The 70,981-nt window shown below is 42.8% G+C and overlaps 2 protein-coding genes across 4 annotated transcripts; one reads left to right on the forward strand and one right to left on the reverse strand.

Moving 5' to 3' along the window:
• Positions 1–2,058: 2,058 nt before the first annotated feature.
• PDCD10 (programmed cell death 10) lies at positions 2,059–14,504 on the reverse strand. Of its 3 annotated transcripts, none has more exons than XM_053986163.1 (8): positions 14,444–14,504; positions 7,776–7,990; positions 7,116–7,169; positions 5,675–5,792; positions 4,895–5,021; positions 4,481–4,559; positions 4,087–4,169; positions 2,059–2,543 (listed from the first exon to the last, which is right to left on the reverse strand). In XM_053986163.1, the coding sequence occupies exons 2-8, from the start codon at positions 7,869–7,871 to the stop codon at positions 2,462–2,464; spliced, it is 639 nt and encodes a 212-aa protein (XP_053842138.1). In that variant the 5' UTR covers positions 7,872–7,990; positions 14,444–14,504; the 3' UTR covers positions 2,059–2,461. The 3 variants fall into 3 exon arrangements, with proteins under 3 accessions (XP_053842138.1, XP_053842139.1, XP_053842137.1); XM_053986164.1 differs by lacking the exon at positions 14,444–14,504 and adding an exon at positions 14,312–14,437 and having other exon boundaries at positions 7,776–7,982; XM_053986162.1 differs by lacking the exon at positions 14,444–14,504 and adding an exon at positions 14,312–14,437.
• A 79-nt stretch (positions 14,505–14,583) lies between these two features.
• Positions 14,584–59,695, forward strand: SERPINI1 (serpin family I member 1). Its single transcript, XM_053986160.1, has 9 exons — positions 14,584–14,692; positions 38,630–38,897; positions 40,181–40,411; positions 42,850–43,044; positions 43,811–44,015; positions 51,387–51,484; positions 56,416–56,502; positions 57,684–57,773; positions 58,925–59,695. The coding sequence occupies exons 2-9, from the start codon at positions 38,648–38,650 to the stop codon at positions 58,999–59,001; spliced, it is 1,233 nt and encodes a 410-aa protein (XP_053842135.1). The 5' UTR covers positions 14,584–14,692; positions 38,630–38,647; the 3' UTR covers positions 59,002–59,695.
• The last annotated feature ends 11,286 nt before the right edge of the window (positions 59,696–70,981 follow it).

Raw genomic sequence — 70,981 nt, forward strand, 5'->3', positions numbered from 1 at the left:
CACACAACAGAAGAGTGTGACCTGAAGACACCAGTTTTCAAGTTTTCCCGTTACCAGACATTGATTACAATGAATAATTTTCCATTACTTTTAAGGGTAACATATAGAAATCACAATGAGGTTATAAATAAAACAGAACACATTGGCCAGACAACCTGAAGCTTAGCCCTGTATTTGGTACCTTTTACCCAATAAAGGTTTTGGGAAGAACTGATGAAGAGGAACAGTTCATTTCTTGATGAAATAGCCTCTGATTTGACAAGGAACCAACTGGCAGGACATAACAAAGCAGTTTGTTTGGGACACGAGTCACAAGTGGATTTTTTAATATGTATTTTTTACCACTCATAGACATAGTCTCATTCAATTTAGGATTGCCAGCACTAATTCCTGTCTTGCTCAATCCAAGAAAATAGAGAAATCTCAGAATATTATGGGAATCAGGTCCAATTCATAAAACACAACCCAATCTTGTGTGTTTCTCTCTCTCTACATCCACTGCTGCAGCCTCTCCAGTACCAAACACTCTTTCTAAGGTAGATGAAGTATCACAAACTCATGGGGCCTTTCCCTTCCTTCTCCCTGACTCGTGGATCTTCACGAAGCCCTCTGGAGCTATGACTTAATTGAGAATCATCCACAAGGAGACTACTCAACCCTTTCACTTACAGAATGCAAAGATGCAAATTAAATATCACTCTAATTCTGTCAGCTCGAACACCGCTGCTCTTCCACCACTTGCCAAAAAACGACAGTTCAGCAGACAAGCTTTAAGAAATACCAGAAAGTTTGAACTAGAAATTGATTCTGCATCCCTTTACTAAGCTCATTTTGCTAAGGACACAAGACACCACTGTCAGAACAGAGAACAGGCTGACCAGCAAGCTTCAAGGACCACGTCCTGCTTATAGCTCCATGTGTAACCAAAAATTGCACAACATACATTCCCAAAGAACTCATTTTTACACAATACTCTCCTTCACATTGTTCTATTTGACTACAGTCAGTGCTCTCATCGAGGAAACAATTCCATGCACAAATAGACAGCAGAACATCCAGTGCTATTTGGGAGGCTGCAGTTTGCATTTCCCCCCTTTTTGATCCTTTCAGATCAGCAAATGCAAGGACCCAGCTGTTGTACCTGGGATAAGGCACTTGCCCCAGATGAGCAGTACAGCACCAGGCCAGTGTGCCAGACAATCTGGAGGGACCTTTTCTTCACCATTTAGAGCCAAACAAGGAATAGTTCTGGAGCAATTGTGCTCCTTCAGCCTGGAGTGCTCCCCCTGCAACTGCTTGTGCAGCTTTCAGAAGCTGCTTCACATTCTTCCCTAAACTTCCTAGTAATGGCCACAGATTTTGCAAACTTCCAGAGGTTTATTCTATTTCCAAATCAGCTCGAGGTGCACTTCCAAGGGATTCGTCAGAACTTGTGAAACATCACCAGGAAATCACAAAGGGAACATTTCCACCTGTCCAGCAGCAGCTCTTAACCATCTACACAGCCAAGGTTTGTCAGTCGAGGTCTCACATGATTTCAATTCCCTGAAAAAACAAAGTTGCCTTATGGCATGCATAGTATAGATATCACTAGTGCTACCTGGAAGAGTTCTAGCTCCAATCCTCCTCCCTCCCAAAGGGGACAAATTCAAACCCACTTATCTGAATAGTTTAAATTCAATCTTTGCTGCATATATTTCAAATAAACCTGTGCTCCAAACCTTGAAATAGCCTAGGAGTAAAAAAACCTGTTAACTCACCACTAACAGAAGACTAAGAAAGAAGTGAGATCTAGTTTCTATCAAAAACAAAAGCACATCTCACTTCTGGGTTTATTTATTACTTTCTCAAAGACATTTTAATATAATTATTCTGATATTCTGGTCTAGAGAACAGCCAAAATCTCAGTTTTAAGGAAAACCCCTCATTTTACACTGATTTGAACTCCCGGTAGCTTTAAGCACCCAAATAATTTTAATTTCTTTTTCTACTGAATGAATGTTCTGCAGTTCTAGAAAGATGAGTTATGCACTTTTGTTCACATACAAAAAGACAGTCTAACAGATGTAAACTATTTATTGAATATTTGCCACCAATATTGTTAAATACATAATCTTGCAGTTTTCCGCTTTCAAGTTAAAATGTCAGAAACAGAACACCAAATATTTACAATTCTTGTAAGGAATGTTACATAATGACACATTAAGGCGTAAATTCTTTTGGCTTATAATTCTGAAAAGAATGATAATAGCAAAAAGTGATGCAAAATCTTTCTTGTGAGATTATGATTAAGCTACAATGTTTTACAAAAATATGGTGTAAGATGGCAATAATCCCATTCAAAATCCTGCATTAGGCCCCTCGAGAGGGGCTGATAATTTATACAGTCAAAACTTTAAAATTTACATATAAAGGTACCCTATCCACCATTGAAAAGTACAACTCTCAACATATACAGTTTTCAGGCCACAGTTTTGAAGGTCTGGAGTATCAAGTTGGTTTGATGAATTAGTCGGTTGGCACTTATGAACACATTTATTGCCCTGTGGAAAGAGAAGAATATTGCTTCAGACACTTCTAGAAACATGGCAGTGGTGAAACCCAGCATTATTGGCACCTAGGCTTTGAGAACTGGGAGCACAGGGATGTTCCACCCTGTGCTGACCTACCTGAAGCTCCCTGCTGGCTGCCAGCCAGCCTCATTTGCATAGCTAATCTCAGAAAAGCTGTGCTGATTTGGCAGGAATTTAAAATGAATTTGGCTCTCTATCATCACTGACATCTCAATCCTTTCCTTCTGGGATTCAGATAACCAAGGGAAAACCATGGAGCAGATGACTGGGTTTGGAACCAGATGATCTTTAAGGTCACAGCCTTTTTATGACTCAGTGATTGTTAAACACCTTTCCAAAGCTGAGCTCTTCACCCCCCAGGAATTCCAGAATTGGCAACTCTTCCCTCAAGGAATACTAAACGTGCACACATGTGACAGCAACACACTATTTTAGTTACCTTTCTGCACAGAAAGGTGTGGGGTCACAGAACTTTTCAGCTCAGGAATGACGTATGAGCATGGCTTGTGTTTAGTGCTGGGGGGAGCAGGGATCCCAGCCAATGTGCAGCTCAGACACACTGAAATTCCTTCCCAAGGATAGGAAATACATGATGGAATTTCTTACACTACTGCAAATAATTAACACACTTTAAGCTTAAGCCCAGAACACACAGTACTTCTGTTCAGGAATCGAAGCTACCAAAGCCTAAACTTCTCATTTTGGTATCAAATTTAGCCCCAATTTCAGGAGAAGAAGAGAAAAATAAGAATGTTTTGATGGGAGCAGGATTGTACTCCAAGACTCTCAAGACTTTTCTCTCCTTTAGTAATGCCCCATCTCCTGGGTGCTCTCAGCCTTTGCCAAGCTCAACAAGAGCTGACATCAAAGTTGGTTCCATCTTTAAAACAGAACACTTTGGCACTGCCAGAATCTGAGGGGGATCCACCCACCCTCCAAAAGAATCACTACAGTGAATTATACAGGAATAGTGACTGCAAAACCCAAGGTGAAGACCTGGAAAAAGCCTCAGTTTGAAGGCTGAAATTCTCAGCTAGAAAAAGATTCAGCTGAATTATTCCAGATACTGCAGAGCACTATGAGGGTCTATAAAGAAAGGCCAATAAAAATGTAAATCAAAGAGAACCCTGCACAGATGTTTTGTATTTGCAAATGATACTTCAAATAGGTAAATTAGTTTTCTCAAAAAAAAAAAAAAAATCCCTAATTTGTTTGTCCTTGTATATGCACTGAGAAAACCCACACAGGGTCAGGAAATTTAACTTCTCATATTCAAACTCAAAACTAACATTGCACATGAGTGTTACATAGTGGTGAATTTAACAGTTTTTTCTTTCCTCAAAGGCATTACAAAAGAAACAGCCATGGCAATGAGAGGACATAGGTAAGGAAATAATTAGGCAACTCCTAAAAAAGGCAGCTTACATCCCAAAGCCTGTCCTATTTTCCTGTTAGTCATTATGTAAAATGTTGAAACAACAGGACAAAACCAACAGGACAAAAGCATACTTACTTTCCATCTTTAAAATAGGTTTTCAGAGTATCACTGAAACTTTTGGAATATTTTACAAACTCTTTCTTTTGGTGCTCAAGTGCCTGCAAAAACAAAACCAACAGGAGCAGAGTCTTAGTTCACATATTTCTGGGTACAGTGAGAACCTTGAGGTTAAACTGATCAGAAAATTAATTAATGTTACATCAGGAATAAAAATTTTTGGTTTTCTTTCTTTAGAAGAAACAAAGAGGAATCATTTTTTTTTCTAAAACTCCTGAAACTTATCATACAACCATTCTGTTGTTAAAGCATGGTGTCATTGACCAGCTAAGCTCTGCTCTTCATCCTTGGATGCAAAGGATGCCTCCTCTGTTGCTATTAGAAATACTGGCTGAAGAGCTGGTGCACGTACCCGCCGGTTCTGGTACTGGTATTTCTTGAAGACATTATTTACTGTGTCAAGGAGCTCCTTTATTGCACTTGCAATGTCCCTGTTGGGCAAGAAAAAGAGAATTTCAATATCCTCAGGAGATCCCATGAAATGCTGGAGTTGAATCCCTTTCTAGCAGTTAAGTATTTCTCAGGGCAGTCTCTACAGAGGAAGTGTCAGACACGATGGAGGAGATCAAATGCAAGGAGCCACAGCAGGGAATTCAGCCTTGGAGCCAGCAAGTTTGGTCAAGTAACATCCTCATCATTTCTAAGTGGGATCAGGCTCTCTGGCAATAGGAACAATGCTGCTACAACTACAGAATTTCAACATTCAGGCCTAAATTCAAGAAGTTTGACTCTCTATCTGCAGCAAAATCCATCATATTGTACTTACTTGATTGTCTGAAGAAACCTCACTCTGTCATTGATCTCATCTGGAATCTTACTAAGAATCTGTTTAAGTGCTCGTGCCTTTTCATTAAGATCTTGGAATTCAGGTTCAGGTCTTTCAATCATATACTCTGGCAAAAAGAACATATTCAAAACCACCATTAGTTTGTCCTCAAGTCTGTAGTGACAGCTAAAAACACGACACAAAATGCAGCAGGATCTCCAGGGTGAATTTGAAGGTGAACAGCACAGAAACAGCCACGAGCAGAGAACTGCAGTGAATAACCCCTGTGTGAATCAGGACAGTGCCAACAATCACCTTCATTACTGCATGGTGGAAGAAGAGCCCATCTTACTTTATTTGAGACATTAAAGTCATCAAATTCAGTATTAAAATAACTTAAAGCCTGCAGTATATTCTCCTTCCGTGACAGTGTAACTGCTGCTTTTAATTTGAAGTAGGAAGAAAAAAAGAGGATGTTACACTCCATATTTGCCTTTTCCTGGCTGTTAGCATTGCAAAAGGTGAACTGTGCACCCATAAAAACATAGTTCTAAACATTCATTTTCTTTCTTTCCTTCTATTATTAGTCAAGTGTGGTTTTCAGGGAGATTTACTTTCTCCAATAGCCGTGTTCAAAAATACAAATTTTCTTCTACCATGCTGAGAAAATTGTACTAAGAAACAAATAATCTCTTCTGAAAAAAAGAAGAAATACAGAATTGCATGTTCCCAGTTAACAGTGTAATTAAAAATAGAGTTATCCAACACAGGCTTTATTACCTTCTACATCATCAGCTGCCATACGCAGAAGAGACTCTGTGAAATTCACATCCACACTTTTCTTCTCCAGAATTTTCATGATGATGTCCTGTGTAAGACCTGGATTTTCTTTTTCAGCCTGTATAGCAGAGAAATTTTATATTCTTAAATATGCAAGACCTGGACATTGCAAGCACCAAGATTTTCAAGTAAATTGCTTCAGATACTGCAGGAGTTTGCTAGGAACTTTGAATGCTCTAATGGCTTTAGACCAGTAGATTACATTAAAAACATTTTTCCACTACAAAATTCATTTTTCTTGGATTACATCACTGATTTTGTATAAGCAACTTTTCCAATAAGCCCTTGCACTCATTTTAATTTGAGTAAGAAGGGTTTTAATAAATGTCTATATCCTGTTATATTTCCATAAACACCAAGCTTTGAGACAAAAATATTATATCCCCTGGAATTTAATTCACTCCAGCACAGGTGTCCCCACCTTCCCCATGACATTTATAAATGTGCCTCTCATGAATCACATCATATGCTCAGACATCATCTGGGAATTGCTCTTTCAGAAAAAACCCAGCTTTTGATTGATGACATATCTAGGTACAGAGCTGGATTAACACTGGAGCTGTTCACATCACCTGTGCTGCTACCAAAAAACTGCTCTGTGGGGAAGAAAAATGAGCCTCCGTGGGTTTTTTAGCTGGCACTACCATTTTTACCAATATCTCAGTTTAACATTATTTGCATCCAGCTTAGCTCCTTCCCACCAATTGTGAAAACACACAAAATCAACCCACACTCGTAGGAGCTCAATTTGAGACTTCAGCCCATCAAGGTACATTTAGATTTAAGTGCAGGAACAAGGAAGCATCCCAGAGTTGCACAGCTCAGATATGTCATGCCTGCCATTATTTTGTTTCAATATTTGAAAAGATCACCACTTCAATAAAGCAATGTAAAGGAATATCTGTATTTTCACTCCTTAGGAATACAATGGAAAAGTCAGAATAATCTTTTTTTCCATTTACTGCTGGATTTCTACACAAACACTGAACTTCATCCACAAAAAAATCCCATTACCACTCACTTTGTAAACCAATTTCAAAGTCTGCTACGTGCCTATTGCTCATGAGAGCCTATTCTACAAATCCTGTGGGTTTTAGACTAAGTTTATTATTTATTCACTGCCTGCTCCCTTAATTTAGCTTTTGTTCTGAATGGACAAGAGAAGAGTCTGTTTAAAATTGCTCATTCAGATTTCTACTCATGACATCTGCAGACATCTCAAACTTCCAGTTCATGCAATTGTCCACTTTATTTTTAGACTACTGGATCAAGGATGAAGTCTTAGATAAAAAGACAAGGAAACAAGAGAGCTGACCTTTCAGCTTCATCATACACAGCTTACTTTTGAAACAACCATTCTTCAATCCAAGTTACTTCTCACCTTAATAAAAGCTGCTCTCAGTGTCTGAGCTGCAGACAGATTTACTCTTTCTAGCTGCAATAAAAGTTTAGAATTAATTATTAGCATTCTGTTGTTATCAGAACAAAGCAAGTCAAGTAATCACACCTTGCCCATAAAGCAGAATGGAAAGGGAGATTAACAGAAGCTTTCAAATTGCTGGTCTCACTTCAGAGATACTATAAAAGTAAAGTTAATCCCAAAGGAAAGAGTTCCCCCCACAAATGAAAACAAAAATCACCGGATGTATTTTGCAGCAAAAGTCCCACAGAAAATTTTGAGAACATCTTGGTAATCTCTGATACTCAGAAAAAACCCAAATATCCTATTAAATAACAACCATTAGCAGTAAAATGAAAATGCATTAAGCTGCTCACAGGTACAACTGTGTGCTATTTCTTGCCAGAGAATACCAGAGCTGGCATTTTTGTGAAAATCCTCTGTTAAAGGTAAGAGGAAAGCTCAGGACCAAGACAACCAGCAAGCTTTGATGAGCATGAAACTATTCATGGCAAGAAGGGTGAAACAATGCAGAGAGAAGATGTGCTAGACAAAGCTTTCCCAAGATGAACAACATGTTAATTCGGCCTCTTTTCCCAAAATAAAGGGGATTATTGCATTCCAAGGTAAACTGGAGCTCACCTCATTAAAGACAGGGTACATAACAGCATAGAGAGGCATGGAAACCATAGAAGTGGTCTCTGCTTCATTCTTCATCTCTTCCATTGTCATCCTCATTCAAAGAGCCACTTCTCAAGGAAAACACTATAGAAGCAAAAAACTCCTCATTCACTGAAATGTCTCTTCTTTTTCCTCGTTGTGCAAGAATACTTGAAGAACTTGGAAATTCTATTGTCCTTAGGGTGTGTGAGAAAAGAGAAAACAAACACACAATTACAAATGCTCGTGAGGGACAGGTTCTAAAAATGACAAGGCACAGATCAATGTGAGTTCTACTGTGTAGAAACCAGGGATTTCTTATTACATGAGTGAAGTAAACATAGAATCACCACTTGGTGCAACTTCAAAACCCTAACTGAAATCTATTAAATGAATATTTTAAAGAAAAGGTGCTACCCCAAGTGTTTTTCCCTTCAAGTTCTTATGGAACCAATTCTCCTGAAAACAGGGATTTTATGTGCTATTTACAAAAATCTTGCCACCACTCATAGGCAGCAGCATAAGGTTCCTGACAACTCCCATCCAGGAAAACTTGGAAAGCACTACATGCTGCAGCCCCAACCTCATCCAGATGCATTGTGACTATTAAAACTACCTATAAATACTCCATATTTTTGCACATGCATCAAGCTGTGATTCTGCTGGAGATCAGTGCCCACTTTCCACCCATCTGAATGTGAACACTGCATCTTTGGTTTTATATAAGCTGAAGTCATGTTTCCACTCAGGGTGTGCCACCAGCTATGTTAACTCAATGGAAAATTATTGTTCCAGTAACTGAACCTCTGTTTTGGAAGTTCTCCACCCAGCCCAGCTCATCATATCCAACATGGAAGGATCACTGCTCAGACCCAGAAATTATGTGGAAAAGAAAAAAGGTCACCTTATAGTTGATAAAAAACCCTTGTTCCCGCCTGCTGTATTTTCTATTAATCAGATTCTTTAAAAAATATTTTATATGACATAATTGAATTCAAAGACCTGCAGTCCAAGTCAGAAATAAAGATAAAAAGAAAGATATTAAGCTTTTTAATTTTTAGATTTGCTTGGAGGATTTAATGCACTAGAGGAGGTATTTTTCTTCCTAGCAAGCTCCAGACACCTGGCATTTGCATGTCTGTGTAATTTACTGACATTTTAGTAAGAAGTGAAAAGAGTGAAATGATAAGTAACAGCAGAAACTACTCCAGCATTCAATATCACTTCCTGAGAGTATGAACAGGTTGAGAACATGCCAAGACATTTCTTCAAGCCATATTCCTCATTATGCTCTGCACTGGCTAAAGATCTCCAGGCTGTTTAAACAGAAGAACAGGTATTTTTTGTCCAGAGCAGATATATAATTGTTCAGCCATAATTATACATGTGAAATTTGTTACTGATTACAGTCAGCACAGAGAAGAAACTGGATGACTAAAAATATTGTGAATATCTCCTCTGATCTTGTGAACAGTAAAAGCTGAAGAAAAATTAAACATGACTACAGTAAAAACTTTATGCAAGTCTTCTAACAAGGACTGCTTACTGCAAAACCTCACTTTGTTTCTCTTGCTGCTTCTACCTCAAAGTGCCACAGATGAGCTGATTCCTCCAGCCCCAGAAAAGGATTCCTGAGACTTTAGACAGGGGTCTGGATGGTTGAAATGCATCCACAGGGATAGAAGTGCAATAATCAGGAGTCTCACAACTTTATCACCCACCCCTGGTATTTTACAGCTGTCAAGAACATGGAACAATACAAGTGAATATTCATCATTCCTCGAAAAGTTGAGTGTTTTCCCAAGGACTTGTTTCAGTTACATAAATTCATGCAAGGTCTGCTCACATGGGGGGAGGGAACTTGTCTGAACAAGTTTTCACTCCCTGCTGCAGGTACAAGCTGTCCCATTTATTATCCCTGTGTATTCCCTGCTGGATCCCTGTTTGTTTTGCTGTTTAATTCTTCCTTTCTGGAAGTTCAGTGAGTGTCCACTCACACATCTGACAAGCACCACCTGCATTCACAGATGAATTTATAGCACGTTTTTATCTGTATTCTCAGAGTAAGTTTTTTAAATGGTTAAGTCAGGTCACTGAACATTGTTCTACCCAAAAGATTTTTATCACAGGAAAAAGGGCAAAAAAGGACAAAATTGCCATTAGATATAATTACTTTGTTTTTATGGGTTAGCAGTATCCACACACACACAAAAGGAAATACTAAGTGAAATGATGGATTTTTATGATGATGAAAACCTATTACACTGTGAGCTACCATGAAGAACTCATTTTCTCTTGAAGAACCATAAGCTATTGTTACTAATCTATGGTGCAGTTAAAACCCTCACATAAAAACAATTACACATTATCTATTACCCCTCTTGCAGACACTGACACTCCTAAAAAACAAAAAATACAACACTTGGATTTTTATTAACACAAAGGATACCAATTTTGCAACTGAAGAGGTGGGTTTATATATATGTGCACACAAGAAATATTTAAGAACACCAAATGATTTTGTTGCCAAGGTATGAAAAGAAATTTATCACACTGCTTGTTCATTATTTCAGAAATCTTCCTGTTTTCCAGAAGATGCACTAGGAAACATCACAGTGTCATGAAGGACCTGACTGCTAAAATTCTCAAACTATTTATCTTTAGTTAGGAAACAACTTCACATCTTTTGGATGTAACTTATTCAATTCAGTCTTTGCTAGTGTTAAATAGAAAGAATAGTTGTCTTCACAAAAACTCTGTGTTCATTGTGTTACTGAAAGCCAGTTTGTCATAGCTGCACTAAACCACATCCAAATATCCTTGAAGGTGGTCTCAATCTTGATTAGGGACTAAATTCTCATGAAAACTGAAGTTTCTGTTCTATTTAGATCAATTATCAGCAAGTCCACTAACCTTCAAAATGGCCTGACTCAAGCCAAAGTTAAATGCACATTATCAGCAGCAAGGAGGAGCTTTCAGCATTTCTTTTAGGATGTGATCAAAAGCAGCTCTGCACAGCTGCCAGACTTCCTGACAGTGTCTTGTAACAGCTTAACTTCAGTTCCTCCAATCTCAAAAGAGCCTTTTCTTTGAGAGGAGTTTACCCTAGTTTCATCTGTCATCTGGTTTATTTTACATTCTCAAAAAAGGTGGAGTAAGATTCCATGAGGAGGTGATTTATTAGGGCAGCACAGCGGAGTGGTGGAGTTGAGAAAATCCTGGACAAATTGTAAGATGCAGAAAAGGTGTTACTCTGCTGGCAAACTTGTTAATTGGTCTGAGGGGGCAGATGAGGAGAAGACAGCAGGACACTGCCAGATACTGAACTGAGTGTCAGCCTGATCCCCCTTTTTGTTACAGGGACCCCACAGACCCAAACCTCTGGGTGTGCAATGAGAGTCCTGGGAGAGAACGTACAGAATGATACAGGGAATTGAAACAGAATCTGGGTTTGTCAACTGTGCTAAAATACCAGTTAATACAACCCTGACTGCTCAGTCCCGACCCATCAAACACACCAGGCTGGATTCCAAGAGATGCACTAGCATGGAATACGTGCTTTCACTGTCAGGATAAATCTTACATTCTAACCTTTAAGTCTCAGCACTAAAATATGATCCCAGCCAGTCAGCAAACATGGAGAGAGCTGGTATATTTTAGATGAGGAATAGATTTGGAAAGGTTCTTTGACAGACCTATTCCCCCATAGCCACCCAATGACATTTTAAATCATTCAACTGAACTTTAGCAAAAAAAAAACCCAAAAACCCAACTCCTGCCAAGAAGGGTGAAGAGCACAAACCACCACACTTCCTAGATGTACAACCACCATTGTCAGTGTCTAAGGTGACAATTTGCTTTCTCTAATGTGTGTCATTTACTGACAGACTTTTGGTCATGCATTTAAATCAAGCAGAGCTGCTTAATAAGAACACAACCATCACCATGTAACTACAGCAGGCAGGATCTTCCCCAAATCCACAGCTGCTCCTAGGCCAGGCTGGAGAGGAGCGAGGTTTCCATCAAAGGAAGGTGTTTGTGTAACACAATCTTCTGAAGCAGTGCTTAAAACGAAGAGAGCAGACTCTCATGATTTCAACTTTTCAAGTTTTAAACCAACAGAAACACTTGGTATCAATTGGCAGGGTTTCAGCTCTGTCATCAGCAGATCTACCTCTGCACTGATGTTGTCTCTATTCCCTTCTCCAGGCTCCATCTACCCTAGATCTGGTAAGTGCTTAGACATTAATATTCTTTTTTAGAAAAGTACTACAGAGGAACAAGGCCCAAGGCAGGGATTACAAATATTATTATTTCAGTGGTTGACTTCTAGCAAAAATCACAGCTCCTTTCCTGCAAGAAAAGACTACCTTACTGCCAAGAGGTTTGCTCCACTTTTTGCAGGGAGGATTCAAGAATGGGTTTCACCTTTAACCTGATCTAAGATCCCGGAATTACCAGAAAAATCCATTCAAGTCCAGGAAGAAAGAGTGAGGGAAGGGAAATAACAGCATAAATTCCATCTGAATTCAGAGGCAGAGCTTGAATCAAAATGTAAGACCAATGTGCACGGGAGGAGGGAGTGTAGGTTATTTACTACTGCTGTTGTAAAGTTTATGGAAGTAAGAAAAATTGCAGAATATGCTCTTTTAACTATATACACACCACACACCTGTCTTGGCAACTCTGTTTCTGTCATTAATCATCACTTGAATTAAAAAAAAAAAAAAAAAAAGCCCTAACCCACACATTGGGTTTTTTTTTTTTGGGTCAGATGTTACCTTACCTGCCACTATATTTTAATTATCAATTGCAATTATTTCCCATTGTATAACTCAGATTATTTGATACAAAGCTTCAAAGCTTTGTGTTTCAGATAGAGAATTACTTTCCTTCTTTTTAAAACTGAGCAGGGTGGATTCACTGGGATTAGCACACAGATCAAGTATTAGGATAACAATCTGTATTTTAAAATCAGCAACAATAACAAGAGACTTAAAAGGCATCCTACTGAACTGATTCCACATCCCACTGATTCTTACATCAAATAGTTTCACTGCAGAGTTAATAAAAGGAATGTCACCAGCAAATGGCATTGAAGTTTGAAAGTGTCTTCAAATGCCTCTCACTAGAACAGAAATGCAGTTTTCAAACATCTCCACACACGTGTAACAGTCACCTGCAGTGAAATTCACTCTGGCAAAGCAGAGCTGCTTATGCATTTGATTACTGTAAGAGCAGTTCTATGACTAATTCAGAAATGACACAGACCTGTGATAAATACAAGATGTCTATTTTTAGAACCATATCAACTTAAAAAACAAAAGCCAAGCTTAGCCTGAAGTCAGATTTATAATTAGCCTGAGTTCTTTTGCTGGACTTCAAAATGGAAGTGATTTAATCTGTCCTAATACAGCCAGTCTGTGTCTCACATGAGACCCTACAGCCTGTGCTCCAGTTCCAGCAGTCAGCAACACCAGAACTGTTATACAGCATAACTGAAACAGGTCAAGAATGTTGGGATATATAACCACAACAACATATCCCCCGTTTCTCTTTCTTTTTCACCTCTTCGGCAACGTGAAACTGAAGCCATTATTCTACCAAACACAAACAAGGTATGACACAGCTCCAAAGGGACAAAAAATACATTCCAACGTGTGAACAAATACCAGAGGAGAATTAGTTCCTCTGATAACAGGAACAGCACAAGGTTTCAGCCACCCAGTATGTGCGAGCTACAGGAAAAACCCCAACCCAACTCACCAGTTCAGTGAGCGACTTAATGGGACACCCCAGCCCTGCCCTGACTGCTCAGTCCCCAGGGGGGGCACGGCCGGGGGACCCTGCGGAGAAGGAATCACAGAATCAATTAGGTTGGGAAAGACATCCAAGATCATCGAGTCCGACCTTTGAACAAACACCACCTTGTCAAGCAGACCATGGCACCGAGTGCCACGTCCAGCCTCTCCCTAAACACCTCCAGGAACGGTGACTCCACCACCTCCCAGGGCAGCCCATTCCGATGTCTAATCACCCCTTTTGTGAATAATTTCTCCCTAATGTTCAACCTACACCTCCCCTGGCGCAGGAAAGGGGGAAGGAGCCGAGGCGCCCTTTCTCCCTGCCCGCCGCAGCCACCTGACAGCGCTCCGCTCCGAGAGGACGAGCTAAAAATAATACACACCAAAATAAAACACATCCGGGCCTGCGCCTGCCGGGCCCGGGCCGAGCGAACCAGCACCAGGCCGGGGAACACCGGAGCGGGGCCAGGCCCCAACCCCGCGGCCGCGGGAAGGGCGGGGAGAAGGACAAGCCCTCGGCGCTGCCTCAGGGCCGGAGGAAGGAGGTCACCGCCCGGCCGGGAGGGGAAGGGACACCCCGCGCACCTTCCCCGCACGGCGAGGCCGCCCTCAGCCGCTTCCTCAGCCCGGCCGCCCCTCTCGCAGCCCCGGAGGGCGCGGCGGGCCCCGCGTCCAGCCCGCGAGAGCCGGGCAGGGCAGGGCTCGGCACCTCACCTGCCCCGGCCCGACGAGCCCCCGCTGCTCCCGAGGGGCTTCGCCGCCGCCGCCGCGCCGGAAGCGCCCGCGAGGAGCAGCAGGAGGAGGAGGAGGAGGAGGAGGAGGAAGATCCGCGGTGTTACCACACACCAGGCGTTGTCCGGAACCGCGCGCGGGGCCCTGGGGCTCGTAGTCCGCCCTCCGCGACCACAAGCCCCACAATGCCGAGCGGAGCGGGGGCGGGAGCGCTCGGCGGGGCGGGCTGGGGCGGGGACAGTGCCCGGGCGGAGCGGGGCTCAGAGGAGCCGAGCACAGCCCTGCACGGCAGAGCCGCGGCGGAGCGCGGAGAGGCGGTAGCACCGCCGGGCAGCGGGCGGGGCGGCGGCGGCGGGAGTGCCGGTGAGTGCGCCCGTCCCTTCGCGGGGCTGTGTGACCGAATAAACCGAGCGGCTCCGGCTTGTTTTTTACACCGAGCGAAGCTCCGTGCCGGAGTAGCGGCGGTGCGGAGGAGCCGCTGCCCGTGCGGGGGTCGCCGGCGTTCCTTCGGCGCCTGAGGGAGGGAGGGACGGGCTGCGCCCGCTGCGGCGGGAGAGGAGGCGTTCGGGATCAGAGCCGCTCCTCCGACGTGGGATAACCGGCGGGGAGCGGCAGGCAAGCCCAGGAGCCCCTCCGGGGCTCGCTGGGCTCCTGCGGGCGGCCAGGGGAGGGACGCGCTCTCTCTCCGGCCCCGCGCAGCTGAGGCGCCCTCAGCCCGCGCCCCGGCGGGAGCGCCCCGGCGGAGTTGTGCTCAGGTGAAGGAAGTGTGGCGGTGCCCCAGAGCCAGCCCGCGGTGTCCCGCGGGTCCCTGCGGCCGTCCAGCCCCTTCCCAGCCCGCAGCTGGGCTGCCCGAGCCCGCCTGTGAGGGGCTTCTCCCGCCTGTGGCAGCCCCGTCCTGGCGGCTCGCTCAGCGCGCCGCAGACCGGTCTGTGCGCCCCGAGTGTTGGCCATTAAAAGAACTAAACTTGTGCATTATTTGTCGGGGTGATTCTGCTCCCAGTAAGCCTTGAAGTTTCGAATTACACTGTAGGAAGAGCTCAGCGATTAGAATTTAATATTAATATTAAAGCACCAACTCAGTTCCAGGTTCGAATTTGCATTTCTGATGTGTCGCTGTTAGCACTCACTTTTTAAAAACGCTGATCGCTTCTACCTAACGCTAAGGCGCACGAATTCCCCAGTGTGAACATGGGCATGAGCAGCTGAAGCATTAAACTTGTCAGGCATTGGCTGTAACTTCTTGCAGAGCTGGTGGCAGGGTGGGAAGAGTTGGGTGCCTGTGGGAACAGAGGGACGATGTGCAGGTGTCCGTGTGTGTCACCCATCCCCATCTCCTCCCTCGGGGTGAGCAAGAGCACTGGGTGGGGAAAAGTAGGAAAACAGGATTGGATTGAACCTGGATTGTCACATATACGTGAATTTTCTCCTTCCCACACCACCGTTTTTTGTTTTAATCGGATCGAGGGGTGATCTCTCACGTATCAAATACTCTATGCATGCTGGTATTAAAGGGCTGCTTAAAACCTGCATAATGTGTATGAGTTTTGTACTCTTCATCACCTTTGAGCTCAGATTCTTCAATTTTCTCCTCATTTTTGATGTGATCTGGTGATTTAGTCTAACGGAAAATTACACCCTTCTGTGTAGGGGAGAGGTGTTTAGTAAAATGCTGTAGCATAGATTGAGCCAAATGTCTGTTTAATGGTATTTTATCCTTTCAGTGAAATTAGTATGTTTTAAATAAAACTACAAAGCTGCATTCGTAGAGCTGCTAAAACTTAAATAGTTACCTCTTCCATCAATTTTGTGATACTTTTCCAGATTCTGTCAGGTCTTGGTTGGAGTTCTTGGGGTTGGACCATGAGGCTTGGACCAGATTCACACTTGGTTATTTTACATCCATTGTATTTTTTAGAATTACTCTGGCTTCACTGAGTGTGATGAGGAATAATTGCCAAGGGAAGGGAGGGAAAAATGGTTGATGGTTTGTTGTTTTGGTTTTTTGGTTTTTTTAGGTGTGGGTTGTCTTAGGGTAGCCTAAGATGTAATACAATGTGAAGGCTTGTGGCAGTGTAAAGTTTCCTGTTAAAGGCAGTCATGAGTTCCAAAATTTGACCTCATGAGACTGTCTGTCCTGTATTTTCACATCCTCTTGTCCAATTTGAGTTGGGATTTTTAAATTTGCTTTGAGTTTGTCTCCTCATCTGCCGTTGTCAGTGATTTGCTCACATGTAGATGAAAGCTATTCATGAATGTGTCAGTCCTCTCCTTTCACATTCAGGGGTGAACAGTTCTAGGAACACTATTGCTGTAATAACTCTCTTGAAATTTATTCTGTTGATGTAAATGTTGTATTTATGCGTAGCTTGGTTCAGTTTATAACCTTCTGTATCACGGCACGTAGTGATGAAAATGGGTTAGTGGTGGTAGAATTCTTCACAGCAAGATCTGACTATTCCCCGCTCTTTAAAGGCTTTTGCAACTGATCTTTTACTTCTCAAAATTTCAAATTTGTTTTTTGGGCTGCTCATCATCAGTGAAGACACATTGTTGGCATGCCTGAATACCTTTTAAAATAATTTCTAGCAATTTGTTTCCTGTGTGGGCAATTCATTGTTCTGTCGGTGTAAAACACAGGCTGAATTAATATGGGTTACATCTGTCCTATACTGAGTCTTCAGGCTGTCTTTATCTGAGTTAAGCTGTGTGTTCAAAATAACGCTAAAAATTGGTGTGTAAGCATGGTTTTCAAAGTTAATGTTTGGTTTCCTCTGTTTTATATGGCTTGCATGTCTCTGATACAATATAATTGGCAGATGGTAGGGAAAGATGTCTGTATAGTCAGCTGTAATTAGTGATAAATGTGTCTTTATGAATATATACATACTTTGTATGTATGAAAAAACAGAGTAGTTTAATTTAGGAATCCCTTTAAAAAAAATTTGGGTTTAATTCATGTCTTCCCAGCATGGTCTTGTGAACTGGATGACTAAACATTAGCAGAACTTAGAGGTGGGGGAAATAACATGCCATGTATTCCTGCAGGAGGGAGGGAAGGAAATACCTTCTGAGTCTTGAATTATTGAATTGACAGGAGGACACATTTTCTGTAAACTTCTTGGTGAAATAGTCCAGGACATAAAGCTGTAGCCACCTCAAGACAAAAAAATTAATCCCATAGTTCAGTAATAACAGTGAAGTTTTGGTGCTTATTTTCCCTCTGTACTTGGCTTTTGAAGCAGTACAAAACAACAGGGGTGTACAGATGTATTGATCCCATTAAGAATGTGTTTATTTCAGGTGTAAATACCTCAGTGCAGTCGCCAGAAAGGTTGTGTTGGAGAAGGTCTGTAGCTATAAAGTAATGTGAGAATAGTTCCTTGCCTGCTTGTGGCTTGGGTAGTTTTTGATAGCATCTTGTTTGGTGGCTTTAATGAAGTATCTGTGATAAAGAATTGTTCTTCTGTGGTGTGATTAAAACATCAGCTCTAAGGTCGTGTTCTGGTTTGTTTAATACACTTCAAAGCTAGTGATTATGAGAACTGCAGACCGTGGCTAATGGGATAAAAGCTGTGTGAGTTATCCATGTCCTTTTTGGGCTTTTGGAGTCATTGCAGAGCAGCTGTAGCTGTGAGATGCGAGGAAAAAGGAAATTTCTTATTCATACAAGCTAATGAATTAAATGTGTGTATGGCTTTTGGGTTAATGAGATTTGACCTCATGTGTTGTAAAGATTTTTGCTTTAGTTCAGTACTTAAATATTATGATAATTCTTGAGAAATATTTTGCAGACCTTGAGACTCTTTTTTCAGGAAGAATCAATAATGACAAGTAATTTATTGTCTAGAAGAAGAAAGTTAAAGCAATGTGGTTGTATTTAGTTTTAACCAACTAGCTTCCAATTTATAGGCTGGCTGTCTTTGCACTAATTTATGAACTTTGTGTACTCCAGCCCTGAAGTCTTTCATCATTACAGCTAAAGAAATAATTGCTTAATAATGCTCTCTGTTCCTGCTCTGCCGTGTGAGTCTGACAGTTCCAACCCCGTAATGGCTTGATGGGCCTAATGGACAATCTGCTGCTTCTAGAAAGATCTATTCTATCCAGATCAAAACTGAAGCTGTGCCATATGTGCAGGGGGGTGTCAGATGTACAAACCAAGCACTGTCAGCCAGCAGTGATCTCCCCAGACTGGGAAGAGCTGCAGTTCCTGTGCGTTTCCTTTCCTCGATTTTTGTTATGCATGCTTCTGTGTGTGCAGTAGGTTTGGGGGGATTTCCCCATCTCAGAAAAGAGAACTCTCATTTCCTTTTTAACCTTTCTACACAACACACTAAATGCTTTGTTTTGCTTTTGCAGTTCTGAGAGTTCTGCTCAGATACCACAGAAAGCCAAGGCTTTAATTCCCTTTGCAGCAAGACAAAATGCCCAAACGCTGCTCACCAGTTGCATTTTGCATCTGGTACTGTTTGAGCAGCAATTCCATTCTAGCCTTGATTCTCCTGTGGAAGTTTGGACTGAGCTGGAGGACTTTGACATCTACTTTTCACTGTGATTTTTTTAAGTACCCTTGGCATGTCAAGGTAGTGTTAAGAGCGTGGGTACTTTGCCAAAGACAGCCTGTCGGAACTCCTCAGCATCACTCAGCCACTGGAGATTGCCTCCTTCCCTGGCACAGCAGCAAAGTGCCAGGGTTTGGGGACTGTCTCCATGTCTGAGGTGATGTTTGCTGCCCTAGTTTTCCCCATACATCTCAGTTATGTAAGCTGGAAAGAAAGGTCTAAAGATTTAAGGCATCATTTTTTAATTGGTACACCAAAACTGCCGTTTTCCAATGCTTTTTTTCCCCCACGTTTAAATTAAAGCAGCTCCTGGAGCATTTAATGATTGTGTACTTCACACAGCAATTGGAGTTCACTGAAGCAACTCATGTTTTCTCTCTCAGATATCTTTTTCTCAACAGAAGCATTTGCTCCAGTTTCTAAACTATTTAAAGTAATTAATCAAAACCTAAGACGACAAGAACAGCTTCTGTAATATCAGGTCCTCAACTTGAGATGAGGTTGATGCAAAGGGAAAGTGCCCAAGTCCCCACCAGTGTGTGTAAAGCCTGTAGGTGAATGATGACCTTTTCATCTGCTAAGAGATATGAGAAGTGGGAGGAAGAAGACAGGAGAGCCGAGTTATTTTTACTGTAAATATGTCAGTTTATTGACTTGTTAATTTCAGATTTATTCAAAAAAGCAGGAGGAGGAAACACTAATGTCTGCCAAAAACAAAGTAATTAGTGGGAGTTGAAAGATGTCTAATGACTCTTACAAGTACTAAAGAGGAATAAGCTAGTCTCTTATTAAACTGGATATGGACTTTTAAAACACTGTAGTAATTCTATTTTATCTTTAAAACATGTGCAATTGCATATGGTAAATAAAAACCTAAAGTAACATTGTTTATTCACAGTAACATTACAGGCAGAGGGTGGGATTTTGATTTTTAAAAAAATTAAAAAACCAAAGCTGACTCCACACTTCTAAAATAAGGGTTCAGATAACACTTGACAAAGCTTGAGTTTGAGTTGAAGATGACAGAAGAGTTTTAGATTAATGCTTAATGTGCCTGCTACACCTCCTTGGTCTAGAGTGACAAACAAGATCTTGTTTCATGTCTGCATGTGCTATGGAGAAGCTTCTTTTTTCTGTGCCAAGGGACTCTGGTTGTGATTAGTCCAATCACAGGATTCATCACCACATCTGCTCTCCTGGCTGTGTCTGTCCAAGGGAGCTGTTGGTGGGATCTGCAGGGTGAGAAGCTGGGAAGAAGAGGACAGCAGGGTCTGAGACTCTGGAGAGAAGCGAGCCAAGGGTGAGGAGGAGCAGCCATCCAACAGCTGGAAATGAAACCTGGGAGACTGAGAGCTGAACCCTTTAATTCAGCACTGCTCTGGTCTATGGTAGCTGTAATCTCATTTCCATCCTGCAGTAATGCTGATTTAAGTGTGACAGATTGGGATTATGTGTTGTCCCCAACTGGTGATAGTGAAAGCCTGGGAGGGCTCCTCTGCCTTTGTCTCGGGTCATTCTCTGCATCTGAGCTGGGCCTTCCCTCTTGATCTGCTGGCCTGCTTTCTCCTCCTCCCTCCATGCCCAGGCCTGTCCTCAGGGATCTGCCCTTCCATGCTCTGCTGTGCCCACAGTGCTCTGTGCTCCTGCAGGGTGTGCTCACAAATCCCTGCTGCTTTTATCCCCCAAGGCTCCTGACTTCTGCCGCCCCACAAGGACTCAGAACTGTGTTTGTGGTGCTTTGTAGCTGTAATTGTTCATGGTTGTTCTTCCTGGAGTCCTGTGCTGTGCGTGCCTGGCTGCAGCTCTCCAGTTCACTGTCACCTGTGTGGTCACTGCAGGCACCAGCTCTGCTTGCTCTGAGTTGGCTGCAGGACAGTGCCTTGGATTCATCCTCCCCACATCTCTGAGGCACAGGGAATGTCCTGGTGTCACCAAACCCCCCGGGGATTTTGGAGCTGTTGGAGTCTCCACTTGCTCAGAAGCTACTTGGCATCATCTGTAGCTGACAGCTCCCATCTGTTTTTCCTACCATGCCTCTGTTAAAATACTGAAGAAAGCAGGAAATTAGATATAGGGGAAGATACCAAGGAAAACAAATATCAGAAAAAAAGCAAGTAGAAATATTTAATTACAGGGGATATGGAGCATTGGGGTATATAAGATACCCATGACAGTGAGTTAGAATCAAATTGACTGTAAGTAGATCTATTTTGAGGGGATGATATGCATGAAGCAAAAAAATGCCATTAGTAGTTTATCATATAGAAGAAATGTGATGGAGGAAAATGTGCATGCAATATTAAAACACAGTGCACTTGTGGATTTGACATAACAGATAGCAGGTCCCCATATATGAAATGACAGCAAAATACCCTTTAGCTGCAAGGGGACAAGCTTTCACTCAGTCACAATGCAAACAAGTTCTTGAAGTGATGGGAGCATATTTCCCAAGAAGAACACGAGGATGTCTCGTATTTGGAAGGGGAGAAAAGCAGCAGAAATTCAAATCTGCATCTAAGAATTGTTACAAGGTCTCATAAGGATCTTTGTTCCCTTTAGTGAAAGCCCTATGGAGACAGAGGTATGGAAATGTGTTCCCACTATTTGTCGTCTCAGCATTGGCAGAGACCAATTAAATTGATTTGCACTGTGCTTTCCTAATCCTTATCCATGTAACTATCCTGTCCTGGAGTTATTACTTAATTCCTTAGGAAGTGTAGGGCTTTGGAAGAATCCCTGGAAATATTGCTGGGGCACTGAGAGAGCAAGAACAAAATTAATTTTTTGCTTTCAAAGGCTCTGGGATTATCCCAGGAGCGCAGAGAAGGTCACACCAATGGAGAGGATATTTTTAAGGGAAGAAGGTAAAACAATTCCTTGTTTTTACATCTTTTGGTAACAGACAAGTCACTTAATCTTTACTTAACCTAAGTTTCTCCAGTATAAAATGAAAACAGACTCTTCCTACTCATAACAGCTGTGAAGCATCTGGGGTTAATTTGTTAAAGACAAAGGTGTATTTGACTGTGATTAATACTTTTAACAACCTCAGTCTATAGCAGCCATGTAAGCAACTAGCTGGGCATCTCATTCATCAGGCTTGGTGATCTTTGCTGGCTCACAGCAGCCTGGTATAGATTTTTAGAGACACTGGATCATTCCTATTACGAACTTGAAGGATAAATTGCAACATTTATCATGGCATTCCCGTTTTTGTTTTGTACATCTTTCAATACCGTGATTGAAGAACACTTTGAAAGCCAATAAGTGCAAATCCCAGATATTGTTGGAACTGTAAGGGTATTTTGCACCATCCTGAGCAAACTAACAAATAGCATCAATGGACTTGCACAACACATAAATGTTATGTATTTTCAAGGAGGCCATTAGAACACAGCATTCATTTGGAAAATATTTGGAATAATAACCTATCATTCACTCATAGAAAATTTCAGTGTTGAGTTGCGTTTCAGTCAAGAAAATACTTGATATCCTTTAGAAACATGAAATTGTGCCATCACTAAAGCCTTGCAAGGTTGTGCTGAGGCAGGAAGCAGGATATTAATGTGAAATTTCCATCTTTTTCACGCTTAAATGGAGCAGATCTAAAGTCAGTTCATTCAACAAAATGGCAATTTGGATCTATTTTACAGAGCTCACTTGAGGCAATGTGCTCTTGCTAGTTCACTTTAAATGTGGATTCTGAGACTGTGAAAGATTTTTGCATATTTTGATTACCATCGGTTCTGTTTGCTCACATTTTACCTGCTTGACTAGAGAAATAAAGTTTTCCTGGGTATCTTTTGGCATATACAAAATCTAGTTAATTAAGACATGCTATACTTTCTCCCCAGAGTCAAAGTATAATGTTCAGCTGGCCGACTTGCATGAATAATCCATCACTGTGAATCATTAATTTAGAAGACAAGCTATGGTAATTGATGTCTTTATGCAAGCTATGGAAATGCTTAGGGAAATTGCTTATTTTTTTTCTTGTTAGTTCCTTTTTTTTTTTTTTTTTTCATTTGCTCTGGAATATTTCTAGGGCTGAGTAGCGTGGATTCGGAAATGGATTCACCTGAGATTAAGGTTCCTGTGGGAATGGGATCTCTTTCTTGAGTTTGATAAAAATCTGAATCTTTTTCATCTGAAAAGCTGTTAAAATCATAAAATTTGAGCTAATCTTGTGTACATACATTGGATGAACCACTTAAAGTCTTAAAGTTTTGGAAGTTTCTAGGAAAAGGAGTTGGCATGGTGGTCTTAGCAGTGGCTTTAATGTGGTAAAAATGCTTTAAAAATTCCTGTCATAATTTGTCATGCAAGCATTACCTACTGGGTAAGTTGGTATTTAGACCTTTCTGCATTACCCAGCATGTTTTTGTGTCAAACTAAGCATATAAAAGGCTGATGATGTGTATATTTTTTGGAATATATATATATATATTTGGCATATATACATTTGAAGATAATTTATCACATAATTCATAAAGCTCACCTATATCCTACATTATACTGTAACCATTATGTCTCTGTGGCATGAAAAGTTACTCATTTTGTTTCCTTTCTTCGCTTTCTTCATAACTGAAATATGAGGGTTTGCTACCAATTGACAATTATTTTGTCTGCCTTCAGAACAAGGGAGAGGCAGTTGGTTGGTATTGAATGGGAGCCAACAGCTTGGTGACATTTCAAAAGTGGGATATCAATAACCCATATATAACTTAAAGCATATATATATTATGTAATAATGTCATGTATGCAAAATATTTTAAAGTCTTTCCAGTTATGCTAATGGGATTTGGACTATAACTACATAGTACTATGATGATTTTTATTCCATTGAGGAAACTTCCTAAATATTTCTTGTGTGTTCTGTAGCTGAAATGCAAAGTGGACCATTTCTACGGATAGATTTAAAATGTAATAATTCTGAAAATGAGCAGGCAGGCTTATTTTGTGTTGTCTTTTTTTTCTTACCCTTGAATATTTATTTCCCATTTAGGCATCAAACTAGAGGCTTATTTGATCTCATGTGCTTGGCTGCTCCTGTTTGTTCCCAGCTGAGCCCTGATGTGCTGCACTTTAAGAAATCCAGCCCTGAATTTTGACATTTTACACAGGAGCAAAGAGAGAACATGTTCCCAATAAATTCGCATTTGAGCTGAATTCAAATAGGTTTTGCTGTTTGGGTTCAGTTTCATAAGGTAGGAGAGGTGAAATGCTGCTGATAGCTGCAGTTATTGAAAAATGGTAATCACAACTTTCATAAAGTGAGATAAGCCATGTTTATTAATGCTTTCTGTGGCCACAGAGTGACTTGGCCCTGGGACATTAAATGCCTAAATGGGTTGTGTAATTAGCTTTTTTCCACTTACGGATCAAGCAGCTAAACACACAACATTTTTTGAGCAGCTCAAATTATTTTTGTCATGTTAGTTTAAGCCAAGGAAAAATAATTCTATTTTTTCAGGTTTTTTGAATAAAATCAGAGCTGCACAGCGAACAGAACTGGGGTCCTGAGGAGGTCTTTATGCCAGCCATAAAACTCCTACACCTGGGATGATTTCTGTGTTCCCACCCTGACACAGCACAGAGGTTTGAACCATACTGGCCTGCTTTGGCCAAGAATTCCAAAATCATTGACCCAAACCATGGCATGTAGTGGCTATGGGTAGAGACCTCCCCAGGCAACCTTTTCCAGAGCTTTCTTGTGTTTGCCAGCAAAATTCTGTTGTTAGCTGATGTGTTGTTACTACAGGTTGAAACTCAGTTTGTCCCATCCACTCTGCATACACAATCAGAATAATATTTTAATGCCTTTTTTTCTTTTCCCTCTATGATTGATATCAAAGAGAGGGACTGAAATAAAGCATCCCCAAACTGGCCAAGTTTGAGCTTTTAAATCCATATTAATTTCATACTTGGCTACCTCAGTTGGCATCATTGTTAGTCCAATTAAAAAATAAACACCCGCCCTAAAGAATTTGCAGCCAGGCTGTGTCACACTCAGTCCTGGGGGAAAATTGCTTAGGCATAGGGAATACTCCTGGTTTTTGAAAGGCACTGCTTGAGTGCCTGCCAAATGTAAGCTTTTTTCCCCACAGTAAGCACCTTGACCTCTTTGACAGTATCATAAATGAAATAAATACACTGCAAAATCCCCAGTTTGATCAGGACATTACAGAGGAAAATTTCTAGTCTGGGTTTCTGGATAAAGTAATCTCAACAGTTCCTGGCGGGAGTGAGTGGGGAGTTGCCAGTGTCAAACAGGAGGTAAATATTTCTCTCTCTGAAACAATTCAGCAAAAATACCTCTGAAAACCTGAACAACCTGAGGACTTTGAGGTAGTTAAGCTCTAATTTTGTAATGTCATGGTTTGACTCTTTCTGTATAAGACAGGTTAAATGAGTAGGACCTTTAAAATGAGAACAAGGAAATGTTTGTTTAATAAGGCCCCAGTAAAGATTTTTTTCCCTAATGCAAACTCGCTGAATGGGAGTGCAAAAGTGTTTGAGGTTAGGGATCAGCTGTGGCCATTCAGGCTTGTAATTACGGCTGTGATAAGTGTGTTTTCAAGTCTTGCTGTACTAAGAGTTTTCTTAATCCATTCTTTTACTTGGCCTTTCATTGCTCCTCCTAGTACATTGTAACAATTCCTGAAAACTTCTGAATCATGGGAAAACAAGTGTTAGGCTATTAATTTCTGGCTCTATAGAGACATAAACTTGGGTCTTGCCTGGGCAAGTGCATGGCCGTGTCTGACATCACCAATGTTGTATTTGGGAGCCACAGTAAGCACAAAAATATTACAGCTCTGTGTGGTGAAGACTGGACTGTTTGAAGTCAAGCTTTTTAATGTAGCGTTGGGGGGAAAAGTGTTGTGAACTTCTGGTCCATTATTAGCAGCCTTGGTTACTGTGGGCTTTGAGAGCTGGAAAAGAGATGGTTCCTGGATGGATGTGTTCTGCTGTTGGCTTCTCTATATTTTTATGGAAACAAGCACTGATGCCTCAGCTGGTTGCTCTTTAAGTGCAGAAATTCATGGCACAATGTCCCACAGGGTTGGACACTTGATCCAGTGGAGCTGCTGTCACCTCTAAACAGGAAATTTACTGCTTCAGACAACAAAACTCAGTGTTGTTCTTCACTTCAAGGTAGTATAGTTCTGTATATTCTGCTATGGATTAATTTGAACAAAGAAGAAATCAACTTATAAGTAACTTTAGGTGGATAATTTCATGCTCTGAAGGGGGCCAGCTGTAATTTTAGTGTCTCATGTGTCCCAATGATAAACTTTGAGACAGAGGTGGCTGTGCTGCACAGTCCACAAGGTGCCCAGCTGATCTCTGTGTGCTGCCTCAAGGATTAGCAGAGTTGGTGCAGTGAGAGATGAGCTGTTGCCCATTTATACCTGGGGGTGTATTTGGGTCCAGTGGAATAACTGTCCTGTGGTGACTAACTAAAGAAATGTGTGTCATTTGGGCACTGCTTCTCATCCAGCTGCACCAGCTCTAGGAGGTCTGTGTGAGGCAAGGCATTCTGCCTGCTTGTTGCCTAATGAGTTTGGTGCTGAGGCAGATTGGCTGAAAATTAAAATATTTTTTCTTCTGTGACCATATTGATGGAACTGCTTGGCACAAACTGGGTCTAAATTCCTTGCTTTGAGGTGCAGCTGTCCACCGTGCCTATTTGACAACTTAATTTGGACATAAAAATCAGATAACCCATGTAAAGCTTGAAAATTGGGATCTTATATGTAGGCACAAGAATTCAGGTTAACCTACTTACTTTTGAAAGCCACGCTAATTAAAAAGATTAACCTCATTTTAAATAAGTGTGTATGTTACCCACCAATGGAAAATACTGGACGCACATGAATCATAGCTCGTCATACAAAAGCTGGGAGTAGTGTCAGAGTCTTTCTAGCACAAGGTAGAATTAATATGAACTTGCCACAAGAAAACATCTGAGACTTGCTGAAAAACAAGCAGTTTGGTTTGGGGAGGGGAGACAATGAAGTTTCAACCTTCAGTTTTTATTCTGGGTGTTGGAAATGATACAATTCCTTTCTTTAAGGTATTGGAGTTTTCGAATTATAAAATTCTGAACAGAAAACAAAACCAAAACAAAACCAGCCAACCAAAAAAACCCCAGACATCCTCAGAACAGCACAGCACAAGCATGTTCCTGGAGCCTCAGGGAGGGTGTGTAGCTGTGAGCCAGCAGAGCACAGCACAGTGGTCTGTCCCTCCAGTGCTTTGTGATTGCTCTTGTTCATGGGAATTGCTGCTGCATTTACAGTCAGGTCTAACGTGATGCAAACTCCTCTGTGTGGGAGAATAAGCAGGATTAAGACAAATTCAGCTCCCTGCATGTGGTGTTTCAATGGCTCATCATGGAGTGGGTACTTGGAACAGCATCAGTTCCCATAAACACAAACCAATGAGGCTTGAACAGCGAGCACAGAAGTGAGCTCTGAGGCCAGATTCCACCTTCCAGGCACAGCTTGAGTGCTGGACTCTGAACTGAGCTGTTTTGTCCATGGTGGGCCAAGAGTGATGTTTCAATAGCCACAAGCCTCCAAGGCCAGGATAAATGAAACTATCAGAACAAAAATGTGAATATTTTATTCCCCCTCAGTAAAATGAGGCTTGTTTTTTCCCTCTGACTGAAAAAACTATTTGGTGGTTGTGTATCTTCTGTTGTGGATAAGATGCCTGAACAGCAGGAAGTAGTTTTTCCTCCCTGCCTTTCTGTTTCTAACTTTCCAGTTTATCCCTTAAAGCTGCTGTTGTTCCAGATATTCTCTCTGAACAATTCAGAAACTCATGCAGGGCACCAAGCTTACTTCTTGTTTTCATGCCCTGCCAGCTCTCCCACTTGGAACAGCATGAGGCTGCTGCTGTCCCATGTGTTGGCTTTTGGGGTTTTTTCCTTGAGTTGGTAAGTTCATGGATGCTTGTGAAGAAACAAGAGTGAGGAAGGACGTGGATGATGATGTGGAGATAAAAGCATGAGGATTTTAGTGGCAATTCTGACCACTGTGCCATACTGGGTGGTTCATTCCTCCTGCCTAGGTCTGACTTGTCTGTATTGGTGTCTGGAGTCATGTCTGTAATGGGGCAGATGTCCTGGTTGCTTGCTTTTTTTAGATTTTTGCAGAGCTGCTCTCAAGTGCAAGCAATATAAAACCAGAGTTGTGGAGTTGTAGAAACCATGGAGATAAGAGAGACAACTGAGAATATTTGAGAATATATGAAAAATACCAGCAAAGTAAATAGCAGTGATGCTGAGGCCTGAAAGGCAAGAATTGGAACTGGCCTTAGGGTGGGAGGAAAGAAGAGTTTAATTTTCTTCTCCATGTGGAATTCCCATGGTTCTCACTCCTTTGGGAAGATCAGTGATCAACATCCTTCAGATCAAAAAGAAATTCTTATGGAATGCCTTGTTGAGGTTTTCCACTGTGAAAAATACAAAGTGAAAGAATCCTGCTACTGGCTGAATTTGGCATTGAGATTATTCTGTAGTTTTTAGAAAAAAAAAAGTCTGTACTTTGTAACAGATGTTATTCTGCTATGTTAGAGAAATATTTGGAGAGGCTTAATGCTGAATTTTTCCCTCAGTTACTGATTTTCCTGAAATGTCCTTGCTCAGTGACTCCATTTTGCTGGTTCAGAACTGAACCCCCCCCGAGTGACTCTTCTTTCCCTTTGTCTCTGAAGACTTTGTGCTAGACCAGCTTTAGAGCCTTTTTCATTCTCATTTTGTGCCTCAGCTGTGGCTCTGCTGGTCGGGCTGGGCGCACTTGCCAAGACAGCTCTATCAGCTGGTTTTAAACCCGGGCTTTCCTGGGCCCTGCCTGGCTCCTGGCCATGCCAGGACAGCTCTATCAGCTGGTTTTAAACCCGGGCTTTCCTGGGCCCTGCCTGGCTCCTGGCCATGCCAGGACAGCTCTATCAGCTGGTTTTAAACCTGGGCTTTCCTGGGCCCTGCCTGGCTCCTGGCCATGCCAGGACAGCTCTATCAGCTGGTTTTAAACCTGGGCTTTCCTGGGCCCTGCCTGGCTCCTGGCCATGCCAGGACAGCTCTATCAGCTGGTTTTAAACCTGGGCTTTCCTGGGCCCTGCCTGGCTCCTGGCCACGCCAGGACAGCTCTATCAGCTGGTGGCCATGTGCTGGGCACTGCTGCCAGGGCTGCAGGGGGGGCTGAGCTCTGAGCTGGTGCTGCTCTCAGCACTGAGGCTGTCAGGACTGCCTCTCTGAGGTGTGCAGATGCTCCCAGGAGTGCTTGGGGCTGGCTGGAAGCTCAGCAGTGCCTGCTGCAATCCTGAGTTTGCCATGGAGAAGGGGAGCATGCAGCAGAGAGGCACTGGAGGAAGAGTGTCTGTGCATTGTAAACAGCAGTAATGATGAATTGCTGCTGGTAATTAATCAGGGTATAACATCTACTTTGAATGCTGGGGTTAATTGTTTTGGGTTTTTTTTTCTAAAGCAATCTCTGCCTTATTACTGTACTGTAAGAAAGTAATTCTGATCTCAGAAGTGTTAACAGAAGTGAATAATAACTCTCCTGGCGAGAGGGACGTTACCTAAATGTAAATGGAGCCCAGTGTTGATTGCAAGGCTGAAGCCAATATTATTTTGTAGGAAAACAAGCTGGTTTGTGTGTCACACTTGCTTTCAGTTCATGCACTGACAGACTCCTCTTCTGAAATCCTGATGCATTTTAATTAACTTTCTTCATCATCTTGACATAGCTATACCATAGCCTGATCTCTTTTCTTCTGAAGTCCTTGTGAAGGGAGCTGGACAAGGTAAGGAAGAATTAAATTCTACTTTGATCTTTTGAAATGGTGTTTCACACCATGTACTTTTTCTATTTAGTTATTCTGGGATGATTTAAAGATTATCATTGTTCATTATGTTTTGTTAAGGATATTTGAAAACTTTCCTGAGTTGGTTGATGGGCTTTTAAAAGGCTTTCAGCAAAATCTCCTCCAGAGATGCACAATTTTTAGGTACTTCTCCTGCAGCATTCTCTATTCCTACAACCCTAAGTAGTGAAGGGTTCCTGTTCTGTTTTTGTTTCTCCTTAATTAGTTGTGTCTTTTAGTCCTCCTACTTTGGAAGGTTTAAAATTGGCTGTGAGAGCTTGTATAATGCCAGGCAAAGTACAAAGACTAATGTAATGTATCTCAAGTGACTTTATGTATAAATAGGGAGTTGCAAGAAAAATGCTTGAAACACTGCATTCCAAACTCACTTGCTGTAAATGCTTCCATAGGATGTATTATTAATATATTTTGGTGCTGCTGAAGCTGTAATATCATCATGCATTACAGCAATATCTGTGACATAAGTGACAGCTTTCATCACTTATAAAACTGTGCTCCAGTACATGCAGGGATCTCGCCTTTAGACTCCAACTGCAGTGATTGCATCTGGCAGTTGCATATGGTGAAACTTAGCTACTGCCCTTTTAATTAAATTATAGTGGGAGCTTGATGATCAGCTGAGTTTCACAGGAAAATAACAGAAATGGGACTTAACTGTAAGTAAGGAAATTTGTGGTACGTGCAAGAGCAGGCAAGAAGTTGTTCTTGTGTCTAAAATAACTGATTGCAGTGTTCTATCTCTGCTGCTTCTGATGGAAAGAGGCTATTGCAGAATTAGATCTCACCCTTTCCTTCCCAGATAGCCCTAAGGAAATCTGAGGGAGGAAAAGGAATGCTGCTGTCTCATTTGGGGTATCTTCCCTGGTTGGTTGCACCCTGAGTGGAGTACTGCATTGGCCTTTTCACTGAAAAGTCATTGCAGAGGTAGAATGTGTCAGAATTGGTTCTGGAGAGCCTCGGAGAGCCACCTTCCCCTCCTGTGTGTGGGCATTGTCCCTCCTTCCAGCAGTCAGGTCACCATCTTCACCACCAGACCAATGTACCTGAGAGAGACCTCGTTCAGAGAGCTGTGCAGGGCTGAGAGCCCTCACTGGGACAGAAATGGATGGTAAAACCACCAAAAGCAAACAGGCTGTGCCTAACTAAGATGCTTCTGTGGAACTTGCCAGGTAAACCCCCTTTTGGTCTGCTGGAAGCAGATCCTGTGTAGTATTTCAATCTCAAGCTTGAGGCTCTCCCCAGTCAGACTGTGTTGACTTTATCAGATGAGCCACAGGCACACCCCCAGTTCTGAACCTTTTAGAATCCCCAAGTTCCATAATGCTTCAAATTTTCTCCTTCACAGAGCTTGTGGGTTTTGTGTTTTCTTATTTATAGCTCTTACTTTGTGGGGCACACTGGAGCTGTCAAAAATAAGGCACTCTGCCAAAGTATTTCTAAAAATTTGTTTCTCCTAGACAGAAGAAACAAACAGAGAAATTGCATATGAGTCTTCCCAATTGCAGGCCTTACAGCAGTAGATTTGGAAACAAGACCACCTTTTTTAATTGTCTAGACATGTATTTAGATGTTCGCTTTAGGCTATTCAAATTTAAGTATTTTGGACATGGCTTCTCAGCATCTCTTTTTATTTTTTAATTAGAGCTGAGGGAATATGCTTGAGGAAGCGCAATTAAGACAACTTTGGCTTGCATAATTGCCTCAGCAGGTTAGTGAGTCAGTGCCAAGCTCCATGAAAGTTTAAAAACACTTGGGATTCAATTGAAAAAAAATTGTCAATATGAAATTTTTCAGTGTAGCATTTGCCTTTCAGGTTTTCTCAATGCTCCTGGTGCCATGGGGTCATTTAAAAAAACCAGAAATAAAGAATTCTGAAGGGCATGACTTGGCTGTGTGTTGGAGAACAAGGTTTTAGTGTGGTCCAAACACTTCTATGGAATGACTGTTTCTTGTCTTAGTCACTCTATACTGGAGGTTTAAATGCCCCACTATTTCCTATATCATTATTGTGCTGCTCTCTAAGGAAATTAACCTCAAGGTTTCCTGCTCCAGAAGGCAATGACACCATAATTGACAGATGGTGATAAAATCCCTTAACTTATTAATAAATGTTTGTGCAGATTGAGATAGAGATGTCATTGCACTGAGACAAACTGATTCCAGCAAGCTCCATGGTTCCACATGTGTCTGTAGAATCTCTGCTTGACAAGGTCAGATGCTCACATAGGCTAAGGGTAAACATTTTTTAGGGATAAACATCTTTTGCAGCACAGAAAATGTAAGTACATCCCCTAACATAAAGGAGCTGCCTTGCTGGCTAAATGGAACACATGTCACAGCGAGCAGTGATGTGCCTGCCTGCTGTCCAAGGAATGTAGAATTTCCCAGGCTTGTCACCACTTCCAGGGACTGCACTACTGCTACCCAGAGCACTTTGTAGATCCCTTCATGTGCTGCCTGCACTGTCCTCAATAACCAGCTGGTTATCTATTCTGCTGTAGCTTGAAGCATTTAATGGCTATTTAGTTATTTTCCCATTTCCTTGGCTGTATTCTGCTGGTTCTAAGCAGTAACACCTCCTGAACTGTGTATCTGTTGCTGTGAGGATTGGTGTTTGATTTGCTGCTCTCAGCTCCAGGCAGGCTCTGTGTGGCACATCCCAGTGAGGTGGGTGAGCGCTGCTGGCTGTGGGCTCCCCAGCAGGATGTTTGATCCCTTGCACTGCTGTCCCCTGGACACCTGCCCGTTGTCCTGGCTGTGGAAAAGAAATTATTTCTCAGGTGGAGCCACTCAGGTTCGAGCTTTATTTGACAGTTCCTGTGCTGGAGGGCGAGAGGGGCTGAATGCTGAGGAGGAAAAGGGAGATGAACACGTGAACAGCTGATGGGAGCAAGTGTCACATTACTTCTGTGGGGGTTGCCTGTGGTAAAAGCACAACGTTCTGGAGGTGAGAATGCTTTTGCTCCAGTAGTACAGGCTGGAGGTGCAATTTTTGCCCAATCTTCAAATGAAAATCTTGAGAGGTTGTATTGCTGGACAAAGCAGGAAGGACTGGAAAGGCCATTCCTGTGTAGTTCTGCAGTGGATCAGTTGGGTTTGTGAGCAGCTTGAGGTTTGTGGCAGCAGCCACATTCCCCTGTTGTTGTTGCAGGGCCTGAGGCAAGCCTGAACTAGCTGGAAGCAAATCGTGGACATCTCTGGGAGCCTCCTCTGCACATCCTTCAGGGTAGCCATGACAACCATTCCTGGTCTGGAGAGCAGCTGAGGATCTCACCAACTGCTCCTGCAGCCCCTGGGCTGGGGCTCAGGGGTTCTTCGTGGAGGGGGAGTTGAGTTCATTGTCTAAGCTCTGTTCATTGTCTAAGCTGTTATTATTAGTTAGGTGATGCCTCTCTCTGGTATTTATTGGTAGATGTGATTGCCAACAAATCATTCAGAGCAAAGGTGCCTGCAGCAATTGGCATATTTACCAAGTGGCAAAGCAGTAGTGGCTGAATTTCACCAAACTCGCATCCTTCCATGATTCACCTGCCACAAGCATGACACTGTTCTGGTTGGGTCTGGGGGGAAGGAGACTCCCCCAGTTCCTGCCTGGATCCACAGTGGGTTTTTCCCCTGACCCTGCAGGTCTTGTTCCCTGAGCAAATCTGTCTGTTGCTTTATCAAATTGTTCTGCCAGACTTCTGTCTGCTCCTGCAGCTGCTCTTTACAGGAGACAATGTAATCAGTGCTGTTACCACACTTGTTTTCCTCCCAGGGTTTTTTTTTTAACACACTGATCAGGAATCAGCAGTTTTTCTCATTTGTACTTCCCACACCTTTGGTGTTTAGCTTGCAGGTAGCCAAGAGTAATCTTGAAGGCAACTAATCTTAGTTTAGTCCCTGTGCTGAGGAACCAAGACAATGTATCACAGCTTTATTTTGTAGGTTTTTAAAGCCATAAATTAGTTTCTTTATAAAACCCTCTGTAAAGGTGTAAAAGAAAAGGAAATTATAACCCATTTTTTCAACCTGTCTGACAAGTACAAGGTACTAGAATTCAACCCTTAATTGAATTTTTGGCACCTTCCTATGCAGAGTCCAGGTCTCGCTGTTTCAAAATCCGTGGTACCTCATGTCTGTGAACTCGGTTGGAGTTTGTTGATAGGATATCTCAAAATATCTCAGCTTACAGAGAGCGCCTGCCTGCCCCTTTTGCATTTTACTGGAACCAAATAGTTCAGAGTTTGTGGGTGTGAGGGGGCGAATTTGTTCAGCTTCCTCTTAGTCATCCCAGCCTTATGCTGGGGAAAGGCAGAAGCTGGAGGAGCAGTCCTGTATTTATCTGATGAATGTTTTTCTTCAGACATCACAAGGTTGGGTGTCCCTTGTGCTTATGCAGAGGAGCACATCTGGGCTGGCCCCAGAGCAGGTGAGCTGCAGCCCTCAGCTGGTTGTGGCCACTTGGGGAAATGTTCTGGGCTGAGTTTCGGGGCTGGTGATATCTTTCCAGGTGTTTTCTGAAATGCTGAATGAAAAAGTTTCCTGGGAATTGAACCAGCTGTGACCTCAGTGCCAGGACCTGCTGAAGGATGGATACCTGGAATCTTGTTGGTTTTAGTGTTCCATCACTGCTTTTTTCCCCTTAGAGCAGTTGCAAGCCAGAATGAAACTGATACACTCTGACAAACCTCTGTAGCAAGTGAGGATTTGGGATACACAACGGTTTTTCAAGAAGAGGCTGTGGCGAGGAGAATTTGTTTGCGCTGATTCCTTGATTGCCTCGTAGGAGAGAGGTGTTCATGCATCAACTGACGAAATCAAACAAAAAAATCTGTCTGACACACCCTCAAATGAGAAGTTTGTACCTTAGGTCTTAACTGTATGACTAAGGAGTGAAAGCATTTTTAACAGCTCTTTTTTATTCTTCTATTTAGCCAATGAAAGCAAAATGTACACAGCAGCATTTGAAACTGATGATTGTTGATTTTTAAACATTGTTCAGTGGGGACATTGACTCCTTTCTCAGTGCTGCAGGATTATTTAACCAGATTGCATTGATGCAGATCAGCAGTGACAGACTGTACTGGGGATGTCTGAGGAAGACAGAAAAGACTGAGTAAAATTTTGATGATTTGCTCAGGGAACAAGACCTGCTTAAGTTCCTGGATGTGCATTACATAATGTTCAGCTTCGTTTCCTTCACTTTGAAGTGTGTTGTGAGTAGGGTCCAGGCAATTTAAAGATGCTCTCAGTGCTGCTGCAGTGACAATCCAGGGTGCCCTGGGCTCTGACTGGAGGGAGATGCTGAGAAGCTGCTGCACCAGAATCAGTCCCAGCTCTTGGTGGGACCCAGCCCTCCTGCCTGAGGAAGCACAGACCCCAAAGTAATCCAGCCTGCAGTGAGGCAGGATCAGAGGAGCAGCAAGTGCTCTGGCTGGAATGATAATTAAGGGCTGGATTCCCAGTTGTCAGCAGAGCAGTGTGAGCATGAGCCAGAAGTGTGAGAGGATTTGAACTGAGGAATTTACCACGGACATACATTTCCCATTAGATGGATGAGATGGGACCATTTTCACACTGGCTGGCAAGGATTGATCTGTGGTGTTTTACAGCCTCCTCCCCACTGGCCAGCACCCACAGATCTTTAGTTTGCCTTACAGAACCTTCCCTTGCATTGGACTCATTCATTTATGTTTGTATTTTCACTTTGGAGAGCATTGCAGCAAAGGAGCTGATAAATTCTCTGCCTGTATCCATGTGTTCATTCCTGCCTCCCTCTCTTCCTTTCCCCTTGGTGTCTCTATGGGGAACTTCACTGTGAACTTCATTAGAAAACCTCTCTAGACTAAAATGATGTGGAAGTGCAGGGGAGGAAATTGAAATAGTTTGGTTTTAATTCATTCCTACTGGGAACTTCTATTCTCCACAGTTCAGCCTCTTGTGTTGCCATCAGTGGGATTTGGCTTGTAGTTAAAACCATAAGTTTGGTACTTTGTCTTGTTAAGAGCATTTCAGTATAAATTTTATTTGTCTCCATCTATGTACTTACTCTATTTTGTGTACAACTAAATAATGAAAAGTAATATAGCATAATTATTTCACATGAGGAACTTTTGGTGAGTGGTCACAAAGAAATATGATTTTGATTTGTATATAATGTTGGGGTTCCAGCATTGTCTAATAACAAATATTTTATTAGCTTTCAGACAGTCTGACCTGCATGTTAAACACTTAATTAAGATGTATAAATTTCTCCTGTCCTTCCCCTGTGCAATTATTTAAGCCTGTCTGGCAGTAGCACACAGGACAGAGATCAGTGATGGAGTGCTGAGCAGCTCCCTCTGCAACGGCAAGGCTGGGGAACTTCCCTTTCTGAAAATTACAGATTATTTCACATCTCTTTTAACCACGTCAGGTCTCCAAGTGAGCTCAAGCTGCTCTTGATCCAGGAGTGGAAAGCTTCACTCTCTGTGTAATTGCATCCACACTGAGCTGCACAACTTGTTTGTACAGATTAATGTGGGACAGCTCCCAAATTTGGGCTCATCCTCTACAAAAGCAAGATGAGTTCCTGCTTATCTATTTCCTGAGTACTGTTTTTGTGCCACTATAGACCTGTGTGATGGAGCTTTGTTGAGCTTTTCTTGCCTTGTGCAGCTTTTAGGATAAGAGAATAATACCTGGGCTCAGTCTATCATGGTGATGTGCTGGCTCAAGTGTTGTGTAACTCTGGCAGAGGCATGCTCCAGGGCTTTTAAATAAAGAAATCTACAATGCCCGTGATCACAGAGAAATCCAGTAATTTTCTATAGCAGAAACCTTCATATCCTTAAGTCAATAATTTATAAATGGGTAGGTTAAAAAAAATGTACTGCTATTAAGCAGTTGTTGGGGAAGTTTGTGGCGTGTTGATAATGTTTGGGGTTGTAAATAGTGTCTCAGTGTTTCTGAAATAAATAGTGATAGTCAGACTGGTGTTTTGCACTGGGCAGCAGTGGAGTGCTGGGTAGTTCTGTCAGTTCACTGGAACATGCAGGCAGAAGGATTAGAGCTGGTGCTTTAGGCTTCTATGACTTTTCTGTGCTGTTCCTAAATAGAGTAAGAGCCTTCAGTGGACATTTTTGCTATCTTACTAAGAATCAGAGGAAGATTGATCAAGTAATCCACAGAAGTGAAGTGATGCCACTATAGATAATGTATTGGAAATTTGGGAAGGGGAATATTTCTTACATATGTGGAAAGAACCACGGGAAGGATGAGAGGCAGGGGAGAGGCAAGGCTCTCCTTTTCCCCTGAACCATGTGGGATTGCTGCACTGGTTCATCTCTTCAATATTCTCAGTTCAGGACTGAACAAAAGGCTGATGGAGAATGGGGGACAGGAGGAATCTTAACTAGTGCTGGCACCAGTGGCTGCCAAGGCACGTGTGTGTACCCTGTTGTTCTTTGTATTTTCTCAGCTATAAAATGTGAGTAATAACACTTAAATTATGGATCATTCAGCACTGTGTGAGTGAATTAGATAATGCTACATAGGCCTTTGAAGATGAAATGCAGAATATAAATGCTGTATGAAGCTCACTTTGTGCCACGTCTATAAAACCTGGTAATGCAGCCCCAGGATTGCTGGGAAGCATAAGGAGAGGCACTCAGGCTGCCTGCATGCAAATTGATTCTGTGGAGCAGCAGCATTCACACAAATCTGGGCTGTGCTGACGAGCCCTGCAGCCTGGCACAACAACTTGTAAACACTTGTGGATAAAGCTCTGAGCCTTGTCCTGTCCAACCCCCTGCATCAGGAGGATTTGCTCTGCTGTGCCTTGGAGACAGAGTGGCAGAGGGAAGGAGCTGAAACAGGAGCTCTGGTGGTTGCTGTTTCTCACCCAAGGCTTGCAGCAGTAGTGGGTTGCATGCCAAGGTAGCACAGAGTTTAAAGGAAAATAAAAATGGAAGGATGAAGTTACACATTCCCTGCTCCAGGAGCTGGAATTCTACTATCAGTCGTTGTGTGGTGAGCTAAACTGGAGTAGAGTGAGAACTGTTGCTTACCCCAGAGCATTTCAGCAAAGCTTGGGGGATGGATTAGTCAGAAGCATCAGAGCTAACCCTTTTTTAAATTTAGTTTCCTTCCTACTTCCCACTGTTGGATCTTTCTCACTGTACAGTGCCTTTATCCCCTGAGCGGGGGTTGACTCCAGCTAGCAGAGCTACCCAACTTCTCACTGTTATTTACTAACAAAAGGGGTTTATTTAGTAACTAAGGCATGATTGATTATTTTTTTTCTTTCAAAGAATTTTTGGCTGCTTGCCATGTGTTTTGCAACTGAGCAACATCACGGAACAGTAACCTTGTCAGATGTCTGGGAGCTCTTTCAGTGATTTGAAACAGTTTTTGAAACAGTTTTACCTGTTAGGGGCTTCGAGGGACTTAGATAAGTAAGTTCCATCTTGCTAGAAGAACAAATGAAAGAAATAGCACATTTCTGGATCTTCTTGGTGGAAAAGTGCAGAAACACAAACCAGTTCCAAGTCAGCACTGCTAAACAGCCACAATTCCAAAGGGAAGTAGGGAAGGGGTTGCTGTCTTTGGGGTCTCTTTCTGTAGAAGCTGTGTTTTGTTGGTCTAGGGCCGGAAGATTTCACAAACATATCATTACATAAGGGAGGAGGTTATTTTTGTGTGAAAATACAACATCACTTCTGTTTTAATAGTGTCTCCTCCAAGTAACTGCATTGTGCATTGAACTCTAGGGATTTTCTTCCCCCACAGGTTTAAGATTAAAAAGTTGACGACTCTTCTTTAGCGTTGAATTTTATATTATCCAACAATCTTATTTTGTCTCAAATTTATCTTGCAGACCTTAAAATCTCAAGTCATGTATTTCCTTGGACTGCTGTCTCTGCTTGCTTTGCAAAGCGAAGCCTTCAAGACCAATTTTCCTGATGAAACCATTGCTGAGCTCTCAGTGAACGTTTACAACCAGCTGCGAGCCACCAGGGAGGATGAGAACATCCTGTTCTCCCCTCTGAGCATTGCCATAGCCATGGGGATGGTGGAGCTGGGAGCCCATGGAACCACCTTGAAGGAAATCCGGCATTCCATGGGGTTTGACAGCTTGAAAAATGGTGAGGCCTTTTCATCGTGTCTTACTTTTTGTCTTAGAGAAACAGGAGCAAGGGTGGGAGTGGCCTGCTCATGTCCATGGGTTGTTCATCACTGGATTTCTTGGTGGCCTTGATGGCCTGAGCACACTCAAATTTGAGGGTTCTGCATGAGCTGAGAGGTGCTGACATAAAACCCTGGCTGGGGTACCTGAACCTTCAACAGTTGCAGCTCATCTCGGTTTCTGCTGCAAAATAAACTTGCCTTGGTCTCTAGAAAGAGAAGAATTTTTAGGAACGTCCTTTTGAGGGATTATGGTGAAAGCTGGTGAGGAAAGCAGGAGTTTCAGCAAAATTGCTTCTATTGATAACCAAGTAACTGCTTTGAAACCTGAATGAAATTTCTTACTCGTGCCATGTGCTGGACTTTGGAGTCTTCAGTGAAAGGATCTTGGAGAGGAATTTCTGAACACAGACATCAAACTGTGTTTGTCAGAGCCACTGCAGAGCTCATGCCTCTCTGTGGAGGCTGCAACACCAGTTGAGTTCTACATTTTGACTCTAAAACAATAATCAGTTATCCCTGAGCTATAATGAAGGAGGTTGTGCAGTTGATTTTTTCTGAGCTGCTCACTATTCTGGGATATGAGTGTGGCATTCAGTGAAAGTGTTCCCATGATTTCTGCTTGAAATACATCATTGCCATCAGTTTTAAGGTTTATTTTGTTGGATTTAAAATAAAAAATTTTACCTTAAGGCATATGATGCAGCAGTACAAGCTTCCTATTTTAAAGCAGACTGCTTTAATCCTGTTCAAGATTCCTCATTACCCGCCAAGGATTCTGTACAGCCCCACTAAGGATCCTGGAAAATTCTAGACCTGCTTTTGGCACAGAAGAGGCTGTGCAGGTCCTTAGTTTCAGGATTTGAAGTTCATTTTTTCTTAAACAGCTGGCATTTAAGATGGAACAAAAGTTCTCTTAAGAATTTGTGGTGGCAAGATTTAGAAATGGGACCTGTAAGAAGAATTTTTTAATTGCTCTTTTGGTGTAGAAAGGATTTCCATTGATAGCTTTGCTTCTGGTGGGACTCAAATGTCTCAATAATTAGACTAATTAGAGCTAGTAGAAAAAACAGGCTGTAAGTAATACGATCTTGGAGATTATTCCTTCAGATCTCAAGGTGTGTGTAGGTTTAGAAAGAAGTTTGTTTAAAAAAGATGACTTTCCTTCACATAAATTTTCAGCAGAAAAGCCATGAAAAAATTTTCCTTTCTGAACCACTGAAGGTGTTTTTTCCTTCCCCAGGTGAAGAGTTTGCCTTCCTGAAGGAGCTGTCTGACATGGCAACTGCTGAAGAAAGTCACTACGTGCTGGACATCGCCAACTCCCTCTACGTGCAGAACGGGTTCCATGTCAGTGACAAATTCCTGCAGCTGGTGAAAAAATACTTTAAAGCTGAAGTAGAGAATGTAGATTTCAGCCAAAGTGCAGCTGTTGCTACTCAGATCAATAAATGGGTGGAGAATCACACAAATAGTAAGTGCCTGTGATCCTTTTGTGCACTTCCTGCAGGAAGTGTTTCTGCTTCCCAGCTTGTGCAGTGATGCTGGGTTGGTGCTTTGGCTTTTATCTGTTCTGTCTGAGACTGAAGTGTCTCCTCCCAGGAGAAGAATTCTAGTATTTCTATTTTTTCCTGTGTAGGAATGATCTGTCAGAGGTAATATTAGTCATTGTTAATCATGTGGCATCTATATGAAGATTTGTTCTCTGGTCTTACCATCTGTAACATTTATTGAATGAGACTGTTTTAATGGTAGGCATTTTAATAGTATTTTAAATTATTTTTTAAAAGAAGTATTATTGCTAATGGCAGAAAAGTTGTCTGCAGAGAAGTTATTGGCTCGTGCTTTGGATGTGTGGAGTATCACTCCTCCTCTGAGGAGCTCATACTCACAAGGTACTGAGAAATAGAATAGTAGGGAATGAAAAGATAATTTTGAACCACAAAATCAGAGTGTGTAATGTAATATTTTGCAGTGTGAGGAAACGAGATAGCATGTTGAGAGGGTAGTTGATTTTAGGAACGCTGTCAACAGTTTCACAACACAAATTTGCAGCAGGGGAGTTAAGCACAAAATTACTGTTGTAAATATGCACATGGAGAGCTGCAGGATGCTGCTTGGCTTGGCAGCTCCCAGAGAGGTGGCATTTCCTGGATCCATGCAGAGTCCCCATATCTGGGAGTCTCCTGGTGCAGGGATCAAAGCATGACCTCATTCTGGTTCCCCTGGCCCACTCTGAAGGTTGAGATTTTGGGAGTAATTCGGGAAGGTCTGGCTCTGACACAGTTGTACCACTGGGAATTTGGAGGGATTGGAATTACCTGGAAGGCATTAACACATCCCCATGTAGTCTGAGCACTTAAGAATCCATAATGCTTTATGGAAAAGCATGGCTCCAAAGTGGAAAAGCACCTTCTGTAATGCTTTTATTCCCTTTTGAAAATGGTCTGGTTTGTTCCAAGGGAGCACAGCAGCCATTCTGTTCCTAACAAACTGCCCTTTCTCTCAGGCTGCAGGAATAGCTGGGTGGAAGTGATGCAGCAGATTGCAGAGGGTTTCCATGGATGTGGTGTCTGCCTGCAGGAAAAGGAAAAGCAGGGCCCACCAGGGCAGCTGGAGGGCTCTTGGTGTCAGGTTGGGATGGTTCCAGTCCCTCAGCTGGTCCCCTTCTCTCTGATAACCCCCTTAGGAAAGGGGCATAGCACAGGCAGGTTTCAGTTCCAGCCTGTTCAGCGTGATGGGAGGCTCAGAGCAGAAAACAGAACCATCAAAGGTTTCTCTGGGCAGGAAAATTCTTAACATTTCATTGATGTATTAACAAGACGTGGCTGAAAAAACAAAGAAATATGAGTATAAAATAGAAATCTGGAAATATTTTCCTTTTTTTCTTTTTACAACTCCAAGTGAGTATTGGTCACACCTCCCTCCTTAGAACATTCGAGATAAAATGAAGTACAAACAGCAACCCGGAAGAAATCCAACCCTGTGATACACAAATTTCACACCAGTTTGTCAGGATCACATGCTCCAGAAAGCAGAATTAATTTGTTTTTTAAACCATGGATTAAGTAGTAATAATCAGATGGAGGAATGTGTTTATTTTAACACTTTTGCATTGCAATGTCAGCTAAAAATAGAAGTGAGCAAGAAAGCAATTGAAGGAGGCTGCAATTCCTGAAGAACAGTGGCAGATCTGGTCAGTGCCCCCAGTTTACCAAACTGGGAATGATTTTGGTGAAATGCAGGGCATTTGAGATGAGCTGCAGCAGGTACCAGACTGCATTCTGATGTAAATGACTTATTCAGGAGTAGGAGCAAAGCAGCTGCATGCTCAGCTGCTGTACTTCCCATGAATAGAGCAGATGCTAGATGGTTTTCCTCTTTTGCTTTTCAAGAGCTATTGCCACTAGAACAAATGCTGGGAATTTATGTGGATTTTTGGTGCTTAGTCCTGGCTTTGAGTTCAACAGAAGATCACTGAAGCTCCTTCAGAGCTGGCCCAGGTGAAGCTGCAATGGGGGCACTTAGCCCCTTTAAATCAAGCACCCATTTAAGTGCTTCTTTGGATTGGAACCAAAGTTTGTACAAGTTCTGATGTTAAGATGGAAGTGCTGAATTGTTCCATAGCACATTCCAAATGTGACCCTTTCTTCACGTGGCTTCCTTGTAGGGTATATTTAGTAGTGATCAAGAAACAGTTGCCTAACACGTACTTGATGGAAGGGTTTACACACCTCCACTGTGATTTAGGTTTACAAAACACTGGCACTTTAATTGGAGATTTAATGAAACATCTGAATTGGAAATTACATGGTAACACTGCTTTTTATTTTTTTGCATTTTTCAAGCTGCCTTAAGTTTGGATTTAATGCTCACTTTGACATGCAGACTGACAGCTGGGTTTCTTTTTAGGCATGATCAAAGACTTTGTGTCTTCAAGAGACTTTGGTGCTCTAACTCATTTGGCTCTCATCAATGCAATCTACTTTAAAGGCAACTGGAAGTCACAATTCAGGCCTGAAAATACCAGAACTTTTTCTTTCACTAAAGATGATGAAAGTGAAGTGCAAATTCCAATGATGTACCAACAGGGAGAGTTCTACTACGGTGAGTTAGACCTTTAGCAAATTAGAGCTACTAAATCTTTGCTTAATGAGTTTGTTGCAGTAATATCCATTTGTATTGTTGTCTCTTCTTCCACCTAGAATTTTTAATGTGCTGTTTGCCCAAAGGAGGGACTCAGAGTGTGGTTTTTTTTCCCCCTAATGTTTATATTATAACTGGTAGCAACATTTATAATGACTTGCTTGGTGCCACAGGATGGATTTCAGAATGTTTATCCGTTGGATTTAAGTTCTTTGCAATTCTTGAGCTTGTCCTGCTTATCACAAAATTATTTCTCTTGTGCTGTGCTAAACATTCAAATGAATGTTTGCTCTTTACTGTTGTACTGGTATAATAGAGGTTCTTTGAACAGCAGAACTAATGATCATTTTTAGTTGGAGCTTGAGCTCCAAGTGGATTCTAAATGTCTGGCAGCATTTTGCTCAATCTCATCACTGAAAAATCCTCTCTCCTGAATAAAAAACTCTGCCCATTTCCCTGAAAGTCTCAGCAGCCTTAAATTTTAGATTCTTCTCTGCCTAACCACTGAAAGTTGTGTCCCAGAACTGTGATTATCTACAAACAGTGTGATAGCTTGAGATTGTGTTCTTTAAGAAATTAAATGTAAGCCTCAAATTCTGTGATGAAGAAACCAATTTTATATAAAATTTTATATAGAATAAAGAGGGTCATTTTTAGTTCCAGTAACTAGTAAATACACTAAAGACAAAATTGTTCTAACAGGGTTTTTGTTGTTTGCCTCCTCTAGGAGAGTTCAGTGATGGCTCCAACGAAGCAGGAGGGATCTACCAGGTCCTGGAAATCCCCTATGAGGGGGATGAGATCAGCATGATGATTGTCCTTTCCAGGCAGGAGGTTCCCCTGGCCACACTGGAGCCACTGGTCAAGGCCTCCTTGATTAATGAATGGGCTAACTCTGTGAAGAAACAAAAAGTGGAAGTGTATTTGCCAAGGTGAGAGCGTGCTCCCACGTCACTGGAAGGGGGAATTGCATCCCCACTGATGGAGGAGCAGAGTAGGGAACACTTGGACTGTCCTGCTCAAGCCTGGAGTGGTGCAGCAGCCACAGGAGGGTGGCTTTGACAGCAAGGCCTGGGGGATGCAGTGCAGAGTGAGGGTTATTTCAGCAGTTGCATCTCTTTCAGAAGTACATCCACCCAGAATGATGCTCAGAGTAGTGCAGAACTCATTATGGATAAATTCCATTTAGACAGGAGCCACAGAAATATTGGAAGTCTGAACTACCAAATGTTTCATTTAGGTGCTAATTAGGTTTCTGCGTGCTGCTATTTTCAGGAGTTCTAGTGGTGTGTGTGTGTCTGTGCAGATACAAATGGTTGAGTGTTGAGGGGTAATTCCAGTCAATTTTGGGTTGGTATTTTTGCCAGCTGTAAGAAGTGCTGCTTTTTCTCCTTAGAGCAGCAAAGAATAACAAGACATCAGTACCAGAAGGGCTAAAATGTCTGTCAGTGCATTTGCAGACACAGGCTGTGTGCTCAGGGCAGATTTGCCCACATACACCATTAGGCTCTTCCTGGAATCCTGCTTCATCCACTTTCAGATATTTCTCATGCCTCTGCCCTGCCTGGCTTGGTAGCAGAGTTGTTTACTACTAAATGTCACTAATAATGTACATCTGGACCACACTGTCCTTCAAGTGATTCATGATTTCATGGCAGTGTCTTTGTGAGAACAGAGCCCATCTCTGAAAGGAATCACTTCCACTCCTTCTATTTTTGTGGCACTGTGCAGTGGGTGCGTGGCTGCAGGAAAAAATAAACTCAACTGAATCTTTAAATCATTAAAACAGTTCTTTGATTTCAGGGGACCTGGAGATCTGAGCTGGTTCCATTGCTCAGGCTCCCTGCAGTCCATCAGCTCCCTTTCCAAAGCAGAGACCACTGTCCAGGAGCTGAGCACAATAAACAGGGCCAGCCAGGATAAATTAGGTTGAGATGGACTGGTGCTGTCAGCATGCCCTGATCCCAAACTGAGATGGAGTCCACTTCTCTGTAGAGCTAAAGGCAGAGTACTGAGGGTCCAGCAGAGTTTTGGGGCTGTTTTTCCCTCCCCATAGTAGGAGTTCCTCTCTTACTTTAAGCCCCAGTTCCTTTAAAGAAGCAGGAAGAGCAGCAAAGAGCTGCATTGGAGGTTTTGTACAGACTGAGCCTGCCGCACTCTGTTCCTGGGATTTGTTTCTTGTTTGTTTTCTCTTGGAGCTTCAGGTCCCAGAGGCCTCAAAGTCCACTAAGACACATGGGAGGGGATTTTTCTTTTAGGCTGCTTTTCCTGCAGGCCTGGGCAAACCTAGGTGTGAATGAGAAGAGAAATCTGAGAATTCTTCCATCCTTAAGCTTTCTTCCTATAGATGGGACAGCAGCCTGTGCACCAATTGCTGAAGCTGGGCATCTTCTCTCCAAGAATTCCTAGATGGGAGACCCACAGCAGATTATGGAGATCCTCCATTGATGAGGGAGAAAATCTGTAAAAAACAGTTTCCATATTGAAGTATCTTGGGTATCTAAGCACATGAATGGCATTGAAAACGTATTAATTAAGTTTTACTTATTATTTAATTATGGCTTGGATTCAGTTTTTATTGGTGATTTGGGCTTTTGTTTGCAGAGACTCCAGGGTTCTCTGGAGCCAGGTTCTCACATGGGAATTTGAGGCCGGGGTTTGTGTGATCATAAAATGCCCTTATTTATTCTGCCCTCAGGCTGCTTGGTTCTTATCCAAGCACCTCAAAGAATGGGATAAACACTTGCAAATTCAGGCAAACCAGGTAGAAACACATGCTAATCTCCTTCAGTGTTTTCAGCTTACAAAAGATAACTGTCCTGAGCTTGGAATTGTGTAGGAATCTGCAGTCTCCTTACAAAAAATCCAGGAATTAATTGCTTGCTCCCAATGTGTTGGGTTTCCATTAGGGATTCAGAGGTGATCTACAGGATTTTGTCAATGCTCTAAATAAACACTTCATAAATATTTGATGCTGTGACTCAGAAAGGCATGTTATGAAATGTGGCCTCCAGGCTCTGTCCACTGAGAAATTGAAAGCAGCACTGGAATAAAATTAAATTTTTATATCTTGAGAGATGCTATCCAATTATAAAGTGAACATTTTTTAAACTTATACATTTGTAATGGGACTGAATGACTTGCCAAAGCAGAGTTAATCACAACTTTGCAATTTCTGTCTGCATTATCTGTGTGCAAATGAAATTGTGTATTATTCCTCTTAATAGCAAAGGAGAGATTTGTACAGAATGGTTAAATTATACTTCCTCATTTTCATTTCCAAATCATTGTTTCCAGCTTAACCCAGACTAAAATGATCAACATTTTAATCCACTTTTTGTATGGGAGTGAAACAGACCATGAATCTAATTTACAAAGCTGTCTCTCCAACGTAAATTACTTGAAGAGCATGGGAGGAATTGGTACCTAATACTGGTGCTACAGTTTGCAGATCCCCTCTTCAGGATTGTTCCAGTGTGCCCAAATCTCTGTAACAACCTTCTTGCTTTTTTTTGTGTATTTAAAATAGCTTTAAAATCTTTAGATGGTGCCAAAATGATATGTGGTGTTAGCTGAAGGTTGTTTTCTTTAAAAGAAAAAACAGCAAGCACTAAAACCACCCCACAAAACCCAATATAAATCCAAACCAAAATGAAAAAAAAAAAATCCTTGAGCTTTCTGGTTTTACTTTTTAACCTGCTGTCTCAAGTCCCCTTTTGATGAGGAATGGGCCAGTGCTGGTTGTCCTTGAGACACAACCACAGAAGAGGCACAAAACTCCACTGGAACACAATCCCACCCAACTCCTGCACATTCAGCCCAGGAAAGAAGGATCTTCCCAGAGAAAAACCCACAACCTGCTTTGCTTCCCCTGCCCAGAGCAACTGAATGGGGATTTTTTTGCTTGGTTTTGCTGTTAGTGGGGTTTTTCTGCTCTCTTCTTGTTTGTTTTCAGAGTATTAAATCCTAGAGGCTGCTCCTGGCACCTGGGGACAAGCTGGCTGAAATTCCAGCCAGGATGCTGGAACTGATAGGAGCTGGCAGCTGGCACTGGAGCCTGGGTGCCAACAGTGCCTCAGTCCCCAGGGCCTGTTCTCCAAGTGATGCCTCGGGTTTTAGCTTTTAGATTTCTCAGATTCTCTGCTGCTTTAGTGTGCAGTTCTGAGCTTCATATCAGGGGATGGTGAGCTCTCTGCACAGAGCAGGGAGACAAAACAATTCCTGCTCCAGCTGGGCACCAAGGACAAATGACCCAAATCTCAGCCCCAGGAGCACAAACAGTGTGGGCTGGAGAGAGAAAAACAAGCAGGATGGGAGTGCCTGGGCTAAAGCTGGAATGGGACAATGAACTGCAAGGTGCAAATGGAGCAGAGCTGATCCCAGTGAGAGCCCCCGGGAGCGCTCGTGCATTTTGGGACCATTTTGGTTCCTCTTGGGTGCAGCCCTGGCTGGGCTCTGGTGCTGCCCAAGGTGGATCCATGGAGGAGATCCTTGGAATGAATCCCTGCTTTATTCTGTGACTCTGCCCAGCTCTGCTCCAGCTCATCCTGCACAAGGCATCACAAGCAGGAATATTGATGTCAGGCACTGCAGCCATTCCTCTGTTTGCCTGTCCTTCTGCAGGATTTCATCCCTCAGAACCAATCTGAAAACCTGGAATTGTCTTGCTTTGGCTCACTCAGAAGCCTCAGGAATTTTTGAAACTATGGCATTTGGGATGAATCACTGCAGGCTGCAGTTCCCTTCTCCTGGATGAGTAGACCCTGTACCTTCATCCTCCTTGGCTCTTGAGCACCTAAAAATCACAGAAAATTCAGTGTTTTAAGGGTTGCAGACACCATAAGTTATGAACACATCTTTTTTTTCTTTCTTCAAAGGCTGTAAAATAGAAGAAGGATGGCCTGACGTGGAATGTTAGTGCTTAACTACAGAATGTCAGTGACATAAATGCATCATTTTATTCTAATGCTTGTGCAAGTTTTAAATTTCATTAAAATATCCTGATTCTCTGCTAAAATCTCCAAAGACTTGCTGGTTTCTTTACCTAATCTTCTCTTCAGTGTCTGTTTCTCAGATACCCCTTTGTGGTTTTTAAAGCTCTCACTTTTTACTATTCCATGATTTTTGATACTGAAGTACTTAAATCAGTTTTTCAAAGTATTTTTAGCATCAGAAGCACCTAAAAGATGGTGGGGGAAATCAAAAATGACCATCTGGTTCATGATATGTAGCAAAGAGTGCAAATAACCAAGTGTCAGTATGGTGGAGTTCAACATTCCCAGAGTCTGGGAAATGAGCTGGAATGTCAGTTCTGTGCTCTAGGTTGTCAGCTTTGATTTTGAATATCATCCTCACTGTCTCTAAGGAGTGCACAGAAATCCAAATCTGACTGAGGGGTAACTCCTGCTGAATGTTTATGTCAAACTGCAGAGCCTGAAATTAAATTCCAGACTGTGGAAGCTGCCCTGTTACTTTTGAGAAAAGGCTGGTCCTGATCTCAGCTAAAATACTGGAAATCTCATTAATAATTGATCTGTAACTCTCCCTGCATTTCAGGGCATGTGAGAAAAGAGGGGAGATCTCTTTGGAGTGGGGTTTTACCACGAGACAAAACTCCACAAGAAGGGAAGTAATTAGGTTTATTTTCGTAAAGGGATCATTTGATATTTGTACAGCTGATGTGGTATTTTTGGTCTGTTTTGTTGGTCACAAAAAGCAGGAACTCACCTCTGTAGATGCTGGGCAGCCCCTCACTCATCCAGCTGCTCAGGATCTGCCCTTCCAGAGCTTCCAGGCAGGGATGGAGCCTCCATCCTCCAGTGGCTCTGCTGTCCTTTCCCCAGGCATTCCTTGGCATTGTAACCCATCTGTTTGCTCTCCCTTTCCTCAGATCCATGCTCAGTGAGCTTTCCCAGGCTTATCTTTCCCTGGACCTCTCCCAAGCCTCCCCCTTGCTCAGTGTGCAGGAGCATCCTGTGCCACAGCTGCTTGCTGGGTCACTTGCATCTCTGAGCAGATGTGTGTTTGCTGTCTAATGGGCCAGAGACTTAAACCCACCTGATTTCCATTTCTGTCTTACTCTGTTTCTCTGCACTTGGAAAAAGATGCTTTTTTTGCAGTTACTTTTCTTATTTTTTACCTCAAAGTTTGCCTTCCATGCAGACTTTACTTGCTGCTTTCTTTATTTGACACTGCTGGCTTCTACCTAAATCGTGTTGAAAGCTTGATGCATTTAATATTGAGGTGAAATAAAAAACACAAAGGGAAACAGACAGCTCTGAAAGTTTTATAAAATGCATTTTAACATTCATTTGCATTCTCTGTAAAGTAGGTATAGTTGGAAGTGGTTTTCAAAACATTTCAATGTAAATATAATGTAGAAGGAAGTATTTCTGAGTTTATTTTCTGTGGAATTATTTATTGTGCATGGACAGGTCCTCTGGACTGGACTGTACTAACTCTAGCATTGGGAATCAAATCTCAATTAATCCTTTTTTAGGGTTTTTACCAAAGTCTCTAAAGTAGTTGTGGATATGTTTTACAGGTGTGTTGTGAGAGTAAAAGTGGTTTTAGTTTTGGAGCCTAAAGGTCAGGGAAATTTGATGGAATGTAGACTTGTTACCACAGTAACTGATGCATAATCTGCCAGAACACCATGAGAAGCTTCTTCAGTACTTGAAGTTTTGTTGGTCTCTTCTGATTCTTTTGAGAACTTGCAAGGCAATAAAACCACAAGAATCAGCTCCTGTGTTGTTATGGATGCCCTGGAACTGGTCTGGACAGAGTGCATGAACACTGCTGATGCCACCAGTGATTTATCAGTGCTGAGCTATCTCCAGATCCTATTTTAAGTCCTAAAATTATTCTCTGGATAATGATAATTCTGGATGATATCCATTCCAGCCCAGATTTTTGGCTTCTAGTGGCATTTCTAAGTTCATTATGAAAGTAGATTATGTACTGGATTTTTTTCAGGTTTGTGTAAGTGAGGAAGATCCACTTGACTCTTATCCAGTTCTGTTTGATGTCCAGATGATTCTTTTTCAGGCTGCCAAGGCTGGTGCATGCCAAGGTGTTGGACATCTCAGCTCTTCATCAGCTGTGCCCTGCCCACAGCTCTGGGCCAGACTTTCACTAGAAAAGAACATGGTGTTCTTCCATAGAGCTGGGGAGTTCAATCCCAAAAAAGGAGATTGCCCAGAAGCATGTTTATTTGGTTCTAGCACTTCTGTGCCCCATCACCAAGGACTGAGCTGTGGCTGTGTCTGACTCAGTGGCTGCAGAAACCAGAACAAACCAGAGCAGCCTCCTACAGACCACTCTTTGTGTTGGACAGCTACAGCCAGCACATTGTAAATCACTCATAATTCATTGCTCATTCTCCAGAGCACCCAGAACTCACCCCTGACAAGGATTATAGTCACTCTCCTGTGGCAGCCTGTAGACATCTGATATTTTTTGCTTGGGGCTGCCATTACTCATATTTTTCTGGCATATTTCTGTGTTTCTCCAGCTGTCCAGTCTCAGTATGGCCATGCATAAAGGTCTTTTTTTTTGTTCTCCTGACACCAGGCATAGCTTTTACAACGTTTAAAAAATCAGTCTGTAAATGGAACAAGCTTTTGCTTGTTTTCCACTATCCCAGGTTGCCCAAAATGTTGCCCTCAGGACAGATCTCAGTTTGTCCTTGCAGCACACTAACCCAGCCTAGAACAGGGCTTTTGCCAGGTTACACTCGGTGCATTTACACTAACAGCTATTTGTTTTCCCTGCTCTTTACTCACAATCAAAGCCCAATTACAATTGTGCCACCACACTAATTAGAAGCTGAATCAGCAATGCTTCATATTCATATTCATAGCTGGTCTTTCTTCTATTATCAAAGTGAAAATGGAGTATCTTTCTTACTCCTCCTTTGCCAGCAGTTCTCTGGGAAGTTCTGCTGTCCTTTGCCTCATTTGATATTCTGTTCTGGTGTCTGCACAATTAAATTCAGGTTTTAGAGAAAACCTCTTGTGTAAAAAGTAAGCATTTCCATTAGCTGCTGCATAATTTTGCTCTGCAGTTTTATGGGCAGGGGGCTGCACATACCATTAGCATATTTTTGATTGCTTCTGTATTAGGAAAAATCCAGCTGTGAGTAAACTCATTTGTTTATAAGCATTTTTGGAAGGTGTCACTAGCACCAGATCTCCTACTTTGCATTATTTATCTTTGTGTTTTCACTTAGAAAATTTAATCTTCTAATAACAGTAAGTAGTGCTTACATCTGGCTTTTTGTAATGTTCTCTTCCATTCTCCAGGTTCACAGTAGAACAGGAAATTGATCTGAAGGATGTCTGGAGAGGTCTGGGAATTACAGAGCTGTTCAGCAGCAGTGCTGACCTCACTGCCATGTCTGGTAAGAACTTCTTGTCTTGTCTCTCAAGGTAGATGAGGAAATACATTTTTCACCTGGGAAAGTTCACTCTGAGAATTTCAGAACTGGGTCTCATTAGAAATGGAGACAAAGTGTGATCCCCTGCAAGAGGTAGATGCACATTGGAGCAGAAAATGCAGAGATGCACATTGGAGCACACCCATGGCTGCAGTACCTGGGTGCCAGGTGGGATTCACACCCCAGGGGAGTCACTTTGTGTCTCCAATGCTGTTTGTTCCCAGCATGAGGAGCATTGAGCTGTTGCACAATTAATTCCTCTCCCCAGATACCTGGAAGCAGCACGGGAAGGAAGAGTTTGGAGATAAAAGCAATTTAATTACAAATGCCACCTGCATTCAACAGCAGCAGAAATCTCCAATACCTTTAAAAATCCATGTGGAAGTGAGATATTTATGCTTTTAATACCTCCTAAAGCTGTTCATGGAGTCATAGCATGGTTTGGGTTGGAAGAGACCTTAAAGAACATCTCATTCCACCTCCTGTGGGGCAGGGACACCTCCCACTGTCCCAGGCTGCTCCAAGCCCTGTCCAGCCTGGCCTTGGACACTTCCAGGGATGGGGCAGCCACAGCTGCTCTGCATTGAAGTGGCACCTGTATGATTTTGGGTGTTTTTAGCTGCATGTGTTACTCCCCAGCATCCAGGCAGGTGCTTGGCTGGTGGGAAGTCCCTGTTCTCCACGCTCTGACCCTGGGACAGTCACACCTGGGTGCCCCAGTCAAAGCACTGGCAATAAAGCCAAGCTTCCTCACAAACATTCACAGAGGAATGTTTGTGATCTTCATAGCCTTTCATTTTTGCTAAGTTTGAAATATTCTTTATAGTCTATCATGTAGCTTATTCCACTGGTTTGCCACCTTCACTTTTCCAGTGAAACTGAGGAAAAACTGGCTTTAGCAAATATGAAAAGAGTTGAAATAAATGAAAAACCCCTTTTCCAATGAAATAGCATTTTTCTGAAGAAAAACACTTTCAATTTCTCTGCTAGCTCAAAGAAAAGTCAGCTTCCCTCTAAATTCTGGTCTATTTATAGGAAATTATTTACTTGAGAAAAAGCTCCAAGGAGAATGGAAAATGCACAGGGAACCACAAAGGCAGCACCTGGCTTTTATTTAGTTCCATGTAAAATTCATTTATATATCAAGGACATCTACTTATCAAGAGGTTGGCAGAAAGAATCACATGCTTGTGTCTTAATCCACGTGACTAATGATTTATTTAAAGTTTTGTATTTCTGACAATTGTACTGTACAAAATCAAAACACCACATTCTGCATGACTGAATTAACTCCTCTGCCATTTAAAGATTTACTTGTTATTTAAGCATAGAGCAGTGTATAGAGAAAATTCATGAGTTTTACTGTAGCTTTCCTGCTTTTCACTGAAACTAGGTTGTTCCACCTGGGCATGAAAAGGTTATTTGTAAATTAAGAATGAAAAAATGGTTTTGAAGTAATGTCTTTAATGAAAACCCCACAGTTGATGCTGTCTAAAAGAAGTTTTAAGTAGTTAAAATACAGAATACTTTCCTTCTTTCTAATTTTCATCATTTAAAATATGGATGGAAGAAGGGAAGATAAGTCATGAAGACAATTTGTTTAAAGCTGACTTTTACAGACAGCTGAATGGGACATCAGGAAATGGAAGTTGGAAGTTTATGTGCATCTCAGGGTCACCCCTCTGGAAAATCTGGCACTTCATGAGCTCTTAAATGCAGATATTTCAACAAAATCTTTAACTGGACACTTAATTTAGGAAGATATAAATCAAATTAAATCTAAAGAGATTTTTAAGAAATTTGGTTCCATTTTAAATTCCTCTCCTCCTCTGTCCTGTTGCTCTGGCATTGCTGCCAGGGAAAGTCTCCTGCAATTTCAGCAGCAACCCAAATCCTGTCATCAGCTGCAGGCAGATCGGTGAGCTCAGCAGAATTCTCTGTGGCTTTAGTGGATATAAACCAAATTGCAGGATTATTTTTCAATATTCAGATTTTTTTTGCTGCTTCCCCTCAATCTGTAGAATGGACCCAGAAGGACCAGCTTTACCTCTGGAATGTCTGGGTTCTGAGCAGCCAAAGGGAAAGTGTTAATGCACTTTGCAAATGTTACTCCCTGGCAGAAATTAGCTTCTTTGACAATTGCCACAGGTGAGTAGGAGGACATTCCTGCTGGGCTGTCAGCTCTGCTGCTTTCTGACTCTCACTTTCAGAAAAGACTTTGACATTATTTACTTGCATCTGATTCCATCGGGTGTCCAAAATAATCTTGAAACAACCTCTGCTATTTGAGATGTTATCATTGTGACTTTAACACATCACATAAATTTGCTGCTTGAGTATTTTAACACCACTGAAGACTTAGCATTGAACTAATTTCAATACTAAAACTCCCCTTCTCCTTCAAATGGTTATAATATTTCTGGCTGTTTTATAGAGCCTTAAAAGCAGCTGCTTTTAATGCAAGGTGACCTGGGTGACAGTGAGCAATGAAGGGATCTCAGTGACTTCCTTCCACAATATGAAGTAGTTAGAAGAGCATCAGTCCAGTAAATAACTCTTGGAAGTCATGACTGACATCCATATATTTTTTCTGGGACAACCTAAGCAAGAAGAGCCAATAAACCCACATGGTATCTTTTTAAAAAATGAGATTTGCAGAGCAGCCAGTTGGCAGCTGAGTGGGAGTTTGCAGACATATGGAGATAGTGACAAATGAAGTGTGGTGCCAGCAGAGTCGTGTTCATTAGGGGGCAGCTCCAGCTCCCTCCCACTCCCCATGGGTCAGCCTTCCTGCACAAAGCTGAAACTTTGGCACCAAATCCCCAAGGGACTTCCCTGAGATGTTCACAACCAAGTCAGGTTGGTTCTTACAGAAATCCACATTCAGAGAAGCTCCTGGAGAGAAATGAAGAGATGGGAGATGCTGAGGAAAGCCCCACCTTGTCCCCTGTGAAAGCCATAAGGGAAGGGGGATAATCCTGAGGAGATGGGTGTGAGGTGGGAGCATTGCAGCCAGGGATGGGACAGTCACATCCTGGAGCAAAGGAAAGGCTGCCTGAACTCTCAGGGACAACATTATGCTTTCATAGGAAAATAGATTCACTCACTGCAGGGAGAGATGAATGAGAAGGATGTGATAGTAGCAATATAAAGAGAGGAATCTAGAAAAGGTAATTTGGGATGTGGAATTGCTCTTTTCATCATCCAAGGACAAAGATATCCAATGAAGTGAAAGGCAACAAATGGAAAACAAATAGAAAGTGCTTCTCTCATGGAAAACTTAACCACAGGGATCTTTGCTGGATGTTCCTTGAGATTGGCAGGACTGAAAAAAATGGAATTGCTCCAGAGCAATAAGAACTCTCTATACTGCACTGAATAAAGACACTCTGTGTATAGAAACTTGGGTTAGGGTATAAGGCACATGCTGGCTGAGAGGATATTTTTCTCTTACAAGTGTGCTGCAGTTTTCATTTACAGGGCTTTTTGTACCTTCTTGTCAAGCAACAATTCCATAGCTGGTGCTGGGCTAACTGGGTGTACTGGTCTCATCTGCAGTGGCACTTCTTGTGTTCCTGTCAACTTAAAATGTTGGTTTTAATACTCAGATCCTGAAAGCATTCACAACTAGGCAACCTTTTTACCTGATGGCAAATGTTAGCAGTGTTTGTGCTCTCAGAATTAGGGGCTCTGAGCCCACCAGGTGGAGACCATTCTTCTGAGGTGCCATTTCTCATCAGGAATACACCTTGGAGTTCCATAAGCACCACCAAACTATGCAAAACAAAGCACTGGGAGCAAAAAAAATGTGGAATATTTCTGTGAATGTTACAGGGCACAGGATCAGGCTTCAGTGCTGCAGTAATAAAGAAGTGATTGAAATACATGATCAGGCTAAGTAGGTGTTTCCCCACTTATTATGTTTTATTGAACATAAATCCAAATAAATTTTTAAGATTTTTGCTTAAAGACAAGTGGGTGCTGCAGTTCCCATGTTTTAAAGGAGCAGGGTGGAAGCTCAATCCCAGCTCTCAGGGCAGCATTGCTGAAGGCTTGGGACTGAAGTCTAGACCTGGTACCAGTTTTAGCAGCCTCTCTATGTTTTATTGCACACAGTCCCTGAGGGGATGATTTGGGGCTTTTGTTGGTGTGATTGAAGTGCAGCAGCTTAACTGGGAGGTTTAATTCAGTGCTGAGTGTACAGAGCAGCAAATGAGCTCTGCTGGGGGAAGACTTTTCCAGCTGCTGCTCCTCCTGCCTTTGGCTTGCTTTGGTATTACAGCTACTGAGTATTCCAATAGAGCTGATCCTTCAGCATCCCACAAAAAACAGTGAGACATTCACTGACTTCAGCAGGAGCAGGCTGGGACTGAAATTAAAATAGTGACAGAGAAGGATGGAAAAGAAAAAAGATTGAAAAAAACTAGCTCTGTGGTGGGTCTTGCAATAAATATTTCTCTTCAGCTTCTTGTAAATATAATAGAAGAAGAAAGAAAAGACCTCATTTTCCTGGAGGAAGCCTGTGTTGTACCTAGTGCAGAAATGGATTTTTTTATGTCTAGTATTTGCCTATAATCTTTTTTCCCCACTAATTGTATTTAAAATCTTGTGTCCAAAGGCTGTTTTTACCCTCTCTGCTGTACTGGGCCCTGGGCAGTCCTGAGCTATTTTAATATCCATGGTGTAGGAAAGCACTATAAATCTGAGGGAGGTCAATGATGCTGTTAAAAGGTCTTGGCAGAAGGTGTTTTAATGCAAGAAAGCTCTTCTCTTCCCCTGCCTGGTGTAGAAGGTGGATAATGGTGTTGGGGTTTTGGCAGGGTTTGGGGTTGGTTCTTTAAATGCTTCAATCTTATTGTTGAGCCACTTGAAATATGTTCCCCTTTCCTCTGCAGATAACAAGGAACTTTACCTTGCAAAGGCATTTCACAAGGCATTTCTAGAAGTTAATGAGGAAGGATCAGAAGCTGCTGCTGCCTCAGGTACCTGACTGAAAAGCAGAATTAAATCAAATGTCTGAGTATTCTGTGCTAATTAATTTTTTACAACTGATTTGCTGTACAGCCAGGAAAGCTAAATAGCAGCATGGAGACACAGCATAACAAGTGTGCAGCTTGCAGAAGAGAATTCTGCAAATCAGAAGTGTTGACATTTTTGTAACATGTTTTACCAAGAGTTTTGAGCATCCTGTGAAAAACCTCTTCTTTATTTTCTGATTGTCAGGAGAGTACAGACTGCAATTTATGTTTTCTTCATGGAGCTTGAGCATTCATCATTTTTCACCTGCTAATTGAGATAGTCAGAGGCATTTGATCCAGGAGAGTTAGAAGGAGATGAGGATGGTTTTGGCAGCTGCATTTTAATAAGCTCATGTTCAGAAACACAAGATGGGAAGTGCTGAATGCACAACCAGAGCTGTCCCCTCTTAATGCTGGGGGCTGGTGCTTGGTTTCCAGATTGTCACATGAAAATAAGTTATATTTCTTGCCCATATGTATCATTAGGTGATTTCTAATTGCCTCCATTTGCCAGTCTTGGAGGAAAGGAAGAATTGCTTGCCAGGTCTGGGTTGAATTGTGCCCAGCTGTCTCTGTGGACGTGCTCCAGTCTTTATGAACAGTGGAGTGAAAATGTAGAAGTAAATGAAACACTAGAAATTAGTAATAATATCCTGGAGAAATCCATGCACCTCCAAATAAAAATAACAAAGGGCCAAATTCTGCCTGATTCACAGTTAATTTTACCTTCAGCTCTGCAATATTTAAAAAAAGCTGTGGGATCAGCCCATTTAATTTTTGCATATTCCCTGGTTATTAAGGGTTCCCTTTCCCTCTCCGCTGTGTAAAACAGGTCAGCAGTGCTGGGTAATGCAGTGCACTTCCCTCTGTGGCTGAGCAGGACTCACAGCTCCTCTGAAGGTTCTGGATCTTAAAATTTATATGCTGCTCCCTCAGCCTGGGAAATTGCAGCACTCTGCATTGTTAATCATTCTTAAAGCCAGACTAGGCAATTACTCTGCAGGTCTCTTTCCTTTTCAGTGAGTATTTTCCTGCTATTTCTGGTGTTGAGTGTGGGACTTCAGGGGCTGCACAAAGGTCTCTGCTGAAGGGCAGGAGAAGGGGCAGAGCTGTTTGACAAGTTGCCTGTGTTCTCTTTCCTCTAGGAATGATTGCCATCAGCAGAATGGCAGTGCTCTATCCCCAGGTCATAGTGGACCATCCCTTCTTCTTTTTGGTCAGAAATAGAAGAACAGGTGAGAATACTGCAGACTTCTCTGAGTTTTTCACAGCACCTCCTCAAGCAGTCAAAGGAAAATTGCACATTTTGACCAATGGACTGGGCTCGTATTATGCATTTCCTTAGTTTGTTTTAAAATACCCAGTATTGAAAGACTCACCTTTTCCATGGCCCTGAATCTTTCTCCACATAAAGCACCAACATCTGATACAACCCTGAAAAACACTCACAGAAAAGAAAAATTCACCATTTCTGTTGTGAGAACAGAGTGTTACTGCCCTGAGTATCCATAATCATTGCACTCCCTGAGAGCTTGGCTGCAGTCAGCCCAGTGAAATATGTTCCCAGTACCAAATGATTTGCATAATGGAGGGACATTACAGCTGGGAATAATTCTGTTGTGCTCTCCAAGTGCTCTGTGGCAGGTGAGGGATGAGAGCAGCACTCACCAGCAAAAGGGACAAGGATTTAAGTAATTCCTGAGTCTGGTATTTGTAATTTGCTGTAATGATGTGGATGTGACTGGGTGATAAAACATTGCTCTCCACCCACAGGGTTTTTATGGGTCTGGTTAGGGAGAGTCACCTGTGGGACTTCATTCCCACAAACTCCATCCCAGCTGACAGCAGGCCAGCAAGGCAGGATACCAACTCCTAGGGGTTTTTAACCATAATAAAATTAAATATTATTACTGTTGTAGACACATTCAATAGAAAATATATCCGGAGGAGCGTATCTGGCCTTTGTTGCTATTCCACATCCAAAAATCTTGCCAAAAAGAAAAGTTCAAATCAGGACAGAGTGGAACTTGGTCACTTGGGGACAGTTCTTAAAATTGCAGAACCTGTGTTGCATGTAGAAAGAAGAGCTGTCAACAACTATAGCTAAAGCCTCAAAGCTTGTTACTAATCCAGAAATCTGGGGCTGGAAACCTTTTGAAAAAATCCTGTTGGTTGCCCTTCCTCTCAGACAAACCCAACTCAGGTTTGGTTGCTGTCTTCAAACAGGGCTCCTGAGCCATTTCCTGTTCCATGTTCTGAGACATCTGTTCCTGTAACAATCACACAGCACTGCTCTGGAGGTTATTGTTGGTATTCATCATCTTAAATCCTCAGTTTCTCCTGCTTCTGACACCTTTCCCTCCCTCCTTTCCCACTTTCTCCACAGGTACCGTGTTATTCATGGGAAGGGTAATGCACCCCGAGGCAATGAATTCCAGTGGCCATGACTTCGAAAAGCTTTAACTGCCACCAGCTTCCAAAAGGAGGAGATAAGCACATAAAGTTTGAAGTTAATATATTTAAGGTTTGCTGTGTTTTCCCCCAAGATACTGTTTCAAAATGCTTTCGGATCTAACTGTGTGCAAGTCAGTTCCCAGAGGAAAGCTTACAGTATTAAAGTAATGGTTCTGTTTCTGTCATTGTGATTGCTGTGTCCTTAAAATAAACTTGTGTACATGTCAACAATTGTTTCTTGTTCTAGTGGGTTGTAAAGCAGAAAACTGCAAATCCATTATTTGTAATTTTTTTACAGTCCAAAGACTGACTTGATCAATGAGACAGGAGCAGAATGTGTGCAGCTCTGAATAATGCAAATGGCAAAGCTTGGTGGGCATTTCTAGAGCTGAAGAAGCACATGTGGACACTGTGATCTCATCCTGTCCCTGGCAGAGCAGGGACATCACAGCCTGTGATGCACTGCTTGGGCAGAGAAAATGGAACAAACTGAGCCCAGTGGATTTGATTCTTGCCTGTGGTAAACTTTGTGTGAACTCTCCCACGTGATTCTCAAGTGCTGCTGCTTTTCTGGATGCTCCTGCATGTGACTGCCACTGACCCCCTAAGTGTTGATGCCAATAAAACCTGATCGCATGAATATTTGAGATCTGTCAGTGTAGAAAGCTCTGTGTGTGACTGAAGTAAAGGACTTCACTAGTAATGCCATTTGTGTGGACATATTTTTTCTCCCCCACAGCAGTTCTGCTCTTCAATAGCTCATTTCAGGGCTCTAGAATGTTCTTTCTCAAAAACAAACAAACAAACAAACAAACAAAAAAAACAAAAAAAAACAAACAACCCCGACTTAATTTTAAGTGTCTAAAAATGTTCAGTTCATAAATAAATATCTAAAGGAACAACATCATCCTTTTCATTTCCTAATTTTTTCTTGAGAACAGACTGACAGAGACGAGAATAACACCTGGCACAAGGAATTATTAGCAGGAGAATTAGTTGCTGTTTCCATTTGGAAGAGGGGGAGCAGTACCCACTGTCAGCAGAGAGGCATATAATTATTTCCTTCCTCATTGTACAAAATACAAAAAGAACAGAGGTTATGAAAAAGGTGAGAGAGAAGAGGAGAAAAGGAGGGAGGAGCTCTTTTGAAACAGATCATAAATACAAACCTTTGGATAATAAATGGTTTTTTCTCAGTCAATAGGAGTTTTCTCTTTGGAATTCTATGGGAACAAATGCATTTTGGCTGAAGTGCAGGTACAGGCTTCCCTGGCAATCACTCACTTCAGAACAGCAGAGACACTGCTCCCAAAGTTATTCATGCAAGGAGAACTTCCAAAATCTGACACATTGTTCACTCTTCCTCTACTGCTGGTGCAGCTCCTGCAGGTCAGACCAGGACGTGAGGGATGTTCTCTGTGAGGCTGGGAATGCTCCCTTGGAAAAAAAAAAGGGCTTTTGAACACATTTCCAACCCTGCCTCCTTGAATGGTTTCACAAATGGGGTTCCGAAGTGTGTTGCTGGTGCTTGTTACCTTGCTGTATTACAGTCTGGACTTGGTAAGACAGCTTTTGTATTCAAATGTAGATGAAAATGGTAATTTTTTCTTTGTGTAGCTAAAAGTGTTATGCTGGGGAGGGAAAGGGAGTGCTGCTCAGAAGGAACAGGGGCTAATTTTACCAAGAACTGCCTCACTGCAGGTGAAATGAGCTTTGGTGTGGGTTACACGAGGGCTGCTTCTTCACATTTAAATAATTCTGTGGACATCCCCTCATGTCTGCGAACATCACCATATGCTGAGGATCTCCTGTGGGTTATCTTAGGGGAAACTCTTTTTTAAGCTTTTGAAAATTTTTAACATTTTGTTCTGGCTATTTTTGTGGTGTTCACTCTGACTAAGAAGGACATGAGAAGCCTTTAGTCGTGTTTATTTTCAGTCCATCAAAAGTTCTTCCTGACCAATTCTGCTTTTTCTTTGTATCAGTTCCTTGCAACATATGTATTCCTTACTAAGGGAAGGGCTGAAAACAGATTTGAGCTGAAGATTTGAGTTTTGGAAGGGCAGCTGCCGGGCAGAAGTGTTTATAGAGGACATCAGGCAAATACACTGAATGCCCCTGCAGCTGGATTGAGCAAAAGTACAATGGAATGATGCAGAATGACAAATTCCAAATCAAATTCCCAGGACTGCCTGAATAGGCAGGTAGGGGAACCAGCAGGAACAGAAATGCAAACACTTGTGATTTCACTTGCTGCTCTCCCAGGCTTTACAGATGCAAAATAACCTTTTTTTTCCTGGTTCTTGAAAATTGAGAACTTCCTGGTTTGCAACAACATGGATTGATTTATTTCCATAGTTTTCAGTAGTAATAATATCTTAAATACTGTTGCCAGTTCATAGGTATATGGATGCTGATCCATGATGGTTTTTACTCCAGATTTTGTATAATGTTACCTTCAAAGATGCCACTGCTTTTTCACTACAAAAGTAGCAAAATCATTTTGGGGTTTTTTTTAACATCTTTTTTTTTTTCGGTAGGGGGAAATTTGTCAGCTGTAGCTCATCCATGAGTTTAGGTGTGTAGCCTTCAATTGAAAACTGTTCTGTGCTGGGGGCTCTATCAGCAAACAAATCACTGGCACTTCTGCAATGGTGCTGAGGGAGTGACCCACGGTGTGACAGTGCTGAGGTCCTGCTGGCTGCAGCTGGGTTCAAGCCTGAGGTGCAGTTGCCTGATGGGATCCTCTTCTCTTCCTTGCACACATGTCCTGAGCCCAGGTGGGAACGCTTTCCAGAGCTGCTCTTGGAAAGGTTTTCCCCCAGAATCCCTTCAGCAGCAGTGCTACTACTGAAAATGGATTTATTTGGCTGCTAGGATCCCACTTGTGTGCTACCTTGAGCACCTGAGGGTTTTTGTAGCGGTCTGATTCAACCAAAATTTTCCAATTTGTGCCAATTAGAATGGGTTTGTTGCTGTTTGAGCACGAATTTTCATTCTCCTTCCATAAGCCCTGATAGTGGCAGAGTGAACTTTTGCATCAGTGTGTGGAAACCAAGGACATGAGATTCCTCAAAGAAACAAAATCTTGGTGTTACACCAGAGACAAACCCAAACTTAGTCAAGGCTCTTTTGGCTAATTTGTATTTGTCAGTGGTGGACAAAGGAAGAAACCACAAGATGTCACTCTATCCTAAGAAGCTGAGAAGGACTTTCCTTTTGACACGAGTCCTGTGGGAGTGCTGCAAAGCTGGATATCCTGAAGAGAGCTCAAGCACAGGTAGATCTCAGCACAGTTAATGAGAATTAATGAGTTTGGAGCATCATTAGCCCCAGGTTCCTGGGATTAATAATCACGGATGGGGGGAACAAGCCCGCAGATACCTGCTTTGTGTTGCAATGCTCACTCTGGTTCTCGATGAGGGATTGCTGGAGGGAGCTCATTGCTCCCAGGGGAATTTTTGTCCTGCATGATGCCTCGTGTGCTAGGTGTGGGGTGAAATGGCAGGAATGTTGCCATTGGACACGAAATGAGCACACAGAAGCTTGGTGAGTTCAAGAGAGAAAAAGAGCCAATTTTATTGCTGACCTCGCAATATATAGAATTCCAAAAGTGACAGTGGATTGGAGGATGGAATTGCCACCTCTCCAACCACACTGGTCAAACCAACAGTCGATCAATTCTCTCCTCCCACAAAGAAGAATGCAAAACAATCATTATTTACATGAACAGTGTGTGAGAACTCCAGCAGAAATATGTAAACATTATCAGAAGGCAAAAGAAGTTTTATGAGAAATTTAAAACTTTTAAAAGAACTAGAAAAGAAAGCACTTTTAAAAATCAGGGCAACACAGGAATGGGTTGTTCTTTAACCTGTCCCCATGAACAGCCCCAGAGCTGTGCTGGTGTTATTTCTGAGAGCCACTGCTGTAACAGGACCCAGAATTTCTTTTCTGCAAGAGGGAAATAACTGGGATTGACTCAGTGATGTGCTGTTCTCTTTTGATTGTCTCTTAAATTTCCCCCTTCCCTCTCTGCCTTACAGAGTTCCTGGAATTCCTGCACGAGCAGATTCCCTGGCACAGTGAGGTCCCACCACTGTCAGGGTTTCTCCCTGCCTGGGGAGGAGGCAATATTGTTCCTAGAATAACAAATGGTGTTTACAAGCTCATTCTTGAGTTGTTCCCGTCCCTTTTATTGGGCAATGCTTGCTTTTGTCCGTGCAGTGGAAAACAGGAGTGCATGGATTAGAAAGAGACGGATGAGCCATCCCAAGCCCCGTGGCAGGCAGCAGGAAAGCAGTGCCTTGGTAACTCAGATGACAGCAGCAAGGAGCTGCCTTCCCTGGTGAGCTGCTCTGCATCCCCTGGCACAGCTGGGGAGGAGCTGTGGGTTAATTTAGCTCGGGAAACTGTCTGGATTTCCCAAGGGTTTGGATCAGACTGCTGCAGGTTCAGGGCTCCAGACAGACAGACAGACAGACAAAGGCTCCAGCTGCTCGCTGGGACCTCTGGTAGCTGCCTCAGCAGCTTCTGGGGCTTCCAGCTGGGCCGGCTGAGGGCTGTGAAAGGAAGTTCCACATGAGAAACCATCCTCAATGCACATGGGTGACACTCTGAAACTCATTAACACTCTGTGTCTGTGGCCCCCTCCACAAGGGCTTCTCAAATGGCATTCCTTCCGTACAGCGCTGCCTTCCAGCAGCATCCACAGGAAGATTTCTCTCCTTTTACAGCACTAATTAGAAGCCCAAGTCATGGGCCAGCTGCTGTGGGCATGAGGCAAGCTGAATGAAAAGCTGGGCAGATGTGGCAGGCACATTCTTTTCTCTCTCGGGATTTTTCATGGAGGAGAACAGAGGGAAGAAAGAGAAAACAATTTCTATTTCTGCTCCTTGTTTCTCCCATGTGCAATGTGTTTGGAGAATTGTTTACCTGGGGTGGTTGCTTGGTTGGATTCTGGTGAGGATTGTTTGAGCTGATGGCAAATCCAACCCACCTGTGGCTGGACTCTCAGAGAGGGGCACGAGTTGTGAGTGAGTTAGATATGGCAGAACAAGTTTGTGGTTTTAGTATCTCCTTTAAATAATATATTCATGTATTATAGTATAGTTACAATAAAGAAATCATTCATCCTTCTGAACTGGAGTCAGACATCAGCATTTCTCCCCACCGGGTTCACCTGCACTTACAATAGGCAGAAGTGAGGGAGTGCAGTGCAGCTGGAATTGCAGTTTGCAGACAGCAGCCAGGGCTGGGGCTGTGAAGGATCCAGGCTCAGTCGGTCACTGGCAGGCAGCTCATGGAGAAAGGTGGAACAGATAAATGTGTGAGCCCAGATACAGATACTGATTGTAAAATTCTGGGTCTGCCAGGAGCTGGCTGAGGAAAGAACTGGAATTGTTCCTGCAGCTCAGGAATGGAGCCCATTGCCTGGGTTTTTATCTTTTCAGCCACGCTGCATCACAATAGGAATGATGTCTCAGATATGACCCAGGTTTGCTGATAACAAGGTGTTTTACTGGCTCTCATAAACACACATCCTCGCTGGGGAAGAGTGATCTTTTTGGACAAGCTGAGGGAAAATTCCTGCAGAAAAACGATCCTGTGTTTGTGTAGAAATGCTTTTAAGTAAGGAAGGGAAAAGATACAGAGGAAATCTGGGTTGTGTCTAAATCATGTTTGTAATGTTCTCATTAAGGGATTGGAATTGCCTGTGGAAAAAGATGAGCTTCAAATTTCCTTCAAGTATTCTAATGCTACCAAGAGTTTGGAGCCAGTCACAGTTTTTCACTCTGTTTACTCTTTGTTAAAAGTCACGTTTTGAACCAAAGCTGGAATCCTTGCAGGTGGTAACAGGGTGATAATTTTGACTGAACAGAGTGAATGAAATATATTAAAACTTGATAAGAAATTAAAGATATCAGGAAGATTGCCCTGAGACCTGTAAGGATCATACTCTGGGCAATGCCAAATCTCACTGGTCACCAGCAGTGTGGCACAAAATCTGTTTTATTTGGGGCTTTTGTCACTGTCAGTGTATTTTGTAAATGTGTGTTTCTAAAGACAACAGCCAAAAAGTCAGCAAAGCTTAAAACAGGAATAATAACATTTCTGGAGTTTATTACAAGACAAATACTGGTCTCAGAAGTCTTTGTCTCTGCTGGGAAATGTTCTCCTTGGGTCGGGCTGCAGCCTGGACTCAGCAGTGTGCAGTGGCAGCCTGTCATTTTCCAGGAGCAGGACTGTGTAAAGCTCTCCTGCCAGCTCCAAACCAAGGATGTGTCTTCATCAGCTGAGCTGCTTTTGGCAGGACACCTGGAACGAGCTCAGCTTCAAGGTCTGTTCCAACCCAAACCATTCTGAGATTCTGTGATTCTATTAAAGCCCTCAGCAAAATCCGGAGAGGTAAAAGAGGCCAGTTCTGCTGCTGCTGCCTGGTTTTCATCTGTCTGCATTGATTTTTCCTTCACAGGATTTTCTCCTTGATCTATACCAAAGGAAATTCAGAGACAGTGTGCTCCAGTTTATAAGCTCACTTTGGATTTTTTTATCAGAAATCATTTGTGAATCATCCCAATATTTCAGAGCCAGTCCTACTGCTGCAGTTCCATGGGGAGCAAGGTGACCAGGCTGACTGGAGTGATCTAATTCTTTTATTTTCCAGTGTCATTCCACATTTAATGTGCATATACCTAGAGATAAAAGTGTTCTGAGGAAGTGAGATCTCAATTACTGAGCTTTTGAATCGGAACACATGTGGGACAGAGAGTTTGGAACCATGAGAACAGCCTTGTGTCAGCCTTACAGAAAGGCAGGGACGTCACCAGCTCTGGTGAGCACATCCAGGCACATCATCCTGAGGGATGCAGTGAGCTCTGGACAGGAATTAGGGAATGTCTGCTTCCATAACCTTAAATGCTTCAATCAAGCAGACAATCTTGTAGTGTCAGAGCAAAGAGCATCACCAGAAAAAGCTACCTTGTCATCTGCAGCCTGCTCCAAATCCCTTTGTGGTCCATCATAAAAAGATTGCCACTACTTCAGGCAGCTCTGGGCCCTGTGCAGGTTTCTCTCAGGCCATGCCCTGAAGCCAGAGTTCAAAGAACTGGCTGGGAACTGACACACCTGGGGGTTTTTGTGACTAGAAAAATTTTGTCCAATTTGCCCAATTTGCAAAAAGTACTTTAGGACACTTACATGAAAATATGAAATGGGCTTCTAATCACAGTGTTTCCACTGGAAAAAAAAAAAAAGGGTGAAGACTGTACACATGCAAGATGTAGAATTTAGGAAATTGCATTTTGTCTGTGTACACATGCACTCATTAAATGTGGATGTATTATGGGAACCACAAATCCTGTTATTATTTTGCTATTAAAAGTAAGCAAAACCTAAGCTATTACTGCATGAAACCAGGAGCTAATTCAAAATAATGAAGCCATTTTGTGCCTCTTACTTTAGGGGCTGGAGGGCTTTTCCTTGGTGCAGGATGCCTGTAAGGGAATAAAAATGTTCCTTCCCCCCTCCCTTTCCCAGTCACTGCCTTGGCTGCGCTCCTCTCTTTCAGTGCCCTGAGTTAAGTGATGAATTCTGGCCTCTTGAAACTGATGGCAGCAAATTCCTCTGCCTGCAACCACTGCACAGGGAATTCAGCAAGTTCATGGGAGCGGACAGATGGAGGCAGAGGGCCCTGGGGGGACAAAGGGATATCAGGGTTTAACAGTGGGGCAGTGGCAAAGCTCCCCAGCCACTGGCAACACTCCCTGAAGAGGAGCCACAACCCCTGTGGGATGAGCTGGCAGAGCTCTCCTGGTAGAATTGCTTTGGTATTACTTTGTAGATAGAGCAACTTTCTGGTAGATTTATTGGCAGTGCTCTAAGTGTCTTGAGCACAAGTTAATTCAGGCTCTCTTAGCCTTGATAACACTTGCTTAAAATATGCTTCCTCCTATGGATGACAAGGGTACAGAGATTGTACTTTGATAGTTCCATGAGCAGTGGCTTCCAAAAAGCAACATAGAAGGCTGTTTTTCAGAAGGGCCATTAACCAGCTGGCAGCCTGTTTTGCACCCTCCATGGCAAGCATGTTAATCTGAACAGCATTCAGGAGCAAGGCTGATCAAAGTCTTTGCTGTTTTCCCAGGAAATGTACCCTGATGGCTCCACAGAGAACTGTTTTCAAGAGGAGATGTTGTTTTACATTTCTATCTCCCTCAGTGCTGCAAAGCCTGCCTTATTTTTTCAGGGTTTCTGTACAAAGCCCTTTTTTTTCACTAGAGCTAGGGAGTATTAATTTTGCAAGTGTGCTCACATTCAGCACAGACATCTGAAGACACCATCTGATAAACCAGGGGGTATCTGTGACAGCCCTGTGCTTTTGTGTGTCATGGCAATGGTGACTTCAGCTGCTGTAACACTATCTAAACCTGCACAGACACAGCAGCCAAGGCTCACTCCTGCCCCACGCAGCTGGCAGAGCAGATAAAATCAGTATTTATTCCTGCTCTCAATCTCAGAGCTTAACCAGCACCTTGCTGTTAAAATTTTGCTTCAGTGGGGAAAGGGAAATGCTCTTTTCCCAGCTGGGCACATCTGGGAGGCCAAGGGAGGTGCTGGAGGTGCTTGAGAACACATCCTGATGCTGTGAGGATGGTTCCCCTTGTGTCCTTCCCCAGCCCCTGCAATCCCTGGCTGGAATTTGGCACAATCCAGGCTGTGCCTGCCTTTCCTTCCCGTGGCAGAGGGAAGGGGGTGTGGGGTGCAGCTGGGGCAGTGCCAGGGCTCAGAACTGGGCTCTGCTCTGCCCCTTTGGCTGCTTCCCAAGGGACCCATTCCTCAGGGAACAGCATGGAACAGGGAGGGGACTGATGCCCTGGGGGCAGGAGTGAGAGAATCCAGGAGTGGGAGAACCCAGGAGTGTCAGAACCCAGGAGTGAGAGAATCCAGGAATGGGAGAGCCCAGGAGTGAGAGAATCCAGGAATGGGAGAGCCCAGGAGTAGGAGAATCCAGGAGTGTGAGAATCCAGGAGTGTGAGAATCCAGGAATGAGAGAACCCAGGAATGGGAGAATTCAGGAATGGGAGAGCCCAGGAGTGGGAGAATCCAGGAATGAGAGAACCCAGGAATGGGAGAACCCAGGAATGGGAGAGCCCAGGAGTGGGAGAGCCCAGGAATGGGAGAGCCCAGGAGTGTCAGAACCCAGGAATGGGAGAGCCCAGGAGTGGGAGAACCCAGGAATGGGAGAATCCCCTCTGCTCTGGCTCTGGGCTAAGGTCCCTGCTCTCGTACACTCCCATGATGTCTCTCTAATGCTGAAAATGGGAACAATATGATGCTGTAAATTGCTGCCTGTAAAACAAGATTAAGGCTGATGTGCAGAACATCAACCTGCTGGCCAAATCACCCACTGGCCAAATCACCCACTGGCCTGCTCGGGCCAAAGTGGCAGCAGATTTATGTGGCAGGAAAATCCAGTGAACAACCAGAGCATTTCTAAACAAGCTGACAGATCTGCAGCACTTGGGAGCAGCAGCTGATGCTCCCTCAGAGATGTAACACGACTGCTATAATCACAGAAATGGATTTAATTCTGTTTATTTAAACCAGCCCCGTGTTTTGCTGTGAGCATTCATCATCTGGTGTCACCGAGCGGAGTAGGAAATGTCACCCTTTGAGTCCCATCCCCAGTGACTCTGTTAGCAGTGCTCTGGCTGTACTCCACAGCTGGAGAAAAAAGGGCTCCATGCCTTGCTGGCTGTGGAGCAAACACGCTCTTGCAGCTTCATTTTGCATTCAGCAGCTCTCCAAAGCAGCGAAGGCAGCATGAAAAATGAGGAGGAACACGACTGAAGCTCAGCTGCTGATCTTTCACAACTCAACTGCACAAAATGTGAGGGCTGAAATGAGACTTTGAAGCACAGGTATCAGCAGAAATATTAAACTGCCCTAATCAAGAGAAGAACACCTGGCCACTCAGTCATTTAATAAATGAAGACAGGGCTCTCTTCTTCTCCCAGTGCGAGGCAAAAAATAAAATTCTAATTTGCCAACTGGGAATACATCATGGAGCTGGCAGCCAAGTGAAGCAGCTGAAAGATGGTGTGGTTAATGGCTGAGACTGGTTCAGTGGCCTGGCAGGCCTGGGACTGGAGAATATTGTGACACAAAGTAGTTTAACAGCACCTTCACAGCCCCTCTAGGCCAGCAGTGGGCTCGGAGCCCCTTTGAAGCCCGAAGATCAGGATGGGTGTGAAGTATATGGAGTTTAATCCTTTTTATTTTCCCTTAAAGAAAAGCTGCTTCTCCTGTCACCTCATCTCTGTTAAAGCAAAAACATGAGGTGGGGAATGAGCTCTGGAAAACAGAGCTTTGTCTGCAGAGGGGATTTTGGGCTGAAAAGAGCTGAAGCAGAGCGAGGCACCAGGTGAAGTCATTCCACTTCCAGCCCGTGGTTTGCCTTCCCTGGGCCCTGACTGAATCCCAGGAAACCCTGGTGCAGATGGATGGAGCCCTGCCCTTCTCAGGGGTTCCAGACTGGGCTCTGGGAACCCCAGCAGCAGCTCTGGTGCCCTGCAGTGCCAGCACTGGTGTGCCAAGCCAGCAGAGTGGAGCAAGGGCGAGGTAAATCATTCAGGGGAGGATGCTTCAAGGTCTCCTTGGCTTTTGAATGTATCCAAGTCCAGAGTCCCTTCTCCACTGAAGCCAGCAGACCTGATTTAAAATAGAGATTTCTAGCTGTGCCCTGTGGATGGAAGATGCCTGTAGCTGAGAAATCCCCTGCTTGGCAGGTGCAGCCCCTCAGCTGCGGGACAAAGCGCTGGAAAAGCGTGGCAGGCACATTCTTCTCTCTCTCAGGATTTTTCATAGAGGAGCACAGAGGAAAGAAAGAGAAAACAATTTCTAATTCTGCTCCTTGCTTTTCCCATGTGGGATGTGTTTGGAGAATTGTTTACCTGGGGTGGTTGCTTGGTTGGATTCTGGTGAGGATTGTTTGAGCCTGATGGCCAATCCAATCCAATCCAACCCAATCCAACCCAATCCAATCCAACCCAATCCAATCCAATCCAATCCAACCCAACCCAATCCAACCCAACCCAATCCAACCCAACCCAATCCAACCCAATCCAATCCAATCCAATCCAACCCAATCCAACCCAATCCAATCCAACCCAATCCAACCCAATCCAATCCAATCCAATCCAATCCAATCCAATCCAACCCAACCCAATCCAACCCAATCCAATCCAATCCAATCCAACCCAATCCAACCCAATCCAATCCAACCCAATCCAATCCAATCCAACCCAATCCAATCCAACCCCATCCAATCCAATCCAATCCAATCCAATCCAATCCAATCCAACCCAACCCAATCCAATCCAATCCCATCCAACCCAACCCAACCCAATCCAATCCAACCCACCTGTGGCTGGACTCTCAGAGAGGGGCACGAGTTGTGGGTTAGTGAGATAAATATGGCAGTTAGAACAAGTAGGTTTGTAGTTTTAGTATCTCCTTTAAATAGTATATTAATGTATTATAGCATAGTTATAATAAAAAAATCATTCATCCTTCTGAACTGGAGTCAGACATCAGCATTTCTTCCCACCAGGTTCACCTGCATTTACAATAGCAAATCATCCAGGAATGGCTCAGCTCCCCCAGCAGTGCTGGGAGGAGAACGTGGTGTAGCCCTCAGGACACAAGGATGTGATACAGCAAAAGCAGTCCCTGACTCTGAGCAGGAACACATTTCCATTCCATTTAATTTCTTTTGGCAGGCTGTGCCAGCTCCTAACTTTTAATGCAGGGATTGTGGACAGCTACAGCGGGTCTGTCTCCTGCCCAGGAAAGAAGCACTGGAGAGAAGCACAGCTCATTCTTTTTTTATGTAGCACAAGGCTGCCATTTGCTCAAAATGAAAGCAGGTGTGAGTAAGTTATTTGGATTTCCTGACAAAAGCTGCATGAACACAACACCTTTAATA

This window comes from Vidua macroura, chromosome 10 (assembly GCF_024509145.1).
Source record: "Vidua macroura isolate BioBank_ID:100142 chromosome 10, ASM2450914v1, whole genome shotgun sequence".
Taxonomy (NCBI): Eukaryota; Metazoa; Chordata; class Aves; order Passeriformes; family Viduidae; genus Vidua; species Vidua macroura.

Excerpts from the sequence above, each read along its gene's own strand:
- PDCD10 (XM_053986163.1), bottom strand. The coding sequence starts at position 7,871 with ATGAGGATGACAATGGAAGAGATGAAGAATGAAGCAGAGACCACTTCT. Across the intron at positions 5,793-7,115 it reads TGAGAGCAGCTTTTATTAAG|GCTGAAAAAGAAAATCCAGG; the intron begins GTGAGAAGTAAC and ends TCTGCTATACAG. Across the intron at positions 4,560-4,894 it reads AGGTTTCTTCAGACAATCAA|GGACATTGCAAGTGCAATAA; the intron begins GTAAGTACAATA and ends CTTGCCCAACAG.
- SERPINI1 (XM_053986160.1), top strand. The coding sequence starts at position 38,648 with ATGTATTTCCTTGGACTGCTGTCTCTGCTTGCTTTGCAAAGCGAAGCC. Across the intron at positions 38,898-40,180 it reads GTTTGACAGCTTGAAAAATG|GTGAAGAGTTTGCCTTCCTG; the intron begins GTGAGGCCTTTT and ends TTCCTTCCCCAG. Across the intron at positions 44,016-51,386 it reads GTGGAAGTGTATTTGCCAAG|GTTCACAGTAGAACAGGAAA; the intron begins GTGAGAGCGTGC and ends TCCATTCTCCAG.